A 72,089-nucleotide genomic window follows, 5' to 3' on the forward strand; every position below is an offset into this window, starting at 1 on the left:
CATTTGGTATCAGAGCTATTTTGGCTTCAAGGGGACGCCTTTGTTACTGAGGGGTTTCGCTCAGGCTTGTGGTAGACCCTATTCAGTGGGAGATCTGTGAGATCGATTCTAGTGGTGAAAGAAGATGGCAAGTAGTGGAAAGATAGAGATCGAGAAATTTAATGGTCAGAGTTTTGAGTTGTGGAAACTCAAGATGGAGGATATGTTGGCCGATAAAGATCAGTGGATCGCGGTAGATCCAGGTACTAAACCAACGGGAGTGTCCGATGAAGAATGGAAGAAGTTGGATCGGAAGGCAAAGAGCACAATACGATTGTGTGTCTCAGATTCAGTATTGCTGAATGTATCAAGGGAAGCTACAGCAAAGGCTTTGTGGGACAAGTTAAGGACTTTGTACCAATCTAAGTCTTTGGTGAATAAATTGTTCCTGCAGAAAAAGTTGTATAACCTGAGGATGAAAGATGGAGACTCGGTGACAGAGCATCTGAATGCATTTAATACTGTGGTAAGTTAATTAGCATCTGTTGATATTAAAATTTCAGATGAAGATAAGTGCATTAGTTTGTTCTGTTCTCTACCAGATTCGTGGGATAGTCTGGTTATTGCAATAGGTAGCAATGCAATTGCCTTGCAGTTTGATGAAATAGTCTCATCCTTGCTGACAGAGGAGATGAGACGGAAAAATATAAAGAGCCAAAATGGTGATGCCTTGTCTGTAAGAGGACGGTCCCAGAACAGAAACAAAAATAAGTCATCGAATGGGAGATCTAAATCTAGAGGGAGATCTAAATCTCCAGGAAAACCTGTAAAGGTGGTGTGCTGGAAACGAAAAGGAAGGGCACTACAAAAGGGACTGTAAATCTAAAGCTCTTGACAAAGGAAAGGGATCTGATGATGCTCCTTCTGCAGAGGTGAAAACCACCTCAGATGAAGGTGGGGATGTGTACTTGGCTTCTTCAAGTACACATGTAGATCATGAGGCATGGTTGATTGACTCAGGTGCATCCTTTCACTTCACTCCCCATAGAGAGTGGTTCTGCGAGTATGAGAAATATGATGGTGGTGATGTCTTCTTGGGGGATGACAGGAAGGCTAGGATCGTTGGTCATGGAAAATTAAAGTTGAAGTTGCAAGGTGGAAGGGTTAAAACACTTCCGGGTGTTCTGCATATTCCTGTATTAACTAGAAATCTGATTTATGTAAGCAAGTTGGATGATGCAGGTGTAAAAACAGTTTTCGAGAAGGATACCTAAAAGATGGTTCAGGGAGCACTGGTATTGATGCGAGGAGTTTGGACTGGAACTCTGTACAAGCTGCAAGGTAGCACTGTTGTTGATGGGTGCAACAGTTCTGTGTTTCCTAAAAGTGGAGCAGAAAATCTAGTGGTCTTTGGAGAGAAGACCATGTTGTGGCATCAAAGGCTTGGACATATTGGAGAGAAGGGCCTTCGAATACTTCATGGTAAAGGTATGGTAGAAGGTATGAGTAATAGCTCTCTGGATTTTGATTTATGTGAAAATTGTGTATGTGGGAAGTAGAATCGAGTGAGTTTCCCCTCTGGTGGTAAGAGGGCAAAACATATATTAGAGCTTATGCATAGTGATGTGTTTGGACCTGTGAAATTTCCATCACTGGGTAAGTCTGTGTACTATGTATCATTTATAGATAACTTCTCAAGGACTACATGGATATATTTCCTTAAGAAGAAATCTGAAGTCTTTGACAGGTTTAAAGAATTCAAGGCTCTGGTGGAAAACCAGACAGAGAAGAAGATAAAGGTGCTGAGGACAGATAACGGTGGAGAGTTTTGTAGTAAGGAATTTTAAGAATTTTGTAAGAAGTGTGGTATAGCATGGCAGAAGACTACTCCATATAGACCTCAACAAAATGGAGTTGCAAAAAGAATGAACAAGACATTGATGGAAAGGGCAAGAAGCATGCTCAGTGGTGCCGGGTTAGGACAAGAATTCTGGGCAGAGGCGGTGGAGACAACATGTTATATGGTCAACAGATCACCTTCATCACTCCACAAGAGGTATGGACTGGTAATAAACCCTCTCTTTCACATCTGAGTGTATTTGGATGTGATGCATATGTACATATTCCAAAGGAGAAACAACCCAAGTTGGATAGTAAATCTGAAAAGTGCATCTTTATTGGGTATAAGGATGGTTTAAAGGGTTATAAGCTTTGGAACCCAGTAACAAGGAAGGTTGTGTATAGCCGAGATGTGGTGTTCAGAGAGGTGAAAGATGTTATTAAACATGAAGTCCAACCAAAGGAACCTAAGAAGATAGAGTTTGAGCTAAAGGAGGAAGAATCAGACTCTACAACAGAGGAGGAATCAGAAGATGAAGAGCCACAAACTCTGGGTGTGAGAAGATCAGTTCGAGAAAGAAGGTAGCCAGAAAGGTATAGTCCATCTGCTTTCTGTTCAAATTTTGCTTTATCTATTACTGATGATGATCCTAGAACTGTGAAGGAAGTAGTAGATTCAAAGGATGGAAAACTCTGGAAAGAGGCCATGGTTTATGAAATGGCATCTTTGCACAAAAATGAGGCTTGGGATCTAGTGGAGTTGTTGGCTAGAAGGAAACCCATTGGCAGCAAATGGGTGTTCAAGAAGATGACAAATGCAGAAGGAAAGGTGGAGAAATACAAATCTCGATTGGTAGCAAAAGGTTATTCCTGGGTGTCGGGAATTGATTTTGGTGATATTTTTTCTCCTGTTGCCAAGGTAACTTCTATTAGATTACTTTTATCTATTTCTGCTGCTTTTGATTTTGAGGTAGAACAGATGGATGTGAAGACAACATTTCTTCATGGGGATCTGGAAGAGGAAATCTACATGAAGCAACCTGAAGTCTTTGCGGTGAAGGGTAAGAAAGAACTGGTATGCAAGTTAAAGAAGTCTTTGTATGGGTTAAAACAGTCACCAAGGATGTGGTATCAAAAATTTGATACATTTATACGGGAACTTGGCTTCACCAGAAGCAAAAAAGATCACTGTGTGTATTTTAAATTAATTGGTGACCGTGTTATTTATTTGGTCTTGTATGTGGATGATATGTTGCTAGTTGGAAATGACAAAGAAATTATCCAGGATTTGAAGACCCAATTGTCCTCAAAATTCGACATGAAAGATATTGGTGCTGCAAACTATATTTTTGGAATGGAAATTAAAAGAGATCGGGCAAAGAGGAAGGTCTGGTTAAACCAGAGGAAGTATGTCAAGACAATATTGTAAAGATTTAATATGCAGGATAGTAAACCGGTGAAGCTTCCTATTCCTGTAGGTGTAAAGTTATTTGTTGAACAGTGTCCCAAAACACAATAAGAGGAAGAGGACATGTCCCGTGTTCCATATGCAAGTGCATTCGGTAGCCTGATGTATGCAATGGTCTGTACTAGACCAGACATCGCACATGCAGTGGGAGTATTGAGCAGATTTATGTCAAAACCAGGAAAGGAGCATTGGACAACAACGAAGCGGGTTTTCAGGTATTTGCGTGGCACTAGTGATTATGGTTTGTGCTACCAAGGAAAACCAGGATTGGATAGAGTGTTGGATATTCATGGCTTTGTTGATTCAGACTGGGCTGGAGATCTGGATCAGAGAAGATCTACAAGTGGGTATGTATTTAGACTATATAGAGGTGCAGTTAGTTGGATGAGTAAGAAACAATCTGTAGTGGAACTATCAACTACAGAGGCAGAATACATGGCAGCCACTCATGCAAGCAAGGAGATTGTGTTCAAGTATGGGGTTAGTACAGGGAGCTATAAGGATAGACTGTGATAGCCAAAGTGCAATTTTCTTGGCAAATAACCCTGCATATCATTCAAAGACAAAGCACATTGACATTCAGTATCACTTTGTGAGGGATATGATAGAAGACAAAAAGGTGTTGCTGGTAAAGGTGGACATTTTGAAGCATAGAAAATTTTAGGGGCGAATGTTCGCCCTTTGGCGAAATTAAGGGATTTTAAATTTTTAGTGGGCGAATATTTTGTATCATAGTACATTTTTACAAATCACCTCAAATAGCCCACCTTATTTTAAGGGAGAGGGTAAAAAAGGTAAATTTAGCCCTTGAAATTAGGAGTTACAACCTTCCATTCGCCCATTTTCAAGAATAGGTTTTGTTTAAGTGAATCCTATGGGCCAAAGGCCCAAATACCATATTTATAAAAGAGATATGGTAAATTAATAAAAATATAAATAAATGAGAGGTATGGTAAATAAATAAAACATTTTTTATATTTACTCCATAAGTCACCTTATATACATGCAAGGGTGTAAACAAATAAAAATATAAGTAAAGTGGAGGTATGGTAAATAAATAAAACGTCTTTTTATACTTACTCAAAAGGTATGGTAAATAAATAAAAATATAAATAAACTAGAGACATGGTAAATAAATAAAACCTCTTTTTATATTTAGTCCATAACCCTCGTTCTATTTAAAACCTCTTTTTATAGTTAGTCCATAACCCTCGTTCTATTTATGAAGGCTCAAGAAAGAGGTTTTATTTAAGTGAACCTTATGGGCCAAATACCATATTTGTAAAAGAGGTAAGGTAAATTAATAAAAATATAAATAAACGAGAGGTATGGTAAACAAATAAAACATTTTTTTATATTTATTCCATAAGTCACCTTATATTTACAAACACTCAAAAAATGTGTTATATTTAGGTGAAACCTATGGGCAAAATACTATGGGACAAATACCATGGACTAGATTGTTATTAATACCATGCAAAAAAACATTATTAACCCTAATATTAGTATTAATAAAAATAAAAATGGCACATGGTATTGACCCATGGTATTCACCTGGAATGTAGCCTATTTAAATTAGGGAATTAAACCAGCATAGATCCATCTTTACTCTGGATCTACGATAGGTATCAAATATCGTGATATGAAAACTAGCATAGAGTGAAAAAATATTTGATCCGATCAAGAGTAAAAATGGATGTTGCAATTTAATGTATGTTAAACATTTTAGCTTGGTTAAAATAAAAAATAAAATAAAAATCAACTATTAATTTTATTAATTTTTATAAATTACTAATAGTAATTTTTAAGCTCCGGGTTTATGATAACCCATGGTATTGACCCATGGTAATACCATGGTATTCATGTGAGCATAGACTATTTAAAGGGGAAATTTTATCATCTTAGATCCATCTTAATTTTGGGTCTACCAAGTGCTCAGAGGGATAAATAGATTTCATCCCCCTAAGAGTGCTAGATGTGGAGTTAAGATGGATAGTAGGTTGGTTTTTATGATAATGAAGATATTAAATAGACTTAGGAAATTATATTGTAAAAACATCTTAAGGTGAATGGTTAAAGCATAGACATTGGACAAGTATATTTGTATACTTTTGTTTTAAACTGAAACAAATCTAGGGCTAAAAGGAATGGATTGATTGCACTAGTCATCCTTCTATAACTTTCCAACATATGCTGGAGTAAACAGATTGTAATTTGGGTAATTTTTCTAATTGCAAACATGAACATACTTGTGTATTGGTAAGGTGGTTACGAGATCCAAGTAATGAATTTGAATTTTTCTTGGTTTTATATATAGTATTAGGTTTTTTCTCATGCTTTTTGTGAATGGCACGGGTGAATTTTATCCTACACCCAGTAGGTTATCGATATGTAATTTCGGTAATTTTGATTTCAAAAGATATTTTAAAGAAATGCAATGATTTCATTTGTGTATTCAATAAACACAAGATTTTATAATTGAGTAAAATATTCGCCATGCCTGGTGAGAGATTCGCTAAAAAATTATATATACATATGATATTATTGATAAAATCGCCTTCCATTTTTCCTATATACCATGGAGATTCGCCCATTTATTATACATGTAAGTTTAGGGGGGGTTCTTAAAATTTTCTCTGTTTTGAAGAATATTGCATATGCATTGACAAAATCTGTGAGATCTGAGAAGTTCTCTTGGTGTAGAGAAACAATGGGCGTTGCAAGGCTAGATAAATGACTAAGCTCTCTTATGGCCCCCTGTGGAAAGAAAACAAAAAATGGGAGAATGTTGGGTTGTGTTATATTCTTTCCACGACTAGCCCACGTAGTTAACCGAGGGGTTCCCCCGCCTTTGTTGCGTCAATTACGTAGCGGGGGGGGGGGGGGGGTCACAGGGGGTTTGAGGGGTGCAGGTAACCCCACTATATGGGGTTCGAGGCAACGCCCCGGTAAATTTTGGTTTTGGAACCTATGTTAGGTTAGGCGGACCCACCTATGGTTTTGTGCATGATTTTCGCACATGTTTTTGGACGTGATGGTTTTTGGTCCATGGTTTTGGACGCGATTGTTTTCGGTCCATGGTATTGGATGCTTTGGCATGTGTAAATATGTATTATAACATTGTAAGGAACATAATGAAAAATCAAGCTAGTAGTCCCGGTTTTGGGATCCAAGGGAAAATCTCTATGTATATGTGTTTTATGTGTTATGCTCTCACATTGTTTATTTTCTGTGTTTTAGAATTCGTATGCAGGTAATTTCTGTACGGGGTTAAAACCTAAAGAGACAATTGTGGTGTTGGATATGCGGTAAGGAACATCTCAAGAGGGATTTATCATCGTATCAGGGTGGTAGGCCTCAGATCTAGAGTGCACAGGAAGTGTAGACAGTTGGGGATGTTGGACAGAGCATTCCTCGGATCTATGCAACATTGGATAACATGAAAGCAGCTCACCAGGCATCTATTATCAAGATGGGCGGTAAGCTATGTGATCAAGTTGTTTCTATTTTGATTAAACCTGAATCTAATTATAGTTATGTTAACCCTGACCTGGTAGATAAGTGTGGTTTGAATAAATAAGTGCATGCAGAGTCTTGGTTAGTGCAGTTGGTTATAGGTACTAAGAAAAGAGTTCATCCTTGGGTAAGAGATTGTCCATTTGAGTTAAATTGTATGCCTACATCATAGCATCTGAATGTACTTCCATTGGGATCATACAATATGCTTATGGTTATGGATTGGTTGTATCTTCACAGGACTAAGGTGGATTTTTATGACAAGACTATTGAGTGCTTGGATGCCAATGGAGAACAGAGAATCTTTCAGGGTAAGAAAAAGGCTACATCAGTCAGAATGGTTACAACGATGCAGAAAAAGCACGGTCATAGGAAAGGGTGTGTGTTATTTGCAGTGCATATTTCTAGTCATAAAGGTAAGGATGCAGAGGTATTACGCAAATACCTGATTTTACGTAGCTTTGGGAGGCATTCTTTGTAGAGATTTCAGAGTTTCCGCCTCACAAGGAAGTGGACTTTTCTATTGTGTTAGTACCTGGGGCAGCACCAGCATCAAAGGCACCTTACAAGATGAGCACTCCAGAGTTAGTGGAATTGAAGTTGTAGTAGAAGGAAATGCTTGACAAGGGATACTTTAGGACAAGTGCATTGCCTTGGGGTGCACCAGTGTTGTTTGTGAAGAAGAAGGATGGTACTCTCGGGTTATGTATTGATTATAGGAAATAAAATAAGGTGACCATCAAGAACAGGTATATGTTGCCAAGGATTAATGACTTGTTTGATCAATTGAAGGGAGTAGCAGTATTCTTGAAGATTGATTTGAGATCAAGATATCATCAGGTACGCATAAAAGAAGAGGATATTTATAAGACTTCTTTCCGGACCAAGTACGAGCATTATGAGTTTGTTGTAGTTCCTTTCGGTTTGACTAATGCTCAAACTACTTTTATGTGCTTGATGAATAGTGTATTGCGTCCTTATCTGGACAAGTTTGTGATTATATTCATTGAAGATATATTTATATATTCTAAGAATGAGGAAGAGCATTCCAAACACTTAGTAGTAGTATTGAGATTGGTAAGAGAGCATCAGTTGTATGCCAATCTTAGTAAATGCAGTTTCTTTCAGAAAGAGGTACATTACTTGGGAAATGTTGTTTCCAAGGAAGGCATATCAGTGGATCCGGAAAATATTAGAGCTATCGTGGAATGGGTATCTCCTAGGAATTTGGATGAGGTTAGATCATTCATGGGGTTAGCAGTTTGCTACAGGAGGTTCATTAGGAAATTCTCGCGGATTGCATATCCTATCACATCTTTGTAGAGAAAGGGAAAGAAATTTGAATGGACAGAGGAATGTGCAGCAAGTTTTGAGCAGTTGAAGTAGTTATTGACCAATGCTCCTGGTCTAAATATTGTACATCTGGGTAAATAGTTTATGGTGTGTACATATGCTTGCAAGAGAGGACTTGGTGGAGCCCTAATGTAGGAGGGACAGGTGGTGTGCTATGAATTAAGGAAATTAAATGAGCACGGGCATAATTATGTGACACATGATCTTGAGTTGGGAGTGATCATTCATGCTTTGAAGATGTGGAGGAATTATCTTCTTAGTAGGCGATTCATCTTGATGAGTGATCATAGTGGATTGAGATACTTATTTGACTAATTGAATCTGAATGTCAGGTTGGCTAGCTAGTTGGCCATGATCAATGAATTTTACTTTGAGATCATGTACATTAGAGGAAAAGAAAATAGGGTTGCAGATGCTCTTAGCATAAGAGTACATGATGATAGGTATAGGGAGATTAGGCATAGGTTACAAAAAGGTACAGGTGAACAAGATGTGGACTATCATCTCACAGCGGATGGTTTGGTCAAATTTAGGGACAAGATCTATGTGTTGGACAATAGTGAACTCACAAAGCTTATCTCGAGGGAATGTCATGCTAAGCCATATTCAGGTCACCTAGGATATTTGAAGACATTGACAGGGGTGAAGAAGTTCTATTATTAGTTGAATTTGAAGAGGGAAGTGGCAACATTTGTCGCTAGATTCTTGGATTGTCAATGGGTAAAAGCGAAGTGTAAGCATCCAAGTGGTTTACTACAACCAATTCTGATTCCAGAGTGGAAATGGGCAGTAATTTCCTTAGATTTCATTACAAGTTTTCCAAGGACTTCTAGACAACATGATTATATTATGGTTGTGGTTGACAGGTTGACTAAGGTAGCACACTTCATTCTAATGAAGTCTACTTATTCAGCTAATGATGTAGCATAGGTCTTAATCAGGGAGATAGATTGGTTGCAAGGTGTTCCGAAGAATATTGCATTAAATATGGATCACAAGTTCACCTCGAAATTTTGGAAGGAATTATTTGCAAGTTTGGGTACAGAATTGGCCTTCAGTATAACTTATCATCCACATAAAGATGGACAAATAAAGAGGGTCAATAGGATTCTAGAGGACATGTTGAGAATGTATGTTATGCATCAATAGTAAAAGTGGGAATAGTATCTTCCATTGGTTGAGTTTTCTTACAACAATGGTTATCAGGAGTCACTGAGGATGAGTCCATTTGAGGCACTCTATGGGCGGAGTTGTAATACTCCTATCAGTTAGAGTGATCCAGTGAACATGGTATTGATAGGACCATACATGTTGGCAGAGATGGAACAAGAAATGAAGGTTATCAAGAAGAATCTAAAGGCAACGCATGATAGGTAGAAAATTTATGTAGATTAGCACAAGGAATTTGAGTTTCAGGTTGGGGAACATGTGTACTTTTGCATCAAGCCCAAGAAGAGATCCTTGAGGATTGGGTTATTTGCAAAGCTAGCACCTCATTATTGCGGGCCTTTAGAGATCCTTGACAGGATTGGACTAGTGGCCTACAAAATTTCACTACCTCTGATAGTGAAAATCCATGATGCTTTCCATGTTTCATTACTTAAGAAGTATGTTAAATATGTTGATCATGTGATTGACTAGTTTATGTTACAGGTGGAACCAGAAGGATAATTTCAGCCAAAACCTCTATGCATTTCGTAGAGAAAGATGTTCATGCTCCGTAACTGAGCGATCGAGCAGGTTAAAGTGCAGTGGAAGAACTTTGGGCCCGATGAAGCTACATGGGAGATGGTTTATCAGATGTGGGCTATGTATCCTTCATTGTTTTCCGGTGGAGGCGAATGAGTTTTGGTATATGTACATATTTATATATGGTTGTCATTGTAAATACCACAAGGAGCTTTGTTATAAAGCTCCAATAAGTGGTATGGTTGTCATGTTGCTATGTTTTTCATGTTGGTTTGCTTTTCAGGAGGTTGTTCATTATAAATATCGCAACGAGATAAATTATAAAGATCCATGGGCAGTATGTTGGGTTTTCAATAGCCTTGTTGTTTGTAGGTGTCATTGAACACCGAGGACGGTGTTTCCCTAAGGGGAAGGGGTTTGTAACAACCCCGAGTGAAAAACCCATGTAATAAAGTTACTAAAGGAAAAATAAAACCAAGTTCAAGGGACACGTATTCCAAGATGAATGTTGGGCAAAAACATAGTGATGACGACCATTGGTGGTTAATTAATGGCTATGAAAATTAGCAAAGGAAATGGAAAAGGCTTTGAAAAGGAATGAGGCATTTATTGGCATTTTATTTATGAAAATAATGGAAAATAGGAGAAAAGGAAGGTGAAACATCATAAGATTGCATGTGAGGAAAATTGAAGGAAAATAATGGAAAATTGGAGAAAATAAAGGCTTCAATGACAAAAAGGCTTATGGGGATCAGTTCACTACTTTTTTTCAGTTCTATGGTGGAGCTTTCTATTCTATTCTCTCTGTTCATACTCTTGCACGCTTAGAGTTTCTTGGAACATTGTGGCATACTTGGGATTTGGAGCAAGAAAGCAAAGGAAAAGTAGAAAGTTCAAGGGAACATAGGGATCAACAACTACAATGGATTTTTCTTGTAGGTACCGAGTTGCATGTATTAATTCCTTACTAGTTTTGACATGCATGGCATATGCATGTGGTTATTTGGTTATGATTTGTCATTGGCATGGAGGATTGCCTAGATTGACAATCGTTTTTCCTAGCCTTGCCATTTCTTGTATAGCCATGGTGTTGAGGGTTTTACCTTTTGTTTTCTAGTTGGTGCTCATGTTCCTTATGGTTGTGAGTTGAGTTATTAACTCCTGAAGCCTTAGTTGGACAAATTCTCTGGAAGCCCTGTAACAACTTGGGTTGAGTTACTAGTACTAGAATCATTGGTTGGAAAAATAGTCTGGAGCCCTTGGTGGGTTGAGTTATTAGTCCTGGAAACCTTGCTTGGATAAACACATTGGAGCCCGATGACAACTATGGGTTGAATTACTAGTCCTGGAAGTTAGGTTGCAACAAATGCTTTGGAGCCTTGGATAGCTTGGATAGAGACAAATATGGTGATGGTTAGTGATGTTTGACCATGATTTAGAATCACTGGTTAAGGGTTGAGGTGGTTTGGCCTCTAGAAACCTAGTTTTGTTTCTTGGTTTACTCCATGAAATCCCACATTCATGCTTGGAATATGGTTGAAAGAAACATTTGGTTCAGAGCCAATCTATGGTCAGGTGGTACGTGGAAGTCCTTGACTTGGTTGGATTTGAATATGTTAATAAGAGTTATTTTCCTCTTGTGTTATATGTGTAAATGTACTTGTTATTATGTGGCTATGATGGTTGTTCTATTATTGTTGTTTATCTGGTTATATGCTGGTTGCGGGCATGGTTTTATGATAGTCTTGACTTATGGCTCTCATCATGTTTTGGTTAGTAGATGAAATGTTAATGAATGAATGACCTAATAGATGGTAATGTAGATATTATGAGAGGGCACCGAGCCTTATTGATGATTCTCAGATAAGTATGAGACCCCTATATTCAGATATGTAATTATGACATGTAGATTACATGTGCATGATGTGTTTGATGAAATGTTTTTCATTAATAGGCCTGGTTAGGTCAAGTTCTTGTCTAAGTTTCTGGAAAGTTTCATGAAGTTCTGGGCAATGGTCTAGAGACTAGCCTAAAAAAGTGGCTTAAATATCGCATTCGTTGGCACAAAACTAGGTGAGAAAGTTTGCAGTCGCATGGAGGCCTTGTTGTGGGAGTGACTAGAGGGTTACAGTCACATGGAAGGCTTTTCATGGGAGTGACTGGGGGTTTATTTTAGTCAAAAGCAAGTTAACTCAGGGGTTGGTCATGTGGAGTGGTTGATTACCCCTTGGGGGTCCTGTAGCTCCTAAGGAAGGTCAGTTTGGTTTTGGTTTGTCGATTCCACTTCCTTAACTATACTTGGGGAGTTGAATCATATCATAGTAACTCTTTGTCACATATTTACCCCGGTGGACCGGTTAGCTTGGGTAAATGTGGGAGGAGGGTGTTACAAACTACATAAAATATTCATATTCAAGCACCTAGGAGTCAGTGACTACATCAACCAAACTACAATTCCTTCTCCATAACTTAAAAGAACTTCAACAAAGGTCCTTGAATATTACTCTTTTGGATTTGCTACTAGTTCTCCTATTGGAGGCTAGTCATGCCCCACTTTCTATACTAGCACTTCTTATGACTCAAAAATCTAGATCAAGCACATTCAACCACCAACTTGGCTCTAGTATTATTTATCACAAGAGGATAGATATTCACAAAAAATATAGATCATACAAATATGAGAAACAATTTCATATTTGTCAATTTATTAAAATCATCAAAAGTACATCTCAGTATGCCTTCTAAGAGGATTAAGAATAAATTTATTAGGAAAACTCTGAGCACAAATAGGAGGATGCTCAAAAGGACATGTCTCAGAATAGGTTTTACTCTATGTTCTAGACCAATGATGACTTAAACTTGGACTCCATATATTTAGACTCTATTAGACTCCTCACACTTTCTCTCTCCTAGCCAATTATCAAAATGAAGGAGTCCTCTCTTTTATAAATTGGCTAGAAAGTGTCTAGTAGTGACTAACTAACTAGTGTTGGTAAACTGAATAATTTTTTTCTTATACCTAGAGAATAAATGGATCACTAAATGGGGGTGGATGGGGACAACCATCATTATCTTGTGCCTACACAAAAGAGCCTTTCAACAAATGGGGACCCAAATTGGTATGGACTTTGACTCAAACATTTGTTCAACAATTGGTTAGCAAGCTACAAAGTGCTATTAAAGTGGTGCATAATGCATGATGTTTTATTGATTAAAATAATTACAAAGCGTCAGGGAGGTAGGAGTGGCAGGGGTTCTCTTTCACATCGAGGAGGCAAGGGAGATTAAATTTGATTGGGGCCTAGGGGAGGCATCCAACAACCAGGCAGAATATTTAGCATTATGGAAAGGCTTGGATTTGGCTTGCACCTCAGGAATTCATCACTTACAGCTTTATGGTGACTCAATGATAGTTATAACTTAGGCAAGTAAATCTAAAGGCAACCTTGAGAAAAGCATATCTCCAATGTTTCATAGGATAAAAATTCTCCTAGAAAAATTTGAAAGGGTTGAACTCTATCATATTAAGTGAGATCTAAATTCAGAGGCAGAATCCTTAGAAAACCAAGGTGTGCATCTTGAGCAAGTTTAGTTAAGAATAGACGAGGGGATATTACCTATCAACCAATCCCATGACTAGAAATTGCAGGCAATACAGTTGTAATACATCTATTATAGAAAAAATCCAAGAGCAGAGGCAGTATAATTTGATCAGAATTGATTTTATAATCATTGAGTTGATGAATATTATACCAAACATCCTCGCACAGTGGAGGAGTATGAAAAATGTTGGTAATTGTAACAATGAGTGCTTGCGATACTTGTTCATCATGCAACTCCTAACAACAGACAAGTGGAGGCAAATATCAACAAAATGCAAGGGATTTAAATTGAACTGCGTGAATGCCAAGCTGAAGGAAATTAATCCAAGCGTGTTTCTTTCTCGGAGATCTCAAGCAGTTATGGAAATCATCCTAGGTGCAATGTCAATGGATTTTCTCACTTGCCTCCATCCTAGGAAGGCCCGCAACAATAAAGGAGAAGTCAGAGAGCCAGGTCGAGCGGGTGTATGTAATGGAAAGTATAAATAGAGGTTTAATAAGTTGAGGAATTCAAAATTAAGGAGTCGAGGGATTTCTCTTTGCAGAGCAAGAACAACAGAGAAAAAGGTGTCTGTAATGGAAAACACTGAAGACCTTGGGGAGGTATATGGCGAAGGAACTCAACATGAAGGAGAAATGGACTAGGCAGTAAACCTTTTAGTTCTCTTCAAGGATGATATTGGAGGAAATGCAATCACATACCACTTTAACCAACTAGAAAATCGGACTTCTGTAAACAAATATTAATAGGCTTTAATTGGCAGTTGAGAGGTTGACATCCCAAGTGAAAAGAGTAGTAGTGGTAGCTCGTGGACTAGTGTCAGACGTTCATACCAACGAGTCAAAGAAGAATGTGTAGAATATTCAGAACCCATTAGAGCAAAATAGGGACCCCCTCATTGGGAGCACCAATTTCGAAGAGCCACCCTTGCCTCAACTAACAAAATGAAGAAGAAGAAGAAGCTCAGGTTAATGATGAAAATGTGAATATGTAGTTTTTTTAATAAATCCAATAATAGAGGATTTTTTGCAAGTATGTAGAGATTTTAGATGTTTTTTGGAAATTGTATGAGCATAAATTGTATATGAGAGATGAATTAGGAACAATTTTAAGATGTAATAGTCGCTAGAAAAACTTTTTGAAATTAGTAGATGAAGCATGGATATAATTTGTAACAGCTTTTGGCCTGCACTCCAGAATTTTACATAATAGCAAATGATACTTATTGTTTGGTCAATTTAGTGTGTTCTAAATTGCTAATTAAAATGTCAATCCGGGATTCGTAAACTGACGAAGTGAAGTGTACTATATGTACAAGATAACCATTTTCTTAGTCTTTTGTCATTTTTGAGTTTTTTAGTTTGTTTTTGGATTTATCTTTTATGGATTCCCTAGTGTGTGATGGCGAAATTGAAAGTTAAGTATGGATGGTAATGGTGATTTCTACAGTGATTTTCCAAACTTAAAAGTGTTCAAAAAGAAAGCTCTAAACTAACTGTAATGAAATCAATTCTCAAGAGGAAGTAAATGTACCAAACAGTGAACTAGTGACAATGGCCCAGTATCCTTACTGCTGCATGAAAAAGAAAATAAAAACTGAACTTAAAGCAACTCAAAGACTGAAAGCAAAGCAACTAAATCACACTACTTCAACCCCTGTTCTGATCCTTTACCCTTCAACTCAATCTGCCTATGGGGAGTAATCATAAACAAGCTGAGTAATATGATATCTAAATTGCAGGAAATTAAATTGCATAAAAGGAAACTAAGATTTAACTAATCACACTACTTCAACCCCTGTTCTGATCCTTTACCCTTCAACTCAATCTGCCTATAGGAAGTAATCATGAACAAGCTGAGTAATATGATATTTAAATTGCAAGAAAGCAAACTAAATCATACTACAATAAGTAATATTCTGATTCCTTACTAATAGAGTCACTTGACTATAGAAAGGAAATCATAAACAGATGAGTAATATGATGTCTAAGTAGCAGAAAAATAAATAAGCAAAACACAATTTGAAAAATGACAGTGCTGGAATTAAACTTCAGGAAATGAAAATCAGCAGGAAGGACAAGATGATCTCATGTCAGTAGTTATCAAAAAAATATGTAAATCTGCCCGGGCTACCTACAACAAAACCTGTAAAAGAAGCACTGATCAGCTAACAGTTAGAAAAGAAACATAAAGGAAATATAGACAGCAAATGAACATCAGAACAACACAATATATATACAAGCAATGATTTAAAAAAAACAGTAAATGAAAGCAAGTAAGAAACTATACAAAGCTCTGGTGTACAGGGGCCCTCTGCAACCTCGGCCAGTCAATCACTTAGTCACAAATCAGATTCAGAAAAACTGTCTTCTCATGTATTTAAAGCAAAGTGAAATGCAGTACAGTGGGTGACAACAGTCGAAATTACAATACAAAAATCTAATCTATTCAGCGTATATCAACGTGTTATTTATAAGAAAAAGGTGCTGCAACTAATTCCTAGATTTATGCTGCCAAGAGACACGTAAATCTCCTTGAGCCGATATCTAGTGCGATGGTCATGAATTCATGGAGTGGTGGCTGCTTGGTTCAGTTCACGGGCTGCTCTCCAGGTGTGCCAGTACCTCCGAAAACTAAGGATCGTGCCACGCAAACCTTCACGTGGGCAAAACAGAGCCGTGCCACCGCAAAATTCCTCATTTGGCCTTTCCTTTGACTATCGTTGACCGCGACTGTTTATGAGTGATTTGGCTGATCTGAGAGGACACACTCCATGTACACGTCACTTGCAGCTTACCTATGTGGCTGGTTTCTCCAGTGGACACCTGTAGCATAGCCTTTAACAAAATGGCTGCGGAAACTTGGGCTGGCTGCGGAAAGTGACAAGTTTCCGCAGCTGCTTGAACAAAAATCTAAATCAAACAACAGTCATAAACGTAGTTAGGAAACCATTTCTTAAGCTCTTTTTAGACTATTATGCAACGATTTGACAGCTTGGTGGATGAAGTAAATGGAAAAAAGAAGGCTGAAAGGGTATATAGGGAAGTGCAGGTTTGGGACTCAACACTTATCCCTTTACAAAAATAATAATAATAATTGCAAAGTGTAGCACATTGCCCATGTTGCATCTTGTGAAATATGTGTAAGAGAAATCATTCAACTTTGGTCGCATCTAATGGATATCCATCATAAGGATTCTATGGACGATAAATGTACCATCTCAAATATAGATCTGGTGGATAAGGAGATTCTTCTACTAGCAAATTCATTTGTGAAATTGTTAGTAGAGCTAAAAATCATTTATAGAAAGGTAAATCCACCATACTTGATGGGACTTATGTTCTTTAATTATAGATCTACCAAAGAAGTTAGATTTCAATTTCCAATGTCCAATATCTAAATCTTCATATATAAAATGCAAGTTAGCATAAGTAAATTTTCGAAAGAAATCATATTGAAAATTTTGGTCGACACGTTTTGAACCAACCAATGTGGTTCATCTTCAGGACAAGATGAAGAAACAGATCTAGGTAGAAGGTTAAATAGGAAGACAGGCCATCCTAACGGCTAGAAGAAAATGGCTATATTTGACTAGGGGAGGAAAAGGGAAAAATATATTGTTTAAATAATATTTTTTATTACTTAATAATATTTATTTATTCTTTTATTCTTTTATTTATTTACTTATTATTATTATTATTATTATTATTGTTATTTATTTTTTATTTTTTATCACTAGATCCGACTTGGAAAAAAATATAACAAGGATTATAACAAATTTTTAATTTGGGGATAAAAGTAGGAATAAAATAATTCTTAAAAAAAAGTCATAATAATAATAATAATAAATAAATACTGATAATGAATAAATAAATAATAATACTAATAAAATAAATAGAGAGGGTATTCCTCTCTACCTAATGAAAAATAAATAAAAAGGAAGAATGAAAAAAGGGGATTAGTACATAAAACAAACAAGAAACGAGACAAAAAGCTCAGACAATGACAAAGAAAAACTAAGAAGAGAGGGCGGGAATCCAACAACTACTAATTTTCCAGTTGTCGTCCCTATTAATATTACTGGAAGACCTCTCAATTTCAATGACTTCCCTAAACTTGTGGTGATGAAAATGAGAAATATTTGCGATAACCCTAGCATCCTCAATCCATCTATGATGCTTGGTCTTCTCTGCATGTTCCGCCAAAGCTGAAGATTTTGTCCTCCCATTCTTGATATCAACAGCATGTTCCTTAATCCTTTGCTTAATAGATCGACCCATTTCGCCAATGTATGAGGTTCCACAAGAACAAGGGATGATATAAACACCTTTCGTATCCATAGGGTTCACATGTTCTTTAACGGGTTTTAGGAGACTTCTGATGGTGGAGTGGTCTAAAGGTTAAGGGAACATTATGCTTCTTCAGGATCCTCGCAATCTTGTATGTCATCCTTTGGATGAAGCGGAGGTGAACTCCTGAACAACGATCAATGGTGTCTATCTTAACCTTAGGACCCTTACTCTCTTTGAGGAAAGATTTAACACCTTGCTGCCTACTATAACCATTTTGGGCAAAGACACTAAGGATATGGGAATTTTCTTTAGAAAGGTGGTCTTCATCAGAAATCCTTAGAGCACAAGTGGCTAACATGCTGAGAACACCTATCTTCTGAGCAAGAAAATGATGGGAACTCGCATGAAGATACTACTCAGTATGAGTCTTTTTTCGATACACCTGATGGGAGAAAGATCCATCAGCTTTCCTTGAAATGAGGACATCAAGGAAAGGAAGGCAACCCTCAACTTCTCGCTCCATGGTAAACTTTATGGATTTAGACTAATTATTAAGATGCTCGAAAAATCTATCTAACTTATCAGGCCCGTGCTGCCATATGGTGCAGGTGTCATCAACAAATCTTTTACAAAGTTTAGGTTTAAAAGAAACTAAGGATAATGCCTTGGATTCAAAATATTTCATGAATAGGTTAGCAACAACAGGGGATAGGGGGGAACCCATGGCTACCCCACAGGTTTGTTCATAGAACTCACCTTCAAAATAGAAAAAAGTATAAGTGAGGCAAATCTCAACTAATTTAGCAGTGTCAGGATCAGTAAGGTGAAAGATGACATCAAGGGCTTCCTTAACGAGGATGTTAGTGTACAACGAAATAACATCGAAACTGACAAGACTATCACTCAGATCAAATTTTAACTCATTAACAAATGATGCGGAGTATTTGACAAAGGACTTCATCCTTAAGCTTCGTGGCTAAATATTTAGCTAAAAGACAAGTAGGCCCACCTATGGTGTTGAAAATGGGTCTAAGGGGGACCCCCTCTTTGTGGATTTTATGAAGCCCATAGATCCTAGGAGTGATAGGGTTACTCTCAATAATCTTATGGCTAAAGGAACCAACAATGCTACTGGATTTAATAGCAAGAGCGACCGTCCTAGAAATATTTTTCAAGGGATTCTTGTCAAGCTTTCTATAGCTTTCATTGTTGATCAGGTGATCCAACATCTTCTTACGATAATCTTCCTTATCAAGGATGACAACAACCCCACCTTTGTCTGCTTTTAAAATGACGATGTCTTGGTTCCTATTCAGGGATTTTAGGGCTTCGAACTCATCCTTGCTGATGTTATTCTTAGGGGGCTTTGCTTTCCTAAGAATAACAGCGCAATCTTGCCAAATAATATCTTTAATATTATCCGGTAAGCCCTTTATCCCAAATTCGACATCACACATAATATCTGCCACCAGAATTTTCTTGGGAGCAAGGGAAAAATTTAATCCCTTCTCCAAAAGTTTAAAGACCAGAGGAGGAAAAGAAAAACTCGATAAATTAACTACTTTATTATTAGGATGATTAATAATATTATTATTATTGGGATCATTATTATTATTATTATTATCATCATCATCATCATCTTGGTCATCTTTATTATTATTTATATAACTAAGTCCTCTCTTATTATTGTTATTATAGCTAGATTTAATAAATTCTTTATTATTATTTTTAAAATTTGATCTAATATTATTATTATCACTATTTATAATATCTTCGTTACTATTATCTAAAAAGCTGAAGTTGTTATAATTATTATTACTATTAGTAATTTCTTTACTATTATTTTTAAAACTGGATCTAATATTATTATTATCACTATTTATTTGATCTTCCTTGTTGTTGTTATTGTTATTATTATTATTATTATTACTACTACTACATACGACATTTTTATTATTATTATTATTATTATTATTATTAGAGACTTCGATATTGAAACAATTATTATATTTGTTAATATAGTTGGGAGAAGAAAGGGATAGCTAACTCGAAGTAAAAGAACCCAAGGGAGTCAAAAGAACTAGAGGAAGGTCGGATAAGGTAAGACCAGACCTATGACCCTGGTGATGGGAGGGAACAAGAATGGATGAACTCAACGAAAGCTCAACATTGAAGGCAACCTTGCCAGCTGAATGGTTCACAGGATCAGGTTGAGATGAAGGGCGAGAAGGCGCGTCGAAGGGGTTCACGAAATCAATATGAAATGAAGGGCGAGAATGCTCGTTGGAGAGGGGTAGATAGGACAAGCAAGGCAGCGGGTTGGAAGTGCTACCAACTACAGAGGGTAGAAAATTGAAAGGATTAGGTTCGATGGAGGAGAAATAAGGATAGGAAGAGTTGGTCTGTGAAACATTGATAGGATAAGACTCAATGTCGGAAGTTGAAATGCAACGGGAATAAATATCAACAGAGGCCGTTGGATCTGGACTTTCAGGGGAGGCAAAGGGGAGTGAAACAGAGTGGGGACGCTTGAGAATGCAAGTTGTATTCTTAAAATTCAATGTCAAATATGCACAACAAATTCAAGTATTGTATTATAAGCATTTCATTCTAGATATTTGTAGTGAAATGGATGTGGCTAGCTGGTAGTGAACTATATCTTAAGCATAGTATTTCGATAAATATAGCTAACCAAGGTGACTAGATATTTTGTAACATAGTAAATCATTCCATAGTGACCCATACATATCTTCTATGTTTGATAAGTTATACAATATGGAAATAAACAGAGAAGCTCACATTGGATCAAAGCAACATAGATAAACTGCCACTCAAATGAGTGATGAGCTAGCCAATAAGGAGGTGTGACAGGTTTGTGTCTTGTGCCCTCCCCTTAGGGGTTTTGGGGGGTAAGGTGGCACAAGATAATTCACATAATCTCCCCTATAGCCCAAATCACCCCCCCGCACCCCACCCCCTTGGATCGTTGGCCTCCCTACCACCTCTCACCCTACCTCCCTCTGTGATTTCCCATTAAAGGAGAAAATTACACTTCTTTAACAATCAAGTTTGATGTGAGGAAGGGGGAGAGGGGTCCCAAGGGGAAGGGTGGTGGGATTGGGGTGAGGGGATCAGTTGGGGTGTGGGGATAATTCCAAGAATTCCCTTCGTACATAGCCCCCAATCCCACCAACCTTGAAAGAACCAAAAGAGGAAGCATATATAGCTAAATAAATCACATCTACAACAAAATAATCTAAGAAAGATAAATTGTAGGTGTTGGAAACGAGTCCCATAGGGTCAATTTTGGGGTTAAAAGCCCAAGTTTTGGGGTATAAAGCCCGAATTTTGTATAAATAAATGTAAAGTCTCTGCATTTTATGATCGCGGAGTGCGAAGATATGAATATTCAAAAAGGGTTTCCTCCCTTAGTTTATATAGGTTGTGTCGGCTTGATGAGATCTACCCTTGGTCCGCGAACCATGGGATTGTATAAAAAGGAGGTATTATAGGAGTCTAAGGGAGAGGAGTTTAGTGGAGAGATGGATTCATTAATGAGTTAGTAAAGTGCTAAGAGCGAGAGTCTTAGCGTAGGAAAGAGGATCTGCAGCTGAGTGCGCAGAGGCCTAGGGTAGAAGTCCGCAGCTGAGTACGCAGATCCCTGCAGCTGTGTGTGCAGGGTAGTTATAATCTATACTAAAAATCTAAATCATCAATAAAGAAGAGTATTCTAAAATTACTATGTATTTTACTTCTTTAAATTGCATGTGATTATGTTATGATAAGCACTAGGTTTATGTTTTATTGCTAATTTGATGCATGAATCGATATGTTTTTCTCTGTTATATGAACACAAGTAGAGATATCTGTTTACAAAAGATAATCCTAATTGCATGATAGAGTTGGCAAACACTTAGAATAATTCGGGAAACTATACAACAAAGTAGTTACAGAAGCGCGTAAGTGCCTGAATCACTTGTTAGGGTTAAGCGAAGGACGATCGTAGGCCCTCACGGAGGTTCTGAAAGACTAATAAAGATCTGCGCAAAGGCAGAGTTAAGGTGTAAAACCGACATCACAACCATCTCAGGGTGCAGAAACTTGGTTCCTGCATCCCCCCATACTGCTTCCAGTGAGACTTCAGTCTGTGCTCGCAGGTTGATGCCGAAAGGGCCAGTAGTGTAGGGATTTGCTTGGCTGACTAACGCTGAACCTGGGTCAGGGTCCATCAAGCCAACAATTGGTTCTGTTGCTGGGACTAGGATCTGCATAACGAGATGTGTGATGTCGCATCTTTGAAATCCAACTAAGTAGGAGATTAAAGATTGGTTTGATAGAAATATCCACGAATTCGTGGTGCAATAAAACAGGAATCCACGATTGACGAAAGAACAGTGGTTGGAAAGATATCTATACACAGAGATACACAAAATCTTCTTTTGTTCCTTCCCGGTTGAATTATACAAGTGGATCGCGAAGTTGGGAAATGACCAAGGAAACAAACATGGGAAAGAATGGGGAGACCTGCCCTACAGTGGTCTCCGATCCAATTAAGGATGGTGAATCAACAGAAAATCATCCCAATGGGGAGGTTGCAGGGTGTAACAATTAACATCGAAGGCGCGAGTGCACTAGCGGATTTTGAAGTAATAGAGATTGTGGATGATAGAAATCCCTACCCCGTGCTCCTTGGGATCGATTGGGCCATTAACATGAATGGGGTAATCAACCTGAAGAAGTGAAAGATGATATTTGAGAAGAAATCACTCCACATAGTGGTGCCACTGGATCCTGCAGAAGGATCGCGCTATACAGAACCGGTCCGCAATTATGAAAGTGATGACAATTTGGATCAGATTTACAAGATAACGACGTAAGACTAGGATTGGGTGAATCCGACAGTAGACAGACGTATTGCATGGGACTACAAGAGCTCCTGCACATCAGACTCGAATGAAGAACTGGAGCATTGACAAAACCAGCTGCAAGAAGCATCTACGCTGCACTGTAATATGATGACCAATTCGTTGCGATGTGTATCATCAGAGGTAAGAAAACTACCTCACTATGACGAGTTAACTAACGTTGATCTCTTTTTGGATGTATTCGAAAAGGAAGTGCCTAAGAAGCATCGCTTCGAGGCATTATATTGGGTGCTGCGCGTTGCACCCGCAAGATGGCGGGGTACACACAAGGACAATTTTGAGGATTGGCGCGAATATAGAAGGATGATGAGGATACGATTTGGCTACCCGAAGGTACGACTAATAGAAAAATATGACGGAGGAATGATCCGCACGATCATTTGGCCAAATGGACTGAAGTATATGGAGTGAAGCCTCAACTAGAGTGGGTCCATTTGTTTTGTCATACCTTGGATGTTATACCAATGAATTGGTACTTAGAGACAAAACTCTGTCATGGCACCGAAGAATGGGATGTTTTACGCCAAGGATTTCTAATGACGTTCAGTTTTGAGGATGGATTCGAATCTATAGATGAAGCATTGCAAGAGGTTAAGACAACCATCTTTAGGATACCGCAGGATCCTCTAGACCTTATTCAACTTGATTGGACTACCCAGCTAAGCCACGCGCTACAGTGTTACAATGTAACTGCAGAAGAAGAAGACGAAGACCTGAGGAAGATTAATATCCCGGAGACTTAAGGTCACCATGGAGTTGAAGGACCACAACTAAAGAACCCCAGCATAACAAAGCCGCTCAGAACTAGACAGGTGAACATTGGCACGGAGGCAGAGCCGGAGTTTACAAATATTGGGGACTATTGGGACGTTGTGATAGTATATAAGGTCATTAAACTGCTCCGTGAATATCATGTCTTGTTCCCCACAAAGTTTTCTGATTTGAAAGGAATAATAGGAGACCTAGGTGTCATGAAGATCACCCTAAAATTGAACACTAAACCTGTGAAACAAAGACCTTATCACCTGAATCCGAAGTATAAGGAAAGGGTCCGCGTTGAGTTAGATAAGATGTTCGCGGCAGGTATTATTGAACCGGTGGAATAATCTGATTGGGTAAGCCCAATAGTGGTTCAGGAAAAGAAGCAGAAGGAAGAAATAAGGATATGCGTAGATCTCAGGAAGTTGAATGATGCCTGCATGCATGATCCCTTCCCAACCCCATTCACCGATGAGGTCCTAGATAATGTTGGCGGCCAAGAAGCGTATTTATTCACTGATGGGTTCTCTGGGTACCATCAAATCAAGATCGCACCGAAGGATAGAAGTAAGACAACCTTCACAACTGAATGGGGATGCTTCCAGTATACGGTGATGCCTTTTGGGCTGAAGAACGCGCCGGCGATCTTTTCGTGCGTAGTCATCGCGGCGTTCAAGGATTTTATTCATAAATTTCTGGAAGTATACTTCGATGATTGGATAGTGTTCGGACTGGTGAAGTGCCATGTGGCAAGTCTACGCTTGATGCTAGATACATGCCAGAGGTACCATATCGCGCTCAATCTAAAGAAATGTTTGTTTTGTGTCCCTTTTGGGATCTTGTTGGGCCATGTGGTATGCAGACAAGGCTTGATGGTAGACCCAGCTAAGATTGTGGTCATAATCAATTTGGAGGCGCCAAGGAGTGTGAAACAGCTATGCACAACACTGGGGCATATGGGATACTATAGGAAATTCATCAAGAGTTATGCCCAGATTACTGCACTGATGGAAAAATTGTTAAAAAAGGATGTTATGTTCTGTTGGAATGAAGAATGCTAGAAGAGCTTAGATGTGCTGAAGGAGAAGATGGTCACCGCGCCGATCCTAGTCTTCCCGAATTGGAAGAAGGAATTTCATGTGCATGTGGACGCGTCATGTATTGCACTGGGAGCAGTACTAACACAGGCCGGTGAAGGGGACTTGGATCATCCTATAGTGTTTACAAGTAGGAATTTGTCCAAAGCAAAGAAAAATTATTCCACAATAGAGCGTGAAGGATTAGCTATGGTGTACACGCTCCAGAAGTTCAGGCACTATTTGTTGGGTGGACACTTTAAGATGTATACAGACCATTCTATGTTGAAATACCTGGTCAACAAGCCTGTGTTGGGGGGAAAGATATGTAGGTGGCTGTTGTTGTTCTAGGAGTATGATTTTGAAGTTATTGTGAAACTAGGACGCTTGAATGTTGGACCGGATCATTTGTCACGCATTAAAATAGGAGAGGAACCTACTAATTTGGAGGAGGGGCTACCTGACGCACAGCTCTTTGTAGTGTGTGTCACAGATAGTCACTTTGAAGATATTATCCACTTCCTGGTGATAGGAATGGCTCTGGACAATTATACAAGTCAACAGAAGAAGGAACTGGTAGTGCGCGCAACAGACTTTTATGTCATTGCAGGGAACTTGTACAAAATGGGATCATATGAGATATTGCAATGTTATGTGCCATATTTTGAATGAAACAGCATCCTCGCTGAGGCTCATGACGGAGCTACGAGAGGTCATTAGGCAGGAAAAACAACAACGCAGAAGATTCTACGCACTAGGTTATGGTGGTCGACCTTGCATAAGGATTCAAAAGTGTATTGTAGGGCATGCGACGCATGCCAAAGGATGGGCAGACCCTGTCGCAAGGATGAGTTGATGCTAAATCCACATATATCACTACAACCCTTCAAGAAGTGGGTGATTGACTTTGTAGGACCAATTCAGCCTCCAAGGAAGAAGACGAGTGCGTGGTACATCATCACCGTGACTGAATATTTAACCAGATAGGTGGAGGCACAACCTATGAAGGACTGTACGAGTGTGACAACAATAAAATTTATCTTTGAGTATGTGCTGACAAGTTTCAGTTGTCCAAAAATTCTAATGATCGATCGCGGTACACACTTTCTCAATCAGAAGATCAGCGCGATGATGGAGGAGTTTCAGGTTTACCATCAGAAGAGCACACATTATCATCTGCAGGCTAATGGGACGGTGGAAGAATTTAATAAAATATTGGAGAGCACACTCATGAAGGTTTGCAATGCTCAAATAAACAACTAGGATGTTTGCGTACCCATGGTGTTATGGGCTTATAGAACAACTTGTAAGAAGTTGACTGGACAAACATCGTTCAGACTGGTTTACGACATGGAAGTTGTGATGCCGATGGAGTACATTGTACCTAGTCTTCACATAGCAGCATTCACAGGAATGGCGTATCATGGAGCCCTAGAAGAAAGGCTCGTGTAGCCTAATGGAACTTGAGGAGGATAGATTTCTCGCTGGATTTCATCAACAAGTTAAAAAAGAGCGTGAAAAGGCATGGCATAATCAGCACATCAAATTTCCCACCTTCAAGGTAAATGATCTGGTTTTGTTATATGACAACAAGTTTGATAAATTTCCAGGGAAATTTAGGATGCATTGGCTGGAGCCGTATGGAGCAGTTCAGTTGGTGAAATTGAAAGGAGAACCATTCCCAGGATGGGTGAATGACAATCGATTGAAGCCATACACTGGCGATCCGGCTAGACGACTACATGATGGAAGCACAGTCTTAGTGCTCCAGGAAGTTGGAAGGGGGCGCAACACTATAAAATACACTAATCGGGTTGGGGAGCTACGTGATTGGGGAATTGTGTGGAATAAAAGAATGTCACAGTGTCAGCAGAAACGTGCAGGGAGCTGCGCTATCCAAGAAGGGACCGCGCAGGGCAGTTGGAAAGTGACCGTTATGGTCACTGTTCATGACTTGATAATGGGAAAACGGCCAAATGGAGCAGGGGGGGCAGCATTTAAGTCAAAATTTAAGGGCAATATCTGTGAAAATATGTCACCAATCCAGCATTTATGAATGAGTTATGGGGGGAACGATCGGATTTGAATTCAAAAATGCCTATAAATTACAGGTGGTTGCCCAGTAAAAAACACTTGGCATTTTGAGAATTGAGGTATTAAGCTCTCAGGCGTGTATGAACCCTGAGATCTTTGAAGCCCTGATAGCGAGTTCAGTGTTTGAGAAATTTCCAACGGAGACGCAGGAGTTGTTGTCTAGCATTATGTCGGCCCCCGTAGAAATCGTGAGTGCAGGAGAAGTAATGACAGCCGAAGGAACTGCACCGGAGGTAGTAATGGCAGCTGAGGGAGTTTCCCCGGAGGTTGAAAGTGTTGAAGTACCGACAAAAGTGCCTAAATCCCCGAGGGCACATAGGCCTAGGACTACGCCGACCAAGGAGGGTCCAAAATCAAAGAAGGATAAGCAGAAAGCGCAACAGATGGTGTGCACATCACCCAGAAAGCACCCACAGACAAGAAATCCCACCACGCAAGAGAAGGGTAAGGTGATTGACCTAAAGCCTAAAGCTGATGTCGAAGAGGCACATACAACATTGATATGGAGGGGGTGGAGAACATTGATGTGGTGGGGTCTGACCCCATTTCTAAACTGCCCGAGTACATTCCTCCGTGCAGAGACAAGACAAAAGTTCCAAAGGATATTGATGAAAGTAAGGTTACACTGCACACACCCTTACTACCAAACCAAATCATCTTTGAAGGACCACGCCTGGGGCGCATCCCCCTTTTAAATTGGAGGACTAGGATTTGGTTGATGCGGAACGTTTTCCCCATTTAGCAATGGACCAACTCATGCACCGCGTCTTCCACAAAGACTAGTGTGACCACGCTGGAGCCAAAAAAGTGGGTGAAAGGGGTGGATAAGGTTGGTTTGTTAAACATGTTGTGGGTACTGCACTACAACCGCACACCCATATCCATGGTAGTGATCAAGTAGCAAATGTGCTTGGTGCACGATAGGTGTCTGTGGCTAGAAGAGTTGATACCCATCACTGACATGTTGATCCATAGGATCACTCGGTTGCCGCACTCGGGAGAAAATCCAGCCATGGCATTTAGCGAAAAGACAGGCAAGCGCGACCTCGCTAAAGCAATGAAGGACAAATTCAAACTCACTAAGAAGTCGTGCGGCTACGCCATCACAAGTATAACTGACCCCGCGATCAAAGTAGCAACGCAAATCTTGGCAGGAAATATTATGCGAAAGTGTCGCACAGACGAAGCGCTGGCACCAATAGTAACCTTAGCAGCCCATGCGCCAAGGGCGTACGGTTTAACTGGGCGCGTTACCTCTGCGGGGAGTTCCCGTGAACTGTAGAGAGGCGCAAGATCATATCAAAACATTCCACTATGCCTCGTTGTTGTTTTCCATAGTGCTGGTCACGTGGGAGTTACCAAAGGATAGCCAGTTTCCTCCAGTCGCGCCCGACCTACCAGAAGCAGTGAAGTTCGCTTCGCTATGGGCTACGAAGGACCCTCAAAGGGTCAAGGACAGCAAGGTCTTTTGGATCTTGATGGAGATGAGTATCCATATGGCCATCAACCGTAAACCGCGGCTGTTGCCAACTATTTTTGAGAAGCTGCAAGAGTATGTGGAGTTCAAGGTCAATTTCCACCGAGTCTTGATACGTGTGTGAAAGGATACTGAGAAGAAATGGTATGACCTGCCATACCTAGCCAAAGACGATGACATCGGTCCTCAACTGCTGGCCAATAGATTGGCGCACTACCTCAGACTTGACAGCTGGGTCTAACAAGACCGTAGCACAGCGGAAAAAGGAAGAGGCCAAGATGAAGATGGAATAGTTGGCCGCAAAGAGAAAAAAAGAGGTTGAGGACAAGGCCAAGGCAAAGCGCGCCACTGCAAAGTAGATGAGAGGATAGGCGGAAGAAGAGGAGCGCGGCTCTGACAGGAGTCAGAAGTCGCCTTCCCCAGAGATAGAGGAGGAGGACCAGCAGTCGAACCAAGGAGGAGCGGACCTAGAGACTACTCTATTCCGCATTAAGCGCAATAGAGATCTAGAGAAGGTAGGGCCGCGAAAGAATTCTAAGGCCAACAAGACTTCTCTTGATCTGATCACCTTAACAGAAGGTGATTTAAATGATATCGGTGATACAGTAAGGGATGCCACCGCGGAACTGCTGCAGTAGTTCGAGCTACAATAGAAGCAGGCCTTGGGTGCCATTCAAACAGGTCTGCATGAGCTGCAGATCTAGGCGTCGCAGGTCTAGACCAGCATGGGACGAAGCAGCGCGACGTCAACTAGTTTGGCGCTGGGCACATCAGAAGCAGCAGGGATGGTGCGCACACTGGATCCCTGGGAAATAATGTTGTCGAAGGGAGCGCTAACCACAAAGACTAAAGTTGATACGCCCGTTGTCAGCGCCCTCAAAGGAGTTGGGCTTAATTTGGCCACGCTTCCTAGTGAGGTGCTTCACAATTTGCAGGATGGCGTGATCACGAAATTTCAGGCCCGCGAACAACGTGCGTTATAGGTAATCAGTGAATAGAAAGTCAACAATGGTCAGATTACTGTACAAAGAGATTCCACTATTAACGTCGTCAAAGCCATCACAGACAAAAAATGAGCACACGGCTAAGGCAGTGGTTGAGACATGCAGGTTTGTCCCAGAGCTAGACATTCCTGATGATGAGCTAGTAGATGTGTGAATTCAAAAGCTCACTGCCAGAGTGCGCGATGCCAGAACAGAGTTGGCAAAGATTCAGTTTGACGTGAACCTCAAGATTGCAGAATTGCAGTTGAGGGCCCAGCCTTCAATCCCGCCAGAAGTCAGAAAGCAGCGCAAGACAGCTGTGAATATTTCAAAACGTAAATACATTATTTGAATATGCCTATTGAAAAAACTACACACACACACATAACTTTTATATATATAAAAAATGTTGTTTGAATGTTATGTTATAAATGGAGGTCTAGTAACCGCTCGAAGATGTGGTGGTGAAAGAGGGGAGTTTGCAAGATTCCAAGGTGGATTTGAGTGTTGATAAAGACCAATCAGACAAATATCATATTGTTGTTGTAATATGTGTTCCATGTAAGCATTAAGGGAGGGTGTTAGAAGTAATGCTTCATGTCATGTGCAGTGGTCACTAGGAATTACGAGGAGTCAGTCTAGAAGTCGTTGATTCCAATGCATGAGTTGGAGTCATTATCTAGAAGTGTCGAAGTCAGTGTATTATCTCTTATATAATTGTAACTGTCGTGATCAATAATATATTGAAGTGTGATTTGTGTTGTGTGCAATTGCTCTTTGTGCTCTCGATCTCAATTTCTAACATCCTAAGAGAGATTACACACAACACAAATCTCATTTGATACTTTTATTGATCAGCATAGGTACAAATATATAAGACAAATTATATATTGAAGTGTGATTTGTGTTGTGTGCAATTGCTCTTTGTGCTCTCGATCTCAATTTCTAACATCCTAAGAGAGATTACACACAACACAAATCTCATTTGATACTTTTATTGATCACCATAGGTGCAAATATATAAGACAAATTATTGACTCCGACACAACTACATCATCATTACAACTTACACATTGGAAACAGGGGCTTCTACACTGACTCATCGTAACTCCTAATGACAACTAGACATGGAAGCATTACTTCCAACACCCTCCCTTCATGCTTACATGGAAAACATTGAAAAGGCATATTACAAGAACAAATATAATCTTTGTCTGACTCGTCTTCATCGGCACTCACACCCACTCTTGAATCTCGCAAACTCTGCTCTTTCACCACCACATCTTCGAGCTGTCACTTGACCTTCATTTAAAACGTAACCGCCTCTGACGATCGTTGATGAACTTTCCAAGATCAACAATATTGACACCGCAACTCGTCGGGGCTTCCACGATAAGAAAGAGTTGTCAAGCAATGAACCGTCCTATGGACCAACCACCATTTGTCGGATATTTTCCTTTCGGCTATCCATTAGTTGTGATGGAGGTCTTGAGAGTGAATGTGTTCAAAAGTTGATCAAACAACTCGACCTTACAAGAATTGATGTTTCAGACACCACAGCTTAGAGTTTAAGAACCACCAACCCTTTTTATCAAAACAAACAAACAAACAAATCAACATCTAAACGTTACAATCATCTTTTACATATATCTGTAAAAAAAAAAAATTGTCATCTACCAATACTTCAAAGAAACCAGCAGGTAGTTTCAGAAAGAAAATAAGCTGCAGCCCAGGATATGGCTCAATAATCCACTATCAATTTAAATTCATTGATCACACTGGCCCTCAACGCAGTGTGTAGTTGATGTACGTCCCGCTGATCAGAAAAAATATGTTGATCTCGAAATCCATCTGCACTTCATCATTCTCAAAACATTCTTCAATAAAACTCACTCCAGATCTTCGAGCCCACAACACATCCAATTAAAGTCCAAGGTGGAGAAGAAGCACCCATGTAAAGGCCACACTTCAATTTTACCTCGAGTTTATACCGAATTCCTTAGCGAACAAGAAAATCTTCTGATGCGAAATCGCCTTTCCTTTTAAGATTAATGCTGCTGTAGTCTTCTCCTTGATTACCCAAATGGATTGTGACGGATCTGCGATTTCGTTCCTTTAGTGATGACGACGACAGCTACGACTTGAAGAGTCTAGCGAGCGATGCATTCCGATTACCTCTGAAACAGCCGATGCATTCCTATGCTTAATTGCTGTGTTGAAACAATGACTACTCGCCCGTGAGTCGCGACAGTGATAAAATATTCTCTGCAATAAAGTCTGCAACAATTTTTGGAAATTTTCTCCACATTTCACAATCCATAGTTTGAAGCACACGTCTTGATGAGAAAAAAACCTGCAGTTTCTAAATTCCACGCTGCATAAAATATCTTGTTCATATGATACTGCAGCGAGCATCTACATACAACACTAAGTCATCCACAAAGTGTCAGATTCCAATAAGGGATTTGAGATCTGGATTTTTCGGCAAATTGTTGGATGTTTTTTTTTCCAAAGATGGCCAGATTTCATCATCTTCTTACACACAACACGCACACTCAAAAATATTTGTAAAGACACGGATTTAACAATCAGTCTTATGACAATAATCTGTTTTACTACATAAAAAAATAATCCACTCTCCTACCTTATTCTTATTTACGAAGAATCAGTTGTTACGGTGTTCACATCTTTTTGGCTTTTTTGCAAGGGAATCAAGCCAGCACAGATTCTGATATCGTATAAGAAAAATAAAAGAGAGAGCACAGAGGAATTAAACATAACACTCATCTTATTTGATATTTTTATTGGTCACCACAAGTACAAATATATAAGACACAAATGGTCGATTTTGACATGACTAGATCATCATTACAATTTACACCTTGGAAACAAAAACTTCTAAACATAACATGAAAACATTACTTCCGACACAATACACTCGGCGCTCAATACACACTTCAAGATCAGATCGTTTTATTGACTGATCTAATTTATTCTAAATTTTTCATAGATTAACACCCAACTTCAAATGTGAAAATAAGCAATCCCGTTTGTTGCAGATATGAAAATGGAGTTAAATATATGAAATGAAGAGAGGGGCAACACTCCAGTAAACCTAATTTAACCCCAAAAAAGAGGAAGTTCATGAATCCTCCAACTTACGTGTATATTGTAATTCACTAAGGGCATTGACATTTTCGGTAAAGATTTTACTTTATAGCTGTAATTTTCATGTCTTCGTTTAAATTACTTCAAAGTACACATAAATAACTTTTATGTGAAGCATGTAATCTTTTTTAATCGTAAAGGAGATTACACTCTTCTTATTCACAAGGTACGAAGGAGATTACACTCTTCTGTTGCTTAAATGTGTTCAGCCAAAAAGGTTGTAATAAACCCTGCAATGGGTTACTGCCCTTTTCCAATTATAAAGACTAGTAATGGCACTGTTATACAAAACCACTAAACCAACACATTTGAAGTAATTAATCCTATTAAAAAGATTAATTAATTATTAATTTGAAGTAATTAATCCTATTAAAAAGATTAATTAATTATTAATTTGAAGTATTTAATTTTATTAAAAAAGTTAATTATTAAAGGTGGTGACAACTAATTTTATTGGGTAAGAATTTAGCTTGAAGTAAAAAGATTAATTAATTATTAATTTGATGTACTTAATCTTATTTTAAAAAGTTAATTCTTAAAGGTGGTCACAAGGAATTTAGCTAAAAATAAATAATTTTTGAAGTAATTAATCTTATTAAAATGATTAATTAATTATTAATTTGAAGTACTTAATCTTATTTTAAAAGTTAATTCTTAAAGATGGTCACTGCAACTTTTATTGAGTAGGAGTTTAGATAAAAGAAATTTTTGGATTTCGGATATTTTGATTAGTTTTTAATTTGTATATTTATTTTTAACAATAATTTAACTTATTAAAAATTGAAAAAACTCAAAACTGTGAAACTTTGTGTAATATTGTTAAAAACAAAAATAAATTAATAAGTAAATAAATTGATTTTTTTTTTCAATTGATCAACTCTATGGAGTAAGAATTTTTCATATGCTTTTAAAATAATACAAATTCGTTAAGAACAAAATTTATACTCCCCCCCCCAAAAAAACTAATTTATCTAACTTTTTTCTGATGTTATTTTACATTACCTTATCATGTTAATAATGGAATAACTTATTAAAAATTGAAAAAACTAAAACTGTGAAACTTTGTGTAATATTATTAAAAACAAAATAAATTAATAAGTAAATAAATTGATTTTTTTTCTTAAATTGATCAATTTTGTATATGTATATATATATATATATGAAGTAAGAATTTTGCATATACTTTTAAAACAATACAAAATTGTTAGGAACAAAATTTATCTAACCTTTTTTTTTTCTAAGATGTTATTTTATATTATCATGTTAATAATGGATTAGCTAATTTTCTTGACTTTTTATTAGGTGGAAACATCTACCACATTTTATTTTACCCAAAAATATAATCAAAATATCTAATAATCAATATGTTATGTTAGTTATCCAAGACATTTTAAAAATAGCCTAGATCCATGAACTCCATATCTACCAACTTCGTTCGGATCAAATCTCTTTGTAAAGAAATTTGATAGAGATTTGATCAAATCTCTTTGCAAAGAAATTTGATTGAGATTTGATTCTCCATATGCTTTCGGTAGATGAGTTAAGATAGATTTAGGTTGGTTTAATTTCCTCCTTTAAATAGGCTCTATTCTACATGAATACCATGGGTCAATACCATAGGTTTTCATAGCCCAAAACCACGACGAAGTCAAGTTTACTTTATTATTTTAAAATTATTTATATTTTAATGCAGACTTATTTTTATTTCGTTTTGACGAAGTAAAAAAAGCACCAGTAACTTGACCAAGTCAAGTTTACTTTATTATTTTAAAGTTATTTTTATTTTAATGTAGGGTTCCAACATCTTTACTATACTAGGTTGGAAAGCACCTATTAATAATTAATAAGTGGATGGTAGGGATTTAAGCTGTACAAATCAAAGGCTGAAATTTATCTCCAAAGTAGTTATGTTTTTTTTTTCCCTTTTAATTAAATTGAATGTTTGAAAAAAATGTAATATGAACAAGAGCCATATGAAATGGATTATGGTTTTTTTAGGCATGTGATATTGATAAGCCATTGTATAGGCCCATGGTATTGTAACAAATCCTATTTAGTGCATCCAAAGATGCATTTTACAAGGCAGTGTGACGGAAATGTGTGATTATGATTCCATTAAAATGTAGTTGATCAATCTGCGTCTTAAAATAATAATAGAATATTCTTGAAATAAATAGAAAAGGAGTGGCCTATAATAAAAAATAAAAAATGAATATGCATGTTTAGTTAGTTTTAGTTAAAAGTATTATAAAACATTAATAATATTATCCTCACTATGGTCGCTTCATATGTTGTTGTATATGTTGTTGATATTACAACGCAATATGGTAAAAATATTTCACTCACTCTCAATCATAAATAAAATATTTCAATGTCCACATGACATAATATAATTTTATGTAAACTTTAAAAAGAGATAAAGTGATTAGAAGTAAAAAAAAATATGGTTAACATGTTTAAACCTTATACTTTTCAAAAATATTTCAAGAGTGGATTTAAACCAACCTAGATCCATCTTAACTCCGGATCTATCAAGCCCCCAAAGGGATCAAATATCTCGAAGTGCAAATCTTTTTTTTGAGTGCAAAACTTTAGGAAAAGTTTGCACCTCGAGAGATTTGATCCCTCTTGGCATTTGTAGATCCGGAGTTAAGATGGATCTAGGCTAGTTTCATTCATGTGCGGCCAAAGGCCTCATCATTTATTCCTTATCAATCAACCTTTCATAAATCAGCTACAAGCACATCTTTCACCTATACAAAACCTAAGGAAATACAAATCATGGCTTGAGATACCTAAACGGCACAAACAAACCTTAAGAGCTTAGCCACTATAGCCATGACACCAGCATAACCATGATTAGTTTTATCAATAATATGTAAATTCATCTAATATTAACATAATCATTTTAAATATGCTAAGTATCTCTCTGGTCATTTTAATTTTAAATTTGCTTATTTACCTTATTTTGTTGAGATGATAAATATTGTTGATAATTTTAATGATTGAAATAAAATTTTTGAATATGAAGTCACAATGTAATAGCGTTGAATGATAGAAAATGTGAATAATACAAATATAGTCAATTACAAATGGTCTCCATTGTGATTAATCTCAAATTAATTTCTTCTACTATATTAATTTCTTCTACTATAATGATAGAAAATGTGAATAATACAAATATAGTCAATTACAAATGGTCTCCATTGTGATTAATCTCAAATTAATTTCTTCTACTATATTAATTTCTTCTACTATTTTTATTGTCACGCTTGTTACTTTCGTCATCTTTTCATTTAAATCATAAACCACTTAAATCTTTAGCTTGAGTTATTTTAATAAACATCATAACTTGTCTCTCTCTCTCCAATATTAATAGGTTGAAGTACTATAACAAAAAAATCAATGTACATTTTCAATATTTTTTTGTGCTTACATTGAAATCAACGCACAATGTTAAACCAATCAATTTAAAATTAATATACCATCATACATCCAATTACATCAAATCAGAAATCAACATCTACACTGAAATCAATGCATCTAATGCAAGAAATCAAATAAGATTAGAAAACATCATTTACATTGAAATCAATGCATCTAATGTAAGCAATCAAATAGGATTAGAAATCAACATTTACACTCAAATCAATGCATCTAGTGCAAGTAAGCAAATATGATTATAAACCAACACCGACATCAAAATCAATGCATTGAGTGCAAGTAAGAAAATAAGATTATAAACCAACATCTACATTGAAATCAATGCATCTAGTGCAAACAATCAAATAGGATTAGAAATCACCATCTACACTAAAATCAATGCATTTAGGGCAAACAATCAAATAGAATTAGAAATCATCTACATTAAAAGCAACGCATCTGGTGCAAGCAATCAAATATTATTATAAATCAACGTCTACACTGAAATCATTGCATTTAGTGCAAGCAATCAAATAGGATTAGAAATCATATACATTGAAATCAATGCATCTAGTGCAAGCAATCAAATGTCATTAGAAATTAACAACTACACTAAAATTAACCCATCTAGTGCAAGCAATCAAATAGGACTAGAAATGACCATCTACATTGAAATCAATGCATCTAGTGCAAAAAATCTTCTTTCCTCTCTCCCTACTCCATCTACATCTATATCTCCCTCCATCCATCTCTCCTTATTTGTCTCTCTATCTCAACCCCCCAAACACACATGCTTTCTCACTCCATATATATCAATCTCTATATCCCTCCATCCCTCTCCCCATCTCTCTCTTCTTTCCTCTCTTCACTTTTCATCTATATCTCTATCTCCATTTGTCTCTCTATATCAACCCCAAAAAATATGCTCTCTTTCTCCAATATATCTATCCCTCCGTCCCTCCTCCTATCCCTCTATCCCTCTTTCTCTTCCCCTTCTCTCCGTCTCCCTCTCTCCCTCTCTCTTCCCCTTCTCTCCCTCTCCCCTGCTTCCATCTCTCTTCCCTCTTGTTTTCCTCTCTCCCTCTCCATATTTTCCTCTCTATTTCTTTCTTCTTACCTCCCTCCCTCTTCCCCTCCAACTCCATCTCAATTTCCCTCCCTCTCTCCACTCTCTCACATCCTCTCTCTCTTCCTTCCTCTCTTTCCCACCTCTCTCTCTCTCTCTATCTCTTCACCCTCCAACTCTATTACTATATCCTTCTGTCTCTCATCTCTCCTTCTCTCTCACAAGTCCGATCTCTTGTACTCCATCTCTCCCTTTCTTCCCTAACTCCCTCTCTCTTCCTCCATCTCTCTCTCTCTCTCTCTCTCTCTCTTCACCCTCCAATCCTCTCTCTCTTCCCCCATCACTCTCCTCCTCTCTCTCAAGTCCTGTCTCTTGTTCTTCCTCTCTCCCTCTCTCTCTCTCTCTATGCTACTATATCCCTCCCTCTCTCTTTCTTGTATAATTTTGTAGAATTTTTCTACAAATCGGCTAGCTCTGATACCATGTAGAAATTTTCTCACCTGTAGATCAACCTGGTAATGCAATGTACTAAAGCAAAACACTTGATCTACTTCTACAAACAATTTAGTGGAAGCTTAATTGAATTCATGAGCAACATCAAGTATAAACATGCATAACTGATCAAGAGAAATAATCACACATAACACAAGATATATCCAGGGGAAAGCACCAGCATAAAACCCCAACCATGTATTATCAATCAAGTGGAAATCCTCTTCAACATACAAAAAGAATCAACTCAATAGTTATCCTGCTCTCTCTGTACTCTGATGATCTTCAATTAGAAGATGAAAATCATGGACTACCTAGGCCTCATTATATAGGCTAAAAATTGGCCTAATCATACCTGTTTTCACCTCAAGTCCACCTACGTAGTCATAGAAGAAATTAGATTTCTTCCTCATGCAACGAATACTTACTAGAAATATCCTAGCATCTGATAGTACATTGTCCCACATCTGATCTCAACTAGGTCTCTGACAGAACTAACATGCAACAGTTATCCACGAGTGAATTCTCAATTATCTAAAATAATAGTTGTCACATGCATGCAAGCATTAACAAACTATATTTTATTATTTTAACAGCTTGTTAAAATAATCTAACTGGACTTGACTAGTTAGAACTAAGTCAACTGATTCTCTCATTATAGAACTCATACTTATTCCCTCAATCAGTGGAGGAAATTAAGGATAAATTCCTCAATCAGTGGGACAACTCATGTGCATGCTCACAAAGACTTCAAAATCAAATTTCCTTAATTAATTAACTCATGGAGATTAATTAATTAATATTTTAAATTGTTGTTAAGATCAAATTTGTTTTTACTTCTTATAGTTAGACCAGGGACTTCTAAAAATAGGAAGGGATCCAGAAATTCTATTTTTAGAAGATTTTATTTTTAGCAGTTTCACTCCTCACCCAATGTGGCCAATGACTTCATTGGCAAAACTGCTATTTTTAGACATGATATTTTTAGCAGGTCTATTTTTTAGCACATTCTAAATTTAACATTTCTTGTTGCACATTTTTCAACACTCCCTCTCAACAAGAAAGGATTTCTTTCGAACCCAATCATGTAACTCTGGAATGTTCTGCATGCAACACATCTACCTGGTCCACTTGCTCCAACAACACTTGGAACAAAAACACTCCTAATTGACCACTTTGTTGGGCTAGGAACATACTTTGATGTTGAAGCTCTACTTGCTGCTGGCAAGTGCTCCCTCTCTGAAATCTGCGCTACTGCAACATCTCCATGCATCTCGCACCATTGCACACCTTTCTGTGCCACCTAGAACTATGCAAAACACTTGTGCCTCTCGCATTGCTGCAGCCTGCTATCTATGCACTGTCCTGGGATTCCCTGCATTGTCGCTCTCTCTGCCGCTCCATCCACATCTGTCTCTACCAAATCAGTCAGTTCCTGCTACTCCACATCGGGACTCCTGTAGCAAGGTCTCATCCAAGAAGTTGGGTACCTCAAGGATCCTGCCCCTCCTCCTTGGGACGATCACTCTATATCGCCCCACCTCCTACCTGGAGGTATGGCTGCATGTGATCCCTCAACCCACCTAGCTCGAAGTTTCCCCTACTGGAGGTCTCTACATGAGTAGATGTCTCTACTTGATCTCCTCTCAGCTTCCCTTGTTGTGGCTGCTCCACAACCTCCTGAAGCTGCTGCACCAATTGTGGCTCCTCCATAATCATCTGAGACTTCTTCTGGCTCTGCATGTTGAGAGGTAATATACCCTCCCTCTCAACCACCAAGTCTCCATCAGTTGCCTTACTGCTCAATGTTTTACATGCATCTTGAACCTCAAGAGCATACAGGTTCTTGACCCATGAACTAATCTACTTCACCTGTCTAGTGATGATGTGTCTTAGGAAAACATTTCCCTTACTGAAGACTACATCATAGCCTTTGTCTTTCGGCATCGCGATGGACACCAAGTTTCTCTTCAGTCCTGGTACATACTTGACATCGTTCAAGGTAAGGCGAGATCCATGCTCCCTCTGAAAAATAACCGTGCCTACACCTGAGACACTATACTTCTCATCATTACCCATCGCTATGAGTATTTGGAGATCTTTCTCCTCCAAAGTACTGAACAAACTCTTGTCACCGGTCATGTGGAAAGAAGCTCCACTGTCAAGAAACCAACCACTTCCCACCATGGATGAAACCATGCATGTGAAGAGTGTGAAATCCAACTCAAACTGTGAAGCAAGTGCTTCACCTTCAAATCCTTCCTCGAATCCCTTCTTGGATTTCCTCCGTGGACAATTTGCAGCATAATGGCCCACCTCATGACAACGAAAGCATCACACTTTCGATTTTTCAACCTTCTTCCCATCATTGGAAGAACTGGATTCAGAAAGAGAAACCTTCTCCTTCCCTTTATTTGCCTTACTCGCTAAGGCACAGTCCTCCTCATCATGCATGGATGAAGAATTGTCTCTGGTGCTCCGTTTGATCTCATCCTACATCAAATTTGACCATAGTCGTTCCCAATCTGGCAGTTTATCCCTTCCATTCACCGAGTCCTGGTAGCTATGCTAGCTCTTAGGAAGGCCAAGGAGTGCTAGACTCACCATATCCTCATCCGATGTCACGACCCCTACACTTGCAATCTCATCCTTGCATGTGATGAGCTTGGTCAGATACATAGAGATCATCTCATCCCACTCACACTTGATCTTTCAAATTTTGTCCATCAGTGTCAACTTCCTCTGATCACTATTATTCTGATATAAATCTTTAAATGTTTTCCACATTGCATGCGGAGTCTCCTTCCCATGGAGGCTCGAGACAATGTGATCTCGTACTCCCTCCAAGAGAATTCTCCTAGCTCTAGCCACACACTTCCTCCATTCCACCTGCTCAGTCTTGTCAGTAGGCTTAGGGATTTCTTGATCAATGAAATCCTTAAGACCATTATCTTCCAAAACTGCCTCCATGTGATCCTTCCAAGCTATATAGTTTGAGCTGCCATCAAGGGCATACTCAAGCCTCAAACCATTGAACGCCATCGATGAAATAGATGTGATAAGAACTTGAGATCTATATCAAGAATAAGAAACTTTGAATTCCTCCTGCTAGTATATTGTTCTTGCTTGGTCACCTGTGCTCTGATACCATGTAGAATTTTGTAGAATTTTTCTACAAATCAGCTAGCTCTGATACCATGTAGAAATTTTCTCACCTGTAAATCAACCTGGTAATGCAATGTACTAAAGCAAAACACTTGATCTACTTCTAATAACAATTTAGCGGAAGCTTAATCGAATTCATGAACAACATCAAGTAGAAACATGCATAGCTGATCAAGAGAAATAATCACACATAACACAAGATATATCCAGGGGAAAGCACCAGCATAAAACCCCAACCATGTATTATCAATCAAGTGGAAATCCTCTTCAACATACAAAAAGAATCAACTCAATAGCTATCCTGCTCTCTTTGTACTCTGATGATCTTCAATCAGAAGATGAAAATCATGGGCTACATAGGCCTCATTATATAGGCTGAAAATTGGCCTAATAATACATGTTGTCACCTCAGGTCCACCTACGTAGTCATAGAAGAAATTAGATTTCTTCCTCATGCAAGGAATGCTTACTAGAAATATCCTAGTATCTGATAGTACATTGTCCCACATCTGATCTCAACTAGGTCTCTGACAGAACTGACATGCAACAGTTATCCATGAGTGAATTCTCAGTTATCTAAAATAATAGTTGTCACATGCATGCAAGCATTAACAAACTATATTTTATTATTTTAACAACTTGTTAAAATAATCTAACTGGACTTGACTAGTTAGAACTAAGTCAACTGATTCTCTCATTATATAACTCATACTTATTCCCTCAATCAGTGGAGGAAATTAAGGATAAATTCCTCAATCAGTGGGACAACTCATGTGCATGCTCACAAAGACTTCAAATTCGAATTTCCTTAACTAATTAACTCATAGAGATTAATTAATTAATATTTTAAACTGTTGTTAAGTCAAAATTCGTTTTTACTTCCTATAGTTAGACTAGGGACTACTAAAAATAGGAAGGGACCCAGAAATGCTATTTTTAGAAGATTTTATTTCTAGCAATTTCACCTCTCACCCAATGTGGCTAATGACCTCACTGGCCAAACTGCTATTTTTAGACATGCTATTTTTAGCAAGTCTGTTTTTTAGCACATTCTAAATTTAACATTTCTTGTTGCACATTTTTTAACACTTCTCTCCCCCCTTCTCTCTATCTCTCCTTCTTTGTCTCTTTATATCACCCCTAAACATACTTTCTCTCTTCATATCTCCCTTGTCACTCCCTCTTTCTCTCTCCACTTCTCACTCTCTATGTCTTTCTTCTTCACTCCCTCTCTCCCCCTCCAACTCCATCTCTCTATCCCTCCCTCTCTCCTCCTCTCTCACAATTCATCTATCTCATCCTTCCTCTATATCCCTTTCTCTCCTACCTTCCTCTCTATTCCCTCTCTCTCTCTCTCTGCTCTCCAATCCTCTCACTATCTCCCTCCCTGTTTCCTTCTCTCTTTCCCACCTCCATCTTTGTGTCTCCATCTCCCTCTCTTACCCTTCTCTACCTCTCTCTCCTTTCCCTCTCTCTCTCTCTTCATTCCTCCTTTGTCATCTCCTTCATTTTATCTCCATCTCTCCCTTGTCACTTGTAATGCTCCTAGTAAAGCGATAATGTTAAACAGTAAATTTAACTGTGAACTAAAACTCTGTTTGGTAAATTATAATAACTATGTTGCTACTACTGTTAATTATTATGATAATTAATTGTGCTACCACTGTTTAATTAAGTATGTGATTAATTGTTGTTAGTAGCTGTTGAGGTAGTTGAAACAAGAGAAAAACCTAACTACCTTCATGTGACGGTTGAGACCCCAGGGGAAAAAGGGGAATGCCAAGTCTGGTAAGGATCAGATGGCAGAGGAGTGGTGATATGCTATGTCTGGTAGTGACCAGATGGCATGTGCTTGGAAGTGAGAGGCTTCCTGAACCGCTACGTCTGGTTAGGATCAGATAGCGTGACTCTGGCATAACCAGAGGGTTTGCAGACAGTGAAGATCTGCAGAAGTGCTTGGGGGTGGAAGATCGAGGAGGATCTTCCTACGGTTGGGAGGTTGGCAAGTGCTACGAAAAGGTTTGCTACTACTCAGGTACGGCTTGCTAAAGCATTTAAGAATTTGTTTAAACCTGTGGAATTCATTTAAGGTCTTTGATAGGCAAGTAAAGGTAATGGGAAAAAGATTTAACCATTTTTAGGATCTAGCCTCTGCGCAACTGGCAGAGATGGAACTGGATGTTTCAATCAAAGAACAATAGCGAAACCATGTCGAATTAAAATCCCTGTAGCATAAGCGATAGAAAGAATGTAAAACAGGAAAAATACTATTGTGTAAGCCATCCTCTGTAACCCAGATGGGAACTGAACAAGAGAATTCAACACTGTGCATAAACATTGGGTCTACATTTCGAACCGAGAACAACAGTAAATACCCGGAATTACCCAGACCTTCTACCAAAGAAAATGCAAGCCATTCGAATCGTCTGTGGAACAAAGCATATGTTTTTTGAAATAACAATCCATTATCAAATATGCAGCTTCAACATTTAACAGAATATTTAAGCATGCAGAGAGAAAACAAACTGACGGAAATACCCCTGTTTCCGAGGAATGGAGGAAGGGCCGTGACCACCATGCATGCGTAATAAACATTAACAGGTGCCCCGGCTCTGAAGAGAATCGCCGAAGCTATGCTTAAATATATATAGCCAGCAGGGGCTTCTATTGCCAGATCCGTTGATACAAAAAGAATTAACCATAGAAGCGAATATACACTGGAAAAACGAAAAGGGATAAATGTTCAAAACTTATATTCACAGTAAAATCTTCAGAGAAGGCAAGTACACCCAGTATACACCGAATAACAGTACTAGAGCCAAATAAAGGTTTCCTTGTAAACCAGTAATAATTCTTTAACCGAAAATTAAAATCGAAACAGTATCATTTAAACAAAACAGTAATCAACCGGAAGCATTTGTCCGCCTTCAAGACCAACAGTCCATTGTAAGGAAACAAATTATACAACACAAGTTGGGCATATAGCGCCTCTTAACGGAGGTTCCCGCCTGAATGCTGGCGAAGAAACCAGATAATTTACAAACAACAAAATATGAGAGAGAAACGTAAATTTCCCCATGGAAGGAAAACCCCTGTACATGGCGGAGGGATTCCGAAGCATGAGCAAAACCCCGACATCCTGTCAAAATGGACAGCGGCTCAGCCCGTTACCACGGAAAAGCCATACGAGCCTACGAGTAGATACATAAATTCTTACCCGGACATGGGATGGCGGAGAAGCGGAGAAGGCTTTCCAACGCCGTTGGTTTAACAACCGAACCTTCCTCCTGAGAATATCAACATAACCAGAAACTGTGAGTTCTTTTTCAAAAAACGCCGAAGAAGATGAATACAAAACTAGAAGAATCGTAACCATAACCGGAGCTGTGAAGTTCAAAAGCCTGTGAAGAACATGAGCATGAAACGAGAAGAGCGGTAAACTTGAATAATAGAAAATTCGATACCTGATCCGGTGATGGAAGGCAGAGACATCCTGCTGTGCACCAGACCGCTTGGAGGTAAGGAATTCTGAGTAAGGCGGAGCGCCATGAAGCTGTGAGTGACAGGAGGTCGCTCAACAATGAAAAACAAGCTAAAGGAGTTAACCACACATTAAAAACCTTTAAAGCACCCACCGCCTCATGGCTCAACGACAACCCTTGATTTGGGCGGGCTCGTCTCCATCGTTCGATCACCAGTAGTTGAACCGGGAAACAACTGTGAAATGGTAAGTTCGAGAGATGTCAGACCGTATGGCTCCTGGAGCACCGAGCACGCGGAGGGCACATGGCTATCTGGTGGCCGGCCGTTCATCGTGCCAAATGGACGATGCAAAGCAGGCCAGCTGGGTGAGCATCAGAGCCGGACAGGACTCGCGGCTTCAGCTAACCTCGGTGAAATAAACCAGCACGTATATATAGAAATTGCCATAAAAACATTTATGATTGAAGTACCGCTCATATCACTTATGTACATACCTTTGAATGTCAACCGCTTGATTAACTCGAGACATATCATGAGTCAACTATTGTATATTCGTTAATGAATCATGGGCATGGATAGATGTTGGTATAGTAAATCATTTATCGACTTTTGTATGAGTGGGTAGGAGTATAAAACATAAGAATGTTTTAATATTAAGTGTTCCTTGTTATATTGTTCGGCAATAATAATGTATATAACTTGTTTGCGATGCGAAGATCCAATGAACATGTATGCATGTTTATACTGTGGTAAATTTTTTTTTTTTTAGATCTGTAATGGTGTGTGACAAGTGGTATCAGAGCCCAGGTTACAACTCTGTGACCTCGGGTTAATTTTAATAGAGACAGCAATGCATAAGTAGCATCCTAACAAGCAAGCAAGGAGTATATTGAAATATAAAATTACATCTGTTGAATGAGCTAATTTTGTTCAGGTGACAGCAGAATGAGGAGAACAAGTAGCGCTCCTCATGGAAATTTGAATCGACCAGATAACGTTGCTCACCCTCAGGGGAATCCTGAGATATGGGTACAACTGGGAGAGGAAGGCCGCAACACTGATTTGACTATATTGAGGACAGTCCAGGAGCTGAAGGACGAAATGGCCCGTTTGCGTGAGGACAACGCAAGACTAAACATGGAACAAGAGAGGATTCTAAAAAGTTTATCTGATAAACAACATCAACAGCAGTCTCATCCTCGGCCTAAGCAGACACGGGTATCAGATGAACAAAGCTATCACACTAAACAGGAGGAAGCAGAGGAAACGGCGGAGGCGCGAGGAGAGAAGTCTGTTAACGCTTCTGAATATCAAACTCCAAAGAGACCACGGATAGAACTGCAAGGGGAGTTTCAGAAAATTAAACCACCCCATTTTGATGGGGAATCAGAAGAAGCTGCAAAGGCTTGGCTAATCAACATGAACAAGTATTTCCAAGTGTACGAGTATGATCACCATATTAAGGCACAGCTGGCCATCTTCCAGCTGCAGGCCAAGGCTACATTATGGTGGGAAGAAGTCAAGATGGTGTGGGGGGTGAGTGAGCAAGACATGACTTGGGAGACTTTTCAAAGATATTTCAAGGAAAAGTACCTGACAGAACGCTTCTATGATGAAAAAGCACGAGAATTTCATGATCTGCGGCTTGGACAGCAGACCATAGATGAGTTCATAACTAAATTTACATCTCTGCTTCGCTATGTACCGTACATTCAGGAGGAAAAGGCTAAGGTGCAGCGGTTTGTTAGCAGCCTACCCCAGGCAATGCGAGAAAGAATCGAATTTGATAATCCAAAAACGATGGACGAAGCAATTCGGAAGGCTAGAATATGTTATCAGCAGAACAAACAAAAAGGAGAAAATTCTAGAAAGCGCTGGGCGGATAAAAAGGGCAGCAGAATGACTGTAGGAGTTAAGGGAACTCGCAGCAATTTTCACAAGGGATTCTCGAAAGGGGCCAGCAATAGAAACCCATCAAGGAATCAGATCAGATTTAAGCCACCTGCTGAATCTAAATACAGTGAACAGTCGGTTAGAGTTGATAATGAGGGCTCAGTTAGGCCATCGGTTCAGTGCTGGGGTTGTGGCGGACCCCATTATATTAAAAATTGCCCTCACTGGAAGGAAAGCGATCAGGTGTCCCAGATTTACGAAGCCTCCACAGTGGGAGACGTGGCTCGGTCCATACCCAGAATAAATGCCGCACTCGAGGATCGACAAGCTGATTACCAGCCAACAATGATAGAATTTGAAGGTAAGATCCTTGATCGAACTGTTTCCATTTTAGTAGACCCAGGAGCTACTTTAAGCTACGTAAGTCCCAAAGTTGTGGAAAGCTGTAGTTTGCAAACTATTAAGTTTAAGAATCCCTGGTTAGTACAGCTTGCCACCGGGGCCAAAAGACGAGTGCTGGCTAAGGTCAGCAACTGTCCACTAAGGTTAGCCGGTCAGACAGTAATAACAGAATTGAATGTACTCCCTCTTGGTTCATATGATGTGCTGATAGGGATGGATTGGTTGGAAAAGCGGTGGTCTGTAATAAACTGCAAGACAAAAACAATCTCTTATCGAGATGAACTGGGAAAAGAAAAGGAAATTCAAGGTATCCAAAAACCGGTGCAGATCCGGCCAATTACGGCCTCACAGCTAGCTAAAAGTGTCTGGAATAAATGTAAAATATATGCAGTACAAGTAGGGTATGCTAGATCTGAAGATAAAATTGCGACTGTGGAGAGTATACCAGTAGTGCGAGATTTTATAGATGTATTTCCTGAAGAAATACTAGGGCTTCTGCCCAAAAGATATTTGGATTTCACCATAGAATTGGTACCTGGTGCAGCCCCAGTATCCCGAGCACCGTACCGGATGAGTGTGCCAGAATTAACTGAGTTAAAGATGCAGCTGCAAGAGTTGTTGGACAAGAAGTATATTCGTCCCAGCGTATCCCCTTGGGGAGCCCCTGTGTTGTTTGTTAGGAAAAAGGATGGAACTCTCCGTATGTGCATAGATTATAGACAGCTGAATAAATTGACAGTTAAAAACAAATATCCACTACCCCGCATTGATGAATTGTTTGATCAGGTGAAGGGGGCGACAATCTTTTCAAAGATCGACTTGAGGTCGGGCTATCATCAAATCATAATTAAGGATGAGGACATAGCCAAAACAGCTTTTCGAACTCGTTATGGGCACTACGAGTTTGTGGTACTTCCTTTCGGGTTGACCAATGCACCTGCGACATTTATGTGCTTGATGAACAGTGTATTTCATCAGTACCTAGACAAATTCGTGTTAATCTTTATTGATGATATACTTATATACTCCCGGAATATTAAAGAGCATGAGGAGCATCTTAGAGTAGTGTTACAGACACTACGGGAGCATCAGCTATATGGTAAATTTAGCAAATGTGATTTTTATAAAGAACAGATCCAGTATTTGGGACATATCATTACAAAAGAAGGTATAGCTGTGGACCCCGAAAAGATCAAAACTATAATGGAATGGCCAATACCCAAGGACGTGGCAGATATCAGATCTTTCATGGGGCTGGCTGGATATTACCGGCGGTTTGTGGAAGGCTTCTCCAGGGTTGCATATCCTATCACCTCTTTGCAAAAGAAGGGAAAGATATTCAAGTGGACAGCAGATTGTCAACGGAGCTTTGAACAGCTCAAAAACCTGCTCACCACTGCACCTGTGCTGAGTGTTGCAGACCCAGAAAAGGAGTATGTAGTTTGCACAGATGCAAGCAAAGAGGGTGTAGGAGGGGTGCTAATGCAGGAAGGGAAAGTGATCGCGTACGAATCCAGAAAATTGAAGGAACATGAGCAGAAGTATTCTGCCTATGATCTGGAATTAACTGCGGTAGTTCATGCGCTGAAAATGTGGCGCCATTATTTGGTGGGAAGAAAATTCTTGCTAATGACCGATCACCATAGTTTAACTAGCTACTTTAGTCAACCAACTTTAAACGCTAGGCAAGCTAGGTGGGTGGACTTTTTGGGGAATTTCGATTTTGAAATTAAGCACCTGAAAGGAAAAGAGAACAGGGTGGCTGATGCACTGAGTCGAAAAGTGCATTGCATTTATGAAATTGGTATTAGTGAAGGACAGTCCACCCTTGGCAAAGAAATTGAAGAGGCCGCTGCACAAGATCGAATTTACCTACAAAAGAAGCAGCTGGTGCAGAATTTAAATACCCACATAATACAACAAGGGTACGATTTGAATGCAGCCGGAATTCTGTGTTACCAGAAAAGAATTTATGTATCCAATCAGAGCGGTATTAAAGAAAAGATTCTGGATGAATATCATAAAAGCCCTTATGCGGGACATCCGGGCTATCAAAAATTAATCACCTCGCTTCGGGAGGAGTATCATTGGCCAGGCATGAAAAGGGATGTGGTAGAATATCTGGCGCGATGCTTAGAATGTCAACAGGTTAAGGCTGAACATCGACACCCTGCGGGTTTACTACAGCCATTACCCATACCAGAATGGAAGTGGGAGACTATCACCATGGACTTTATTACGGGGTTGCCAAAGTCCAAAAAGAACAATGACTCTATAATGGTTGTAGTAGACAAGCTCAGTAAGTCAGCTCACTTCATATCGGTTCAATCTACATATCGTGCGGCCCAAATCGCAAAAGTTTTCATGCAGAACATATTTAAACTCCATGGGCTGCCAAAAACTATAATATCCGATCGCGATGTCAAATTCACATAAGCCTTTTGGAAGACCTTGTTTGAAGGTCTGGGGACTCAATTGAATTTTAGCACCGCTTATCATCCGCAAACTGACGGGCAGACTAAGCGGGTGAATCAGGTGGTGGAAGACATGCTGAGGTCATATGTGATGCAACAACCTACTCGATGGGAGGAGTACTTACACCTTGTAGAGTTTGCTTATAACAATGGATATCATGCATCCTTGCGGATGAGTCCATTCGAAGTACTTTACGGCCGAAAATGCCGTACGCCATCCAGTTGGGGTGGACCGGAAGACAAACTCATGCTGGGTCCTGAAATGTTGGAAGAGATGGAAGCCATGGTCAAGAGAGTCCGGGCTAATTTAAAAATAGCTCAGGACAGACAAAAAAAATTTGCAGATCGGAAAAGAACCTTTAAAGAATATCAGGTGGGTGAACATGTATATGTCAGAATCCGAGCAAGGAGAAGTACTCTACAATGGAATGCTTGTGCCAAATTGGCACCTCGCTTTTGTGGGCCCTTCCAGATTTTAGCATGAGTGGGACCGGTACCTTATCAGCTAGCCCTACCTAGCCATATTCGGGTCCATAATGTTTTCCATGTATCCGTTTTAAAGAAATATGTTTATGACCCTAGACACATAATAAGTTGGCAGGACATTCAGGTAAGAAGATGTTGTAAGATAAACATAAATCAAAATGGAATGTTAGAAAACAACTAATCTGAATATTATGTGTTTCAGGTGGAACCGGAAGGAGAGTTCCTGGTCGAGCCAGTGAACATACTAGATCGGAGAAGAGTCGAGCTGCGGAAAAAGGTCATCAACCAGGTTAAAGTGCAATGGCAGCACTTTGGGCCAGATGAGGCCACCTGGGAGGATGAGCAGAGTATGAAAGAAGCTTATCCCGGATTGTTTCTGGGTGAACAGCAACATCGGGACGATGTTGAACTTCAGGAGGGGGAGATGTAATGCTCCTAGTAAAGCGATAATGTTAAGTAAGACAGTAAATTTAACTGTGAACTAAAACTCTGTTTGGTAAATTATAATAACTCTGTTGCTACTGCTGTTAATTATTATGATAATTAATTGTGCTACCACTGTTTAATTAAGTATGTGATTAATTGTTGTTAGTAGCTGTTGAGGTAGTTGAAACAAGAGAAAAACCTAACTACCTTCATGTGACGGTTGAGACCCCAGGGGAAAAAGGGGAATGCCAAGTCTGGTAAGGATCAGATGGCAGAGGAGTGGTGATATGCTATGTCTGGTAGTGACCAGATGGCATGTGCTTGGAAGTGAGAGGCTTCCTGAACCGCTACGTCTGGTTAGGATCAGATAGCGTGACTCTGGCATAACCAGAGGGTTTGCAGACAGTGAAGATCTGCAGAAGTGCTTGGGGGTGGAAGATCGAGGAGGATCTTCCTACGGTCGGGAGGTTGACAAGCGCTATGAAAAGGTTTGCTACTACTCAGGTACGGCTTGCTAAAGCATTTAAGAATTTGTTTAAACCTGTGGAATTCATTTAAGGTCTTTGATAGGCAAGTAAAGGTAATGGGAAAAATATTTAACCATTTTTAGGATCTAGCCTCTGCGCAACTGGCAGAGATGGAACTGGATGTTTCAATCAAAGAACAATAATGAAACCATGTCGAATTAAAATCCCTGTAGCATAAGCGATAGAAAGAATGTAAAACAGGAAAAAGACTATTGTGTAAGCCATCCTCTGTAACCCAGATGGGAACTGAACAAGAGAATTCAACATTGTGCATAAACATTGGGTTTACATTTCGAACCGAGAACAACAGTAAATACCCGCAATTACCCAGACCTTCTACCAAAGAAAATGCAAGCCATTCGAATCGTCTGCGGAACAAAGCATATGTTTTTTGAAATAACAATCCATTATCAAATATACAGCTTCAACATTTAACAGAATATTTAAGCATGCAGAGAGAAAACAAACTGATGGAAATACCCCTGTTTCCGAGGAACGGAGGAAGGGCCGTGACCACCATGCATGCGTAATAAACATTAACAGGTGCCCCGGCTCTAAAGAGAACCGCCGAAGCTATGCTTAAATATATATAGCCAGCAGGGGCTTCTATTGCCAGATCCGTTGATACAAAAAGAATTAACCATAGAAGCGAATATACACTGGAAAAACGAACAGGGATAAATGTTCAAAACTTATATTCACAGTAAAAGCTACAGAGAAGGCAAGTACGCCCAGTATACACCGAATAACAGTACTAGAGCCAAATAAAGGTTTCCTTGTAAACCAGTAATAATTCTTTAACCGAAAATTAAAATCGAAACAGTATCATATAAACAAAACAGTAATCAACCGGAAGCATTCGTCCGCCTTCAAGACCAACAGTCCATTGTAAGGAAACAAATTATACAACACAAGTTGGGCATACAGCGCCTCTTAACGGAGGTTCCCGCCTGAATGCTGGCGGAGAAACCAGATAATTTACAAACAACAAAATATGAGAGAGAAACGTAAATTTCCCCATGGAAGGAAAACCCCTGTACATGGCAGAGGGATTCCGAAGCATGAGCAAAACCCCGACATCCTCTCAAAATGGACAGCGGCTCAGCCCGTTACCACGGAAAAGCCATACGATCCTACGAGTAGATACATAAATTCTTACCCGGGACATGGGATGGCGGAGAAGCAGAGAAGGCTTTTCAACACCGTTGGATTAACAACCGAACCTTCCTCCTGAGAATATCAACATAACCAGAAACTGTGAGTTCTTTTTCAAAAAACGTCGAAGAAGATGAATACAAAACTAAAGAATCGTAACCATAACCGGAGCTGTGAAGTTCAAAAGCCTGTGAAGAACATGAGCATGAAACGAGAAGAGCGGTAAACTTGAATAATAGGAAATTCGATACCTGATCGGTGATGGAAGGCAGAGACATCCTGCTGTGTACCAGACCGCCTGGAGGTAAGGAGTTCTGAGTAAGGCGGAGCGCCATAAAGCTGTGAGCGACAGGAGGTCGCTCAACAATGAAAAACAAGCTAAAGGAGTTAACCACACATTAAAAACCTTTAAAGCACCCACCGCCTCATGGCTCGACGACAGCCCTTGATTTGGGCGGGCTCGTCTCCACCGTTGGATCACCCGTAGTTGAACCGGGAAACGACTGTTAAATGGTAAGTTCGAGAAATGTCAGACCGTATGGTTCCTGGAGCATCGAGCACGCGGAGGGCACATGGTATCTGGTGGCCGGCCGTTCATCGTGCCAAATGGACGATGCAGAGCAGGCCAGCTGGGTGAGTATCAGAGCCGGACAGGACTCGCGGCTTCAGCTAATCTCGGTGAAATAAACCAGCACGTATATATAGAAATTGCCATAAAACCATTTATGATTGAAGTACCGCTCATATAACTTTTGTACATACCTTTGAATGTCAACCACTTGATTAACCCGAGACATATCATGAGCCAACTATTGTATATTCGTTAATGAATCATGGGCATGGATAGTTGTTGGTATAGTAAATCATTTATCGACTTTTGTATGAGTGGGTAAGAGTATAAGACATATGAATGTTTTAATATTAAGTGTTCCTTATTACATTGTTTGGCAATAATAATGTATATAACTTGTTTGCGATGCGAAGATCCAATGAACATGTATGCATGTTTATACTGTGGTTAAAAAAAAAAAATTAGATCTGTAATGGTGTGTGACATCACTCCCCCTATCTCTCCATCTCTATCACTCTATGTCTTTGTTCTTCCCTCCCATATATATCTAGAGTTAATATATATCATGATAGATTATAATATAACAAATTTAATATTGTATTAATACAAACTTATTAATTTAATAATATTAATATTACAATATATTAATATGAATATTAGATTTTATAATAATAGTAATATTAATCTTTTAATATTAATGTTATGGTTAATAATATTTGTTTGCATAGTATTAATAATAATTTGGCCTATAGACTTCATCTAAATAAAACTTTTTTTTAGTGTTAGTAAGTATAAAGAGGTTTATGGAGTAAATATAAAAAGAGATTTTATTTATTTACATACCTGGTTTATTTATATTTTTATTTATTTATAATATATCTTTTATTTACCATGGTATTTGGCCCATAGGCTTGTATATAATTAGATGTTGATTTCTAATCCTATTTGATATATTTTTATTTATTTACCATACCTTTTTATACCTCTTTTATAGCTATTTATTTACCATACCTTTTTTATAAATATGGTATTTGACCCATGGTATTAGGCTTCACCTAAATAAAACCTCATTTTTGAGTAAAGAGGTTTATGGAGTAAATATAAAAAGAGGTTTTATTTATTTAATATACCTCTAGTTTATTTATATTTTATTTATTTACCATACCTCAAGTAAATATAAAAAAATGTTTTATTTATTTACCATACCTCATTTATGATTTTTCGTAAAACTCTTTATATTTTAAATTTATATTGTGTTTATACATAATAATGATTAGATTGATCTACCCCCATACTGGGTTGTAGAGTGCCTCGCCCAATGAATAATTTGAAAATCTATTTTAACTAATTCATGTTGATATCAATTTCATATATATCTATATATAAAAAATAAAATGCTTAAAGAAAATATTTTAATGTGGTATATAATAACAAATTCAATGACCAAAGAAAAAAGTAATTGGAATTTGAAAAGTAAAATAAAAAAGATCCAGTACTTCTTAATAATAATAATAAGAGAGAAAACCCTAAGGGATAGCTCATAATAATAATAAGAGAGAAAACCCTAAGGGATAGCTCAGTTGATCGAGTTCTTGTTGCTAAGTACCTTTCCAATCGTGAAGTCACGGGTCTGCTTGGGCTTAGGCCCTCCTAGTTTGGATTGCAGTAGATCTATAAATAAAATGTCTCAATGCACATTAAAAAAATACAATGTTGGAATTACAAGTTTAAGTTTCAATGCACAAGTTATATAAATAATTTCAATGTTGACTATGCATATATTATATATTGTTTAAAAAAAACATGTATATATCAAATACAACAATTGAAAAAAAATAGTTATAGAATTTTTGAAGTAATCTAGCTAATTTACAATTTGGTCATTTCTTAGGGATATGTTTTTTTGTTAATTTTCCTTGAAACCCAACAATACTTTTTAGACTTGCACTTTTAAGTTATGTACTCTATATAACATTAAAAAATACAATGTTGGACTTACAAGTTTAAGGTATGCACTCTATATAGCATTCAAAAATACAATTTAAACAATGAAAAATTACACATTGTTAATTTGGCAGCTCAAGGACAAATTTTGTCCATTGGAAAAGCTTTCTCATCAAGAAAGACCTTTTCTATCCCTTGGAAGAATTTAATTTGGCTAAGGAAAGATGTATTTTTAATATGGACCACAAAAGGGCAAGTCGGCCCAAAAGAGAAATTGGACACCCTTGGATCGCTATAAATACAAGTCAAGTGACCCTCATTTGGAGATCATCAATCATTCTTCTTTCTTTGGTTTGGCTTGCATATGACTGAATTTGGTTAGCAGGAAATGGGTTTGTACATGTCTAAATTTACAAGGTCCGAGCATGCACGTGTGACTTAGGGTTTCTTGTTTCTAGCTGCAAGGTTGACATAGGAATTTTTTCGGTTGCAACTACACGAATACAGACCTATCTGTGTGACTAGAAAGATTTAACTACAGACATGACTCTCCCTTCGTGCAACTGGGTGTAGAAAATATGTGATAGGTTAATCCGATAATGCAATATAAATCAAAGCAGAATACTATAACCTACTTCTACTATTAATTTGCGAAAGCTTAAAGATCGAGTTGAACAGTGTAACCAGAAGAAGAAGAATCAATAGCACAATACACATGAAAATACTTTGGGGGAAGCCTCAGCTAAAAACCCCACACTATTGTATTATCATACATGGTAAAATACATAGGAATTATACAAAGCCTTAGCTCTCACAGCTAGCCAGCTCTTAGTACAATCCTCAGAAATGCTCACAGGAAATCTTGGCTTCTTTCCAGCCTTCCTCTCTACCCTCCAAGCTCCTATTTCCTTGCATTATTCCTTCTGGATGATTAGCCTATTACCAAGTGGAAAACCAACCTTCAAAACTGCGCAATCCTCAAGGATAAATCCTTGACTGCATGCATGAGTTTTCTCCATGAGAAAACACATGCAACTGACAGTACATTGTTCTTGAACATTAATCTCAACTGGGTCTTTCTCATAATAGACATGCATGAGTTTCTGATGAGGGAATCTTCAGTTAACTGGAGTAGCACTAGTTGAGTGCATTAATGCGTCAATTGATTGTTAACTCACTACTAGTTCCTCAAACAATTTGGAACTAATTTAACTCAACTTAACTCAGTAAACTGATTTAACTAATTACAGCTCAAATATAGCTCAATCTTATCTCCTTAATTTAAGGGATAACTCTTACATAACTCCAGAAAGAATTCTAACTTGAATTTCTCTAACTAATTAATTTAAAAATAAATTAATTAGTTATTTCCAAGTAGTTGTTAAGACTAAATTCGATTTTAATTCACAACTCAATTCAAGGACAATATAAATTGGAATATTCTTGTTGCCATATTTCAACACTCCCTCTCAACAAGAAAGGGATTATCTACCACCCTGATCCAGACTCTATGGAACTTGAATTTACACTTTGACAATGATTTTGTCAAAATGTCAACATCTTGCTCCTCTGTCGAAATACACTGTAGCAACATGATCCTCTCGACCTGTGAAAAGCCATGGGCAACAAATCTTGCCTTATGCTTCTCCACACTACCATCAACAACTTTATTTACCTTGTAAATCCAACGGGAACTCACAATTGAATTGTTCTCTGGTCTCAGAACCACACCCCAAACAATGTTACGAACTATGGAGTCATACTCCTCCACAATAGCATCAACCCAAATCGGCTGTTGCACTACTTCCTCAAAGGAAGATGGTTCAGTCTCAACACATTCCCTAGTAAGGGCCATGTATCCAGTGTACCTCTTAGGTGACCTCCTCTGTCTGCGCTGAGAAGATGGTGCTCCCACATTCTCTCTCGCATCCTCTAACAATCTGTCAACGTCGCTTGTGTGCTTCCATCCATCTCTTGAAGACTCTACTTGAGTGGATGTCTCCACTCCTGGAACCTTTGCATGCGGCTGCTTTGCATCAGTTTGAGGCTCCTCCACCTTAGGAACCAACAGTTCCTCCATAGCGTGTAGTTGGAGCTCCCTCTCAAGGGAAACTCGCATGGCCTTCTGCTCATCAAACTTGAGATTTCCGCGAACCACTATCCTCGACTGGTAGGAAAGCACACCCGATAATTGTGAGGTGTATCAGTGTACCCCACAAATATCCCCAACTCTGTTTTCGGCTCAAGCTTCTTCCATACATCCTTTGTCACATGGCAATATACCGATGAGCCAAAGATCCTGAAGTGACCCATATCTGGTCTCTTACTGGAGAAATCTTCCTCTGGTGTCTTCATCCCAAGTATGCGATGCAAGCTTCTATTTCGCAAATAGACCGCTATGTTGCATGCCTCAACCCACAAGTGAAGTGGTGTGCCTTGGTCATGCAACATTGCCTGTGCTGCCCCTACTATAGTTTTGTTCTTCCTCTTGGCCACCCCATTATGTTGTGGGTTATGAGGTGTCGTCAACTCTCGTTTAATTCCTTTCACTACACATAATTCCTTAAACTCTCGAGAGACATATTCTCCACTGTTGTCGCTTCTCAAGGCCTTGATCTTCTTCCCTGACTCTTTCTCGACCAAAGCTTTGAACTCACAAAACTTTGTGAAAGTTTGGTCCTTTTTCTGCATAAAATAAATCCAGCATTTACGAGAATAGTCATCAATGAAAATCACATAATACCTTTGCTTCGTTGTGGATGTTGTCGAGAAACGTCCACACAAATCAGTATGAAATCGCTCTAAGATAGCCTCTACTCAACTACTCGATCATGAAAGGAAGACTTGGTGTACTTTCCCAAGGTACAACCTTTGCATGTGTCAACTTGCTCAAGTTTACCTTTGGGAAGTCCTGTAGATATCTGTTGCATTATCTTCAAAGCCCCATGATGCAAATGGCCCAACCTCCTGTGCCACAACTTGCCAATGTCTTGGCTTTGCACCAGTTCTGCTTTCGTACTCAATGCTGCACAATCATCTACCTCTAGTTTATAGAGATTCTTCACCCGAATCCCTATCCTCTTGGTTTGGCCCATGGACATGTGTCTTAGGAACGCCTTTCCTTTACTAAAGACAACATCGTAGCCTTTGTCCTCCAACATCGCAACCGATACCAAGTTCTTCTTCAGTCCAGGCACATACATCACATCTATCAAGGTGAGAGAAGCTCCATGCTCCCTCTAAAAAGCAACCGTACCCACTCTTGAAACACTTTATCTTCTGTCATCACCCATCTCTATGCGCATCTTGAGATCCTTCTCCTCCATGGCACTGAATAATATTTTGTCATCGGTCATGTGGAATGAGGTTCCATTGTCAAGATACCAAACACAACCGATCATCGATGACACCATTCATGCGATGAGGGTAAAGTCCATTTCGAACTGAGAGGCTAATGCCTCACCTTCCAATCCTTTTGAGGATCCCTCTTGGACTTCTTCGATGGGAAATTAATCGCATAATGTCCCATCTTTTGAAAATTAAAGCATCTTATTTTAGACATGTCACTCTTCTTCCCTCCATGAGAAGAATTCGATTTGAAATGGGAATCCTTCCCCTTCCCTTTCCTTGCCTTACTTGCTAAGGGCAGATTTTCTTCATCATCATTCTTAGATGAAAAACCATCTCGTGAGCTCCTCCTAATCTCCTCTTGCATAAGATCCAACCACAGTCGTTCCCAATCTGGCAGTTTCTCCCTTCCATTCACAGAGTCCTGGTAGCTATTCCAAATCTTTGGAAGGCCAAGGAGAGTGAGGCTCACCATATCATCATCAGCAGTAGTTATTCCCACATTGCCAAGCTCATCTCTATAGGTGGTGAGCTTGTTCAAATATGTGGAAATAGTATTTCCCTTCTCCATCTTGATTCTTCGAAGCTTATCCTTGAGCGCCAATTTCCTCTGGTTGTTATTGTTCTGGTAGAGCTCCTTCAATGTCTTCCACATTGAAAATGGAGTATCCTTCCCATGGAGACTCGAGACAATATGGTCTCGAACTCCTTCAATGATGATCCGTCTCGCCTTCGCCACACACTTCTTCCACTCAGCCAACTCTTGTGCATTAGTTGAAGCTAGCTCTGGGATTTCTTGATCAATGAATTCCTTTAAGCCATTGTCTTCTAATACAGCCTCCATTCTATTTTTCCATGCTATGTAATTCGAGCTACCTTCCAAGGCATACTCGAGTCTCAAGCCATAGAACGCCATTGGCCAACCTTGAAGAATGATATGAATTTGATTTTCACCTGAAACCCCGAACTTCAAACTTTGAATTCTCTTCTCAGTATATTGTTCACAACTCTAATACCGTGTATAAAGTCTGTGATAGGTTAACCCGATAATGCAATATAAATCAAAGCAGAATACTATAACCTACTTCTACTATCAATTTGCGGAAGCTTAAAGATAAAGTTGAACAATATAACCAAAATAAGAATCAATAACACAATACTCATGAAAATACTTTGGGGAAAGCCTCAGCTAAACACCCCACACTATTGTATTATCATACATGGTGGAAATACATAAGAATTATACAAAGCCTTAGCTCTCCCAGCTAGCTATCTCTCAGTACAATCCTAATAGATGCTCACAGGTAATCTTGGCTTCTCTCCAGCTTCCTCTCTACCCTCCAAGCTCCTATTTCCTTGCGTTGTTCCTTCTGGATGATTCGCCTACTACCAAGTGGAAAACCAGCCTTCAAAACTGTGCAATCCTCAAGGATAAATCCTTCACTGCATGCATGAGTTTCCTCCATGAGAAAACACATGCAACTGATAGTACATTGTCCTTGGACATTAAGCTCAACTGGGTCTTTCTCAGAATAGACATGCATGAGTTTTTGATGAGGGAATCTTCAGTTAACTGGAGTAGCACTAGTTGAGTGCATTAATGCATCAACTGACAGTTAACTCGCTATTAGTTCCTCAAACAGTTTGGAACTAATTTAACTGGACTTAACTCAGTAAATTGAGTTAACTAATTACAACTCAAATATAACTCAGTCTTATCTCCTTAATTTAAGGGGTAACTCTTGCATGACTTCAGAAATACTTCTAACTTGAATTTCTCCAACTAATTAATATAAATAAATAAATTAGTTATTTCCAAGTAGCTGTTAAGACTAAATTCGATTTTAATTCACAATTTAATTCAAGGACAAATTAAATTGGAATATTCTTGTTGCCATATTTCAACACTCCCTCTCAACAAGAAAGGGATTATCTGCCACCCCGATCTTGTCTCTATGGAACTCGAATTTACAATTTGACAATGCCTTTGTCAAAATGTTAGCATCTTGCTCCTCTGTCAAAATATATTACAACAACATGATCCTCTTGACTTGTGAAAAGCCACAGGCAACAAATCTTACCTTATGCTTCTCCACACTACCATCAACAGCTTGTTTTACCTTGTAAAGCCAACAGGAACTCACAACTGACTTGTTCTCCGGTCTCGGAACCACGTCCCAAACACTGTTACGAACTATGGAGTCAGACTCCACCATAGCATCAACATAAATCAGCTGTTGCACTGCTTCCTCAAAGGAATATGGCTCAGTCTCAACACATTCCCCAACAAGGGCCATGTATCCAGTGTACCTTTCAGGTGACCTCCTCTATCTACGCTGAGAAGATGGTGCTCCCACATTCTCTCTCACATCCTCCAAAAATCTGTCAACTTCTCTTGTGCGCTTTCGTCCATCTCTGAAAGACTTTGCTTGAGTGGATGTCCCCACTCCTGGAACCTTTGCATGTGGCTGCTCCGCATCAATTTGAGGCTCCTCCTCCTTAGGAACCAACAGTTCCTCCACAGCCTGTAGTTGGAGCTCCCTCTCAAGGGAAACTCGCATGGCTTTCTGCTCATCAAACTTGAGATCTCTGCGAACCACTGTCCTCCGAATGGTAGGCAAGTACACTTGATAGTTGTGAGGTGTATCAGTGTACCCCACAAATATCCCCAACTCTGATGTTAGCTCAAGCTTCTTCCGTGCATCCTTTGTCACATGGCAATATATCGATGAGCCAAATATCCTGAAGTGACCCACATCTGGTCTCTTACTGGAGAAATCTTCCTCTAGTGTCTTCATCCCAAGTATGCAATGCAGGCTTCTATTATGCAAATATACTATTGTATTGCATGCCTCAACCCACAAGTGAAGTGGTAGGCCTTGGTCATGCAACATTGCCCGTGTTCTCCCTACTATAGTTTTGTTATTCCTCTCGGCCACCTCATTCTGCTGTGGGTTATGAGGTGCCATCAAATCTCGTTTAATTCCTTCTGTTGCACATAAGTCCTTAAACTCTTGAGAGACATATTATTCACTGTTGTCACTTCTCAAGGCCTTGGTCTTCTTCCCTGACTCTTTCTTGACCAAAGCTTTGAACTCACAAAACTTTGTGAAAGTTTGGTCCTTCTTCTGCATGAAATAAATCCAGCATTTATGAGAATAGTCATCAATGAAAATAACATAATACCTTTGCTTCATTGTGGATGTCGTCGAGAAGGGTCCACACAAGTTAGTATGAACTCACTCTAAGATAGCCTCTGCTCGACTGTCTCTATCATGAAAGGAAGACTTGGTGTACTTTCCCAAGGTACAACCTTTGCATGTGTCAACTTGCTCAAGTTTACCTTTGGGAAGTCCTGTAGATATTTGCTGCATTATCTTCAAAGCCCCATGATGCAAATGGCCCAACCGCATGTGCCACAACTCACCAATGTCTTGGCTTTGCACCAATTATGCTTTCGTACTCAATGCTGCACAATCATCTACCTCTAGTTTATAGAGATTCTTCACCCGAATCCCTATCCTCTTGGTCTGACCCGTGGCTATGTGTCTTAGGAATGCCTTTCCTTTACTGAAGACAACATCGTAGCCTTTGTCCTCCAACATCGCGATCGATACCAAGTTCTTCTTCAATCCAGGCACATACATCACATCTGTCAAGGTGAGAGGAGCTCCATGCTCCCTCTCAAAAGCAACCATGCCTACTCCTAAAACACTATAACTTTTGTCATCACCCATCTCTATGCACATCTTGAGGTCTTTCTCCTCCAAGGCATTGAATAAATTTTTGTCACCGGTCATGTGGAATGAGGCGCCACTGTCAAGATACCAGACACAACCCATCATCAATGACACCATGCATGCGATGAGGGTAAAGTCCATTTTGAATTGAGAGGCTAATGCCTCACATCCCGATCCTTCTGAGGATCCCTTCTTGGACTTCTTTGATGGGAAATTAGTCACATAATGTCCCATATTGTGACAATTAAATCATCTTACTTTAAACATGTCACTCTTCTTCCCTCCATGAGAAGAATTCGATTTGAAATGGGAAGCCTTCCCCTTCCCTTTCCTTGCCCTATTTGCTAAGGCCATATTTTCTTCATCATCATTCTTGGATGAAGAACCATCTCGTGTGCTCCTCCTAATATCCTCTTGCATAAGATCCAACCACAGTCGTTCCCAATCTGGAAGTTTCTCCCTTCCATTCACAGAGTCTTGGTAGCTATTCCAACTCTTTGGAATGCCAAGGAGAACGAGGCTCACCATATCATCATCGGCATTAGTTATTCCCACACTGCCAAGCTCATCTCTGTACGTGGTGAGATTTTTCAGATATGTGGAAATAATATCACCCTTCTCCATCTTGATTCTTCGAAGCTTATCCTTGAGCGCCAATTTCCTTTGGTCGCTAATGTTCTGGTAGAGGTCCTTAAATGTCTTCCACATTGAAAATGGAGTATCCTTATCATGGAGACTTGAGACAATATGGTCTCGAACTCCCTCAAGGATGATCTATCTCGCCTTTGCCACACACTTCTTCCACTCAGCCAACTCTTGTGCATTAGTTGAAGCTGGCTTTGGGATTTCTTGATCAATGAAATCCTTTAAGCCATTGTTTTCTAATACAACCTCCATTCTATCTTTCCATGCTATGTAATTCAAGCTACCTTCCAAGGCATACTCGAGTCTCAAGTCATAGAACTCCATTGGCCAACCTTGAATTATGATATGAATTCAATTTTCACCTGCAACCCCAAATTTCAAACTTCGAATTCTCTTCTCTGTATATTGTTCATAGCTCTGATACCATGTATAAAATCTGTGATAGATCAACCCAATAATGAAATATAAATCAAAGCATAATACGATAACCTACTTCTACTATCAATTTGCGGAAGCTTAAAAATCGAGCTGAATAATATAACCAGAAGAATAAGAATCAATAGCACAATACACATGAAAATACTTTGGGGAAAGCCTCAGCTAAAAACCTCACACTATTGTATTATCATACATGGTGGAAATATATAGGAATTATACAAAGCCTTAGCTCTCACAGCTAGCCATCTCTCATTACAATCCTCAGAGGTGCTCACAAGCAATCTTGGCTTCTCTCCAACCTTCCTCTCTACCCTCCAATATCCTATTTCCTTGCGTTGTTCCTTCTAGATGATTAGCCTATTACCAAGTGGAAAACTAGGCTTCAAAACTGCGCAATCCTCAAGGATAAATCCTTCACTGAATGCATGATTTTTCTCCATGAGAAAACACATGCAGCTGATAGTACACTGTCCTTGAACATTAATCTCAATTTGGTCTTTCTTAGAATAGACATGCATGAGTTTTTAATGAGGGAATATTCAATTAACTGGAGTAGCACTAGTTGAGTGCATTAATGCATCAACTAACTGTTAACTCACTATTAGTTCTTCAAACAGTGTGGAACTAATTTAACTGAACGTAACTCAGTAAATTGAGTTAACTAATTACAACTCAAATATAACTCAATCTTATCTCCTTAATTTAAGGGATAACTCTTGCATGGCTTCAGAAAGACTTCTAACTTGAATTTCTCCAACTAATTAATTTAAAAATAAATTAATTAGTTATTTCGAAGTAGCTGTTAAGACTAAATTCGATTTTAATTCACAATTTAATTCAAGGACAAATTAAATTGGAATATTCTTGTTGCCATTTTTCAACACTGGGACTTAGGGTTTCATTTTTATAGGTGACCGCAGTTGACCACAGTTGGCCACAAATTTCGACAGTTGACCACAGATGTTGGCAGTTGACTACATGTTTTTGAATCATGGTTTTGATTAGTATTATTGTTGGGTTAATCTCTGAGATAGAATTTGATTAATTTTGTTACATAGCCTTGTGAATGAAGAAATTGATTATTGTACTCTCCCTTTGCTGAACATTTTATGACAATCTAATAAGAAGAAAAATTTGAAAGGGCTTCCCCCTTGTGGGGTTTTTCCCTAGTCTTCGATCAATCCCAATGTCTTTATGTGTGAGTTCTTTTTTTCTATTGTTTCTTTATGCTCTATTGCATTGTTGATGATATTGTTATTTCTACATAATTATGTATGATGTAATGATGTTATAATGTTTTGGGGTGAATTAAATGTGTAAATGATGAAATGAAGTTATCTAAAGCAAAGAACTACATAGCCCTAAGAAAAAATTAGCATGATTTCAGACCTAGGCTGAAGAAAAGTCATTGAGATCACCCCTGAGAATACACCTATGATGGAAGCAAGAGAAGATGGAGGAGACCTAACAGAATGTTGGGGTTTGAAGGAAACCCTAGGCAATATGGTTATTAGCGTTTAATGGATTTAGGGTTTGAAGGAATCCCTAGAATATGACAAAGGCTAGAGTTTTGAATTTTTGAAACCCTTACATGATCAATGAGAAGGTGTTCAAGCAAAAATACATGTTTAATGCAACCCTATATGGGATAGCCTCAATTAAACTTGGTTGTTGATAAAGTCGATGGAAATATTGAAGGCAACATTGTTATATGGATAATGGACAATACCAACTCTTGGAAGTTGGTTCAAGAGGGAGATGATCACGTTTTGTCAAAGATAAGTACCTTTTAGATTATGTTATTTCTTTGTGATACTATTCTTGTTTTGACTTATTGTTTTATACTTCCTGCATGAATATTTCAGTATTTGAATGCTTCTAACCTCTAGATGAGATGTGATAAGCAAATCGTTTTTGAGGATTATCTAAGGCACAGGAAAAGAGAGCTATTACAGAAAGAAAAGAGTTGTTGTTGGAAATGGAAATAAGTACCTGAGGAAAGTTTTCAAAGTAGCATCTAGAAATTACAATATGCAAGTACTACAACTGTCGATGACAATTAAGTGTTACAAGTTGCACATGTATATGAATACTACAAGGTATGTATAGTATATTGATTCAGTTGTAAGATTGGATGGCAAGTTAAGCCCTAAGGTATGTCGAGAATATCACCTTCATAAGTGAATTATACATGCATATGAAAGTAAGTTTGATTTCTGGCATATGTATATTGGTGTTCTTGATATTTCGAAAGTATTTTACATTTATACATGATGGATTTACTAAAGCAGGTTAGATACATTGATTTTGATATATGGAAACTTGATATTATTGATAATGTTTATGATAAGCATGGTAACTTTGATGATAAAATCGTAACAATAAGATTGATATTCAAGATCTTCTTGTTGACCTTAGTTAGGTTTTGATAAGTTTTGTTATATTGACATGTGATAAATTGGATGCCCTATCTTGATGGTTGAGTAATATGATAAAGAAGTGATGTTGTGATTATAATTCTTGTAGCTACACTTGTTAGTTTCCCTAATCATATGAAACTAACCTTTGATGAATATTTAATGGCATGCCCATATGCGACAACAAACCAGTGGATGATGATTTGTTATGACTAAGAGGAATATATGTTTTAGAACCTGATATAGTTTGACTCCATTATCTAATAGTTTTTCCGATGCATAACAGTATTATAATAGGCACGTTGATGTCTTGATTAATGTTGATTGAAGTGGCTTCCCATACAGAGAGAGAAACTCTACATAAGATCCCAACACCTATTATTATTTGCAGATGACTCTTGATATTTAAAGCAATGTTTCTAGACCTAAATAACCATATGATGTTGTTGAAGTAGTTTTGACAAGTTTTGATTTGAGTAGAGAAGGTTCTAGTTCAAGCCCCAACCACTGGGAGAAAGGCTTAAGAGTACGGTCGTAAGCCACCCATCTGCACAAAAGAAGGCCTATGGGTGCTTCAGAGTCATTCCTTTAATCTCGCAATCACAACTTCATGACAATTGGAGGTTTTACAATTGTGCACATGCTCTGTCTTTCGATGGAGCGCATGCGATATTCAATAAATTATTTTTAATGAATCCATCAAGTCCATAATATTATCGCAATCAAAGGTTTTAACATCTATTTGAAACTAGAGATATTGTAGATGCAATATTGTATTAAACCCATTTTGATAAATCATTGGGTCCACAACCTTTATCGCAATCAGTGGTCCGCAAGTGACAACCCTTTATGATTTGCGTAGCTCCCGATAGCCAGACACAACGTTACATAAAAGTGTATTCTAATGGAGCGGTCATATCCACAGTACATATCGCCATCGACATTTTTAGCGTGACCTTTTTTAATACTTGTGAAACGCAACTCCGATGTGGTAGTTCTGGTATGACGAATGCGATATACATATTGTTATGGAACCATTGGGTCCGTAATACATATCATAGTCAGGGGAATCAACGTGACACATAATAAAGCAATAAAGCCTCCGATATTGATCTCTCCAATGCATTGTGATCATTAAAGAGCTTTCACAATTTATTACTTTTAACTCCTTCGTTATGGCTCTTACTCTTAGGTATATGTGATAATCTGCTTCTCTTTCTCCGATAACCTGCTTCTTTGATGGCTTCTGATGAACTCTTTGGCTTCTTGCTCCTGTTGCTTCATGGATCTGCTCTACTTGGCTTCACATCATCATTTAGTATCAAGAATATTGTCATATTGACATTAATGACAATCTAGATCAATAATCTCCCCCTTTGTCATTGATGGCAATATTCTTCTTCTCTCCCCCTTTGACATCAATGGCAAAGGAGTGCACAAGGACTCCCCTTGTCGAACTACTCCTCTTGTCAAACTTCTCCCCTATCAAGCTTCTCCCCCTATCATGCAGCATTTTAAGAATCGGTTTAGTGTGATGTTAGAGAAATAACCCCCATCTTTTGACGGAGATGTTCAAATTCTTCTCGAGGAAGAGGTTTGGTGAAAATATCTACAATCTATTCCTTGGTATTGATTTATTCCAACTTGATGTTTTGTTCAACCACCTGTTTATGGAGAAAATGATACTTGATTGGTATATGTTTGGTTTTTGAGTGCATCACTGGATTTTTATTGAGACTGATAGCACTTGTGTTATCACAATAGATGGTGATTGGTTGTTTAGTTTCTATGTTAACATCCTTCAAAGCTTCCTTCATCCATAGTATTTGTGTACAATAGTCAGTTGTGGCTATATATTCGGCTTCAACTATAGAGAGAGATATAGATGATTCTTTTTTGTTGAGCCAAGCTACCAGGAAATCTCCCATAAAAAATTCATTTCCACTGGTGCTTTTATGATCATCCATGCTTCCAGCCCAATCAACATCGGTATAAGCTATCACTATAATATTTGTGCTTTTGGGATACCAAAGACCAAAGTCAGGAGTTCCTTTCAAGTATCTGAGAATTATTTTCATAGCCAACATGTGGGATTGCTTAGGAGCTGATTGAAATCTTCCCACCATTCCCACTGCTTGCATAATGTTGGGTCTTGTAGCAGTTAAGTATAAGAGAGCTCCAATTATAGACATGTAAAGTGTTTCATCTACCGAGGGGGATTCATCATCTTTGCTTAATTTGTAGTTTGTGGTCATCGGTGTGCTCATAGGTGCACATTCTTCCATTCCATATCTTTTAAGCATGTCTTTGAGATATTTTGTTTGAGAGATAAACATACCTGTTGTGGTTTGTGATACTTGTAGTCCAAGGAAGTAGGATAGCTCACAAATCATTTACATTTCAAATTCTTTTGACATATTTTGAGCAAACTCATGGCTCATTTCATCATTATTGCTAGAAAAAATTAGATCAACAACATATACAAGGGTGATTAGTAATTTGTTCTTATCCATCTTCATGTAGAGATTACTTCCTACCACACCCTTTTTGAATTTTTTTTGTTGTATATAGTGATCAAATCTTGCGTACCACGCTCTAGAAGCTTGTTTCAAACCGTATAATGCCTTTTTCAACATACATACAAATTATTTTCCTTCCGCTAGATCAAAACCTTCTAGTTGCTCCATGTAAACTTCTTCCTTGAGTTCCCCATTCAGAAATGTTGATTTTACATCCATTTGATAGACTTTGAATCATTTTGAACAAACAAATACCAATAACATTCATATAGTTTCCATACGAGCTACCGATGCAAAGGTTTCTTCAAAATCTATTCCTTTAATTTGTGAATAACCCTTATAGACAAGTCTTGCCTTATTTCTGATTATTTGTCCATCTTCATTCTTTTTTTTTTTGAACATCCACTTAGTTCCAATTATATTTTTATCCTTTGGATGAGGTACCAGCTCCAATGTTTCATTTTTCTTGATTTGAGACATTTCTTCTTCCATAGCTTCCACCCAATGAGGATCCTTGCTTGAGTAAAAGTTTCTGGTTCTATCATAGATAGGAGAGCAACATCATATTTTTTGGGTGTACTTGTCATCCTTCTTCGGGTTTATATTCCTTCATCTACATTTCCAATAATCTACTCTTCCAAGTGATGTTTTTGGAGGAATTTCACTTTTGAAGGAGTTTTAGATGGTTCTTTTTTGTTTTGTTTTTCTTGATCTTTTTCCTCCTTTTCAGGTTCTTCTTCGCTTTCTTCAATAAAGGGGTCAACTTCATGATCTTCAATTTTCTTTTCTGGAAAGCCTTCATCAATCTTTACATCAATACTTTCCACTATTTTCCGTAGTCGATTATTGTAGCACTTGTAAGCTTTGCTTCTGGTAGAATATCCAAGAAATATTCCTTCGTCAACCCGAGAATCAAATTTTCCTAGTGAGTCATCATTGATCTTTATGAAGCATTTGCTTCCAAAAATCCTGAAGTATTTTACTGAAGCAGGTCTTCCTTTCCATAATTCATAAGGAGTCTTCTCATTATTTGGTCTTAGTTGAGTTCGATTCAAGGTATAAACTGTTGTCTCGACTGCTTCCTTCCAAAATTTTGGCTGCAAGTCAGCTGCTAGTAACATAGTTCTTGCCATTTCTTGAACAGTTCAGTTTCTCCTTTCAACTACCCCATTTTGCTTAGGTGTTCTAGCAGTGGAGAGTTCTCTTTCAATTCCATGTTCTTTACAAAATTCATCAAATTCTTTTGATGTGAATTCTCCCCCTCTATCTGTTCTAAGACATTTAATTTTGGAGTCCTTTTCATTTTCTACAAGAGCTTTAAGATTCTTAAAGCATTCAAAGGCTTCAGATTTATATTTTATGAAATATACCCACATCATTCTAGTATAGTCATCAAAAAATAAAGAAAAGTACCTTTCTCCTTGGAGTGATGGAGTTCTGGTTGGCCCACATAAATCTGCATGAATGATCTCCAGAGGTTTTGATGTGGAGAACTCCTTAGTCTTGTGGTTGTTTCTAGTTTTCTTGCCATGTTGACATGCCTTGCATACAACTTGATCTGGTTTGAACATCTTTGGAATGTCCCTTACTACATTGATTTTGTTGATATTGATCAAGTTATCAAAACTTGTATGCCCTAGTCGCTTATGCCACAACTAGCTTTCATATGTTTGACTTAGATAACATTTATCTTCTTGAATTTTGTTCAGAAAGTAGAATTTCTCTGATGTTCTAACTCCTTTCGCGACAAGTTCTCCTGAGGAAGAATTCCTTATTTCAAAATTTTAGTGCTAAAGACAACATTATGTCCTTGATCACAAATTTGGCTAACACTCAAGAGATTGTGTTTGAGCCCATCTACCAGCAAATCATTTTGAGCCTTTCCTTTTCCATTAATAAGGGTAATTGTTCCTTTCCCAAAAATTTTGGCAGACCCACTCCCAAAGGATACATTTCCTTCCTTTTTGTTTAATGAGACAAACTTCCTTTGTCACATGTCATATGCCTGGAGCACCCACTATCCATAAACCAAAGATTTTTCTCATAGTGAGCACATAGAGCTAGACCACATTTATCCGTATTAAGATTTTCATCTTTTGCTTCTTTATTCTTGAGGGGGAAATTTTATTCGCTATGTCCATTACCATTACATAATGAGCAAATTGGATCAAATTTGGCCAAAGGATCAAAAGAGTTGAAGTTCTTGATTTGTCCTTGCTCTTTGAGACTACATGGTTTGTTGGTATGAACCTTCAATCTTGGTGCTTCATTCTTACGAGCCATGCAATGTTTAACTTGATGAACAAAATTTTTACAATAATAACAATGCCCAAGAAAGATAGTTTGGTACCTGTTATAATAGCCATGATTTGAATAAACCTTCTTTCTTGGAGTTGCTATTTCTTCATTCTTTGGATTTGAGTCGGGCCTTTGATGAGATGTTTCTTCTTCTTTGGGATTGCTACAAAGTACATCAACACAGATTCTTGCATTATCCTTAGCACCTGATGATTCTTCTTTGAAACCAATCCCAGACTTGTCACTTTGAGATTTTTGAGTGTTGAGAATGTGATCAAGTGTTTGAGAACTTTGCCAACTTCTTTTGATTTGTTCCGATTCTTTCTTGAGAGATACTATTTCAGCTTCATGTCTTTCATATATGATGTCCTCCCTTCTTTTAGCTTCCTCTTTATTTGTTTTAAGTGGGATGACCTTCTTTCATAACTTTTCATTTTCTTCAATGGCACTAATTAGTAATTTGTTTGTATCTTCTTCGTTTTCCTATCTTGATTCATCATCTTTACTTCCTTGCTTCCAGCATAGTCGTTTTCTTCATCTGATTCATCATTACTTCCTTTGGATGATTTTGTTTTGATGACCACATATTTTTCCTCATCATATTAATCTTGTTTAGAGAGGAAATTCTTCTTAGTAAATCATTTCTTTTTATATCTCATCCTTTTTGAATCTTCCTCATCATCACTATCATGCTTATGAGGATATTTTGCAGCATAATGACTATTCTTCCACATCTTAAACAAACAAGAGGGTGCTTACCTTTAGCTTGGATCCTTTCTTTAGCCTTCGTGCAAATTGCACCAATTTGGATTCACATCGGAGTCATCACTGCTGGTATTCCATCCTTTCCCCTTTTTTGATTTTGAGGCCTTGAATGTTGCATCTTTGGAACTTGGATTCCTTTTCTCATCTCGTAGGCAATGAGTATTCCATGAAGTTCATCCATCTTAAGAGTGTATAGGTCCTTCATTTCTTCTATAACACTTATTTTGGAGTCAAATCTATCTGGGAGAGATCTTAAGCCTTTTTGAACAACAATGCTTTCTTCAATCTTTTCGCCCAATGCTTTAAGAGAATTGACTACTTCAGCTACTCAGAGGAAGTATGATGCAATATCTTCTTCATCATCCATTTTCAGACTTTCGAATTGTCTCCTATGAGTTTGAAGCTTTTCCTTCTTAAATTTGGAGTCCCTATCATATAAGCGAACCATCTTATCTCATACTTCTTTGGTCGAGTCACAATTCAAGACTTCCGTAAACTCAGAATCAATAGTTCCATTGGTAATGGAATTTAGAGCTTTGGCATTTGCAATGTATGCTTTCCTTTCATCTTGATTTGTAGGAAGAGTGGGAGGGGCATTGTACCCATTCAAAACAGCGTTCCAAACTTTAGGTCCAAGGTACATTAAGCAGTAAGACATTTCCTTTTTCAAAAAACCAAAATTAGTACCATTGAACAAGGGAAGCCTTCCTGTCATTTCTTGATTCTTTATTGTAACTAATAATTCTTCTTCCAGTTGTTAGGCTAATTCTGAAGAATCTGGCTCTGAAACAAATTGTTGGAAACACTGAGAGTGGGGTGAATCAATATTTCTTTTCAATTATTATTATTACAAGTTTAGATTCCTTACAATATAATCAAAGCAATGATTTTATTATATATAGAAAAGGATTGAATACAATATCTGATGAATTTTTCCAAGCACCAACTTGGACTTTGATGAGATTCCAAACTCTAGGGCTTCGACACTATCTTACCAAGGCACCAACTCCAAGGACACCAATCCTTCCAATTCTAAGGCACCAGCCCCAAGGGCTCCAACCCTTATAGTTTTACTCTGTCAATAAATGTTTGATTGTATTATACTGCTTCCAAGGACTTCTTTACCAAACCCTATCCATGTTGTCTTTGCAACAGGTCTTTGTCTGCACTATGACTTCACTTTGGGTCCGAGCCTTCTAAGATGAATCTGGTCAATATATTTGTCCTCACGCTCTGTCTTCAGCTTCCTTCTTCGCTTGGCCTTCGGCTTCTACTACACCTTTGATGTCTGCTAGACCTTCGGCTTCAAGTTCACAAGTTGTGAACTTTCCTTCTTCTCTGATTTTTATGTCTGATGTTGATGCTTGAGATGAAGGCATTTAGCTTGTGTTTATAAGGGTTTCACTAATACCCAAAGGACACGTTCAGTGGGAGGAGGCTAACTTGTATATTAAACTATATCGAATAGTCTTTCATCCAATTATATCGTAGACTCGATTAATCACGAAAACCACATAAAATAGGCTATACACACATGGAGGTCCCACATGCCAAGTCATCACCTTTAATCCCGCAATCACAACTTCATGAGAATTAGAGTCATTCCTTTAATCCCGATCGCAACTTCATGACAATCAAAGTTTTTACAAGTGTGCATGATGCAGGAGCATCGAGATTAGCCAGCAATGTGAAAACTTGTTCACTTGTTGTGGCTAAACAAGTTGAAATTCATTAACTGTTGGGTCAAAACCAGTTTTTACTGAGAGGGTTGGATCTCTCAAATGAGTTGTTATAATTCATTATTGTAATAAGTTGAGACTATCTTAGATTTAGAAATATAGTTGTTTGCATAGGTATGAGGGAGAGCTAAGAAATAGAGTATTTGTTGTTAGATCTCTTAAGAATAGAAGATTGATGTTAGATATTGTTAGATATTGTTAGAGGAATTATTTGATTGATAAAGAGGGGAAAATGTACTAAGTGAGAGAGGAAGAGGTTTTCTAAGTGGAGCAAGGCATAGAGTGAGTTGGAAATGCATTTGTGAGACAGAGGTCTTTTCCGTATGTAATCTAGCCTCAAGCCAAGACTCTGTATTGTTTTGTTTGTAATAAAATAGTGTTGCGGGCATAATGTTATAAACAAACTGTGGAGGCTTTCAAATGCGTGGTTTTTTATGTTTCGGATGTTAGTG

Source organism: Pinus tabuliformis, chromosome 8, assembly GCF_031772625.1.
Source record: "Pinus tabuliformis cultivar Carrire ecotype Pingquan chromosome 8, CPIR1, whole genome shotgun sequence".
NCBI classification, from domain to species: Eukaryota; Viridiplantae; Streptophyta; class Pinopsida; order Pinales; family Pinaceae; genus Pinus; species Pinus tabuliformis.